The sequence below is a fragment of the Pipra filicauda genome, unplaced genomic scaffold, assembly GCF_003945595.2.
Source record: "Pipra filicauda isolate LSUMZ 115617 unplaced genomic scaffold, ASM394559v2 scaffold9_size5747161_pilon, whole genome shotgun sequence".
Classification (NCBI taxonomy): domain Eukaryota; kingdom Metazoa; phylum Chordata; class Aves; order Passeriformes; family Pipridae; genus Pipra; species Pipra filicauda.
This window is the reverse complement of record NW_024105198.1, coordinates 2,105,203-2,175,247: the sequence shown is the minus strand read 5'-3', so window position 1 is coordinate 2,175,247 and position 70,045 is coordinate 2,105,203. Positions and strand designations below refer to the sequence as shown.

The window sequence follows — 70,045 nt, the reverse complement described above, 5'->3', positions numbered from 1 at the left end:
ACTTTAACAGCACATTTGCGATGTTTTATATGTATAAATTCCTTCATTTCATTGCATTTCAGTAGTAGATACCTGCCAGCCTGGGGCAAATAATGGCTTACAGAAATTTTACTATCCGAAGTGGAACTGAAGCTTATTGTTACAAATAGTCACATAATGAGGTTAAAAGGGCCATAAATCTTCACAAAGTCAAGTTCCTTCCTGCTCTGAAGGCAAATTTTCAGCCAGGGAAAGTCTGTTTAGCCAGGGCTTGAGGCTGAAAAATAAGCTTAAAATAGCAAGTCAGGCTGAGAAGCTAAAAAATCATTGTTATAAAAATAATTTCCCCTGTAAATACAATTGCTTGGAATTGAGATGAGCTCCACAGCCACTGCCAGAGAGCAAGAAACAGGTGACAGGGGCTGGCAGGGAAGAGGAGGGGGTTACATCACCCTGTTAGTGGGGGTTTCGTGGTTGAAAAGAAGGAAAAGCAGGACAAGGGGCCAAACCCCTGCTCTGACCTTTGTGCCAGGTTAGATGCAAAAAGCATTTTGGCAACTTGGTTGAAGTGAAATTTAGGAGCTTAAATCCCCAGCTGACATCCCCCAGATTCTCTCAGTCTGAGCTCTGGAGCAAACCTGATCCCAAAACCCTTCTGTGGCTCCAGACCCAGGACAGGACCTGCCCGACTGCTGAGGAGTCACCTTGGCTTCCCTTTAGTCTCTGGAGCAAGACAGGCTCTGGAATTCTGGTGCCTGACCCAAGCCCACCCTGACCATGCCCCTTTCTCCTGGGCACCCAAAGGAGGGGCCCAGCACAGGGAGCTCATGGCACAGGACCCAACAGACCCTCTGGAGAAGCTGAGCCCAACCATTCCCTGTTTCTGCACTCCAAAGAGCCAGAGCCAGCAGAGCTCCCACACAGGTGACATTTTCCTAAAAAATAAAAGAAGTGGTTCCTGGGCTCAGTGAGCTCAGCTCGGGTTGGTGGCTGCTCCAGAGTCGTTTTAAGACACTTCACTCTTCCCTGGGAAGCACCAACACCTCATCAAGCCCTGCAGCCACTCTGAACCCTAAAATGAACCACTCTTAACACTGACCTTGAAGGCTACAAATCCATTATTTGATCCAACACCTTTATTTGGGAGAAAACACTATTCAGGCATCCTCAGGAAGTTGGGTACAACCTCAGACTGAGCAGGAGGATGCCAGGGAGCAGGAGGGTGGCTGCTCCCTAAAAACAGGGGACTGGGAGCCAAGGGTGATGCCAGCACAAGCAGTGCCCTCACCCCCCAGGGCAGGCAGCTCATCCCATAAACAGCCAGGCCCAGTGTCCACCCAGGCATTCCAGACAGGGATAAAGGGAAACAGAGCCAGGGGCAAAATCCCAGCTGGAAACCAACTACAACCGAAGGGCCCATCCCAGAGGGAAGTTACCTGCAGGGTGAAGGTCTGTGCTGGAGGCAGAGGCAGAGTTGGGCAGCCCAGGGCAAGAAAAGAGAGAAGGGCTCCAGGCTGGGCTTAAATAGAACCAGAGGCAGGTGTGGGGAGCCCCAGGTGAGGCTGCTCAGGGCCATTAAGGGGTAATGAGCTTGCAAGGATTTAGTAACTGGGTGTAGCAGCTGCCTCCAGCTCAGAATGTTCTGGGATTCTGTGAGATATCTCTGCTGTGACTTTGTGGTCTGTGGAGCCCTGCAGCCTCCAGACCTTCTACAATGAGACACTGAGTCACTCTCGCACAACCTTCCTTTCAGCAGCCCCCTAAAACCTCCTTCCTTTTCCAGCAAACCTCTGTCTGTCTGCACAGTGGAGGTCTCTTTCCTCTCCTTTTTCCTCCCCTCACCCCAACCATAACTGCTGGACATGGACTGGGAATGTGCTCTCCTTCTGCACTGGAGTAACTCCTGAAATTCTCCAGATCCTGTAGGTCCTGTAGACCCAGAGGGTTGTGGCAGCCCCACGTCCATCTGCCTTTTCCCATGTTGCCCCTTTCAGAGTATTTTCCAAGACTGCTCAGAAAAAGGTTCTAGATGAAGTGCCACAGCAGCAGGTAACTAGAGAGGATGGCACAACCTGGAAACCAGCCCCAGGAATGGAAGTTTGGGTCTGGAAGCACAGAAATAGGGAGAGCTCCCAGTCCTGTGATGCAGGGTCCATGTGACAGTGGCACAGTGGCTGCCTCCCTCTCCAGATGGAGCAGGGAATGGACTGAGAACCAGCTGCTCTTTCAGAGGGAGGGATTGGAGACTGCTGTGGTCTTTAGGAAGGCTAAAAGACCCTAAAGTCCATGAGGATCTCTCGGGGGGACTGTGGGCTGGCTGGCGTGGTGCACCCACTCACAGAGCTCAGGGATGTGATCTCCCATCAGGGCAGGCAGATCCAGAGGCAGAGCCAGATAAACAGTGACACGAAGGGCTGGGGACAAAGGGACAAGATCAACACGAGAAATCAGAAGAAGAAATAAGAAATATCTTGGCCCTTGCGGTTTCTTGGTCCTGTCTGTGAAACAGAGCTAATGCCACTGCCTGCCTTAGTGGGCTGAACACATCAAAGGCCACGAGGCTCTCAAATAATTAATCAGGGTCGTTATATAAATACACAAACACTCATCTCACAGCTCGGTGGCCTCCAGACCTGCTGCCTGGGGAACTAATAACAGTTCAGCCACAGCTGCACGAAACTGTGTGGGCTCTGCTGCCCACAGAGCTGCTCAAATATCCCCCCAGCTCCTGCACAGAGCTCTGTGTGCTCCCACAGCCACCCTGCTCGGGGCTGAACGCTTGAAGGGGGAAGGTTCTGTGGTTGCAGCACAGGGGGGTTGTGTCCCAAGGGTTATCCAGCGCTCCAGAGGTTGTCTGGATCCCGAGTCACACCTCACTCAAACAGAGCAGGACGAGCCGTGGGGGGACAGGACACATTTACACAGAAGGACACACAGTTCCCAACTTGCCACTGCAAAGAGAATCTCCTCTTCAGGAGATCGAATTCACCTTCCCGTGGGATGCCACAGCTCCTTCCCAGCTCCCTTTGCCTGCTTGGAAGGAAGGAGAGGCCTCGGTGAGTTCAGCTGGGTGGGTGTTGTGTGCCAGGCAGATGTGCCCAGGGTGCCCCTCTCAGCAGCCTTTGGCCCAAGGTTACTCTCCTGTTTAGAAAAGAAAGCATTTTTTTCTCTCCAAGCTGTCTCTGCTGACCTACATGGGGAAATCTTTTGCTGGTGATCAGCTTTCCATCAGCAAGCACATTCCCAGACACTCAGGCTGAAGCTGGACAGAGGACTTGGGACTCTTAAAAGTGGTTTTGGTAAGACAGGAATCAGCACTGACATCAGATAATGGACATTTCCTGCTGCAGCTTCAGCCTGACTTCAACAAGAAACCAACCCTCTGCTCTGCAGAGGTTCTACCTTCAGAGTGTCTGTGGTGACAGTGCCAGACTGCACGTGGCCACTCTCCTCTTCCTCCTCCTGCAAGCCCAGGACGTGCTCATCCTTTTCTTACACCTCTCTCATGGTGCCCCTTCCAGGGCTCAGCCACTTCTTGCTTTCCTGAGCTGTCTGAGCACCCCCAGCCCCGCTGAGCTGCAGAGGTGAAGCTGCTGAGCCCTCACGTGCTCCGGCTGGAATTTTCCTCCCGCTCCAAGAGCTGCTGGGGAAGGCACATATTCCTTTCCTCCCGAGCATCTGACAAAAGGCAGGATATTATTTCCATGAAGCCTGATGTCTCTTGCTCTGCAGAAATCTAATTAATGCCTGTTAATGCAGCTAATTTGAAATGCCTGATACAACAACTGCCCAGTGCTCCTTCCAGACATCAGTTCTCCTTGCAGACATCAGTTCTCCTTTCAGCTAGAAAGAAAGGAAGAAAAAGGAATCCATGGCTGATTTTTGCACCCTGACACCATTAAAAATTCAGTAAAACTTTCACATCACTGATGTCTCGACCACAAACCAGTGGTTTCTTTTTTTTCCCCTCCAACTGCACAATAATTCTCAGAAAAAAAAAAATGATTACACCCTGAATTTATGAGCTGCAGCTATTCCAGACAAGGCATTTTGTAATGTAAAATGGTGGCTAAAAATTGTTTTTATCTGGACATAAAGATGATGAGATCCTGGGAAAAGTAGGGAAGGGGCTGATATTGATGTGGAAGAGGAACATGACAGATCTGGGTACTGCTTACGAAGAGAAAACAGAAAAAAACCAGCCCCAAAGTGTTTTATGTAAACTCAGCAAGCCAAAAAAACCAGACTCAAATGAAAAAGCCCAAACCCAATAACAGCCTGAAATGAGAAAGTGTAAAGTCCAGCTCTAATTCACAGCCAGTTATAACTTCCCAGTCAGAGCCCAGTGCAAACTGGGATGAGCTATGGCTTCATTCAGGGGGGAGCACAGGACTGTCGTGACTTCCACTGATCTCAGGGAGGAAGGGAAGCAAGGAACATTGCTTTTAGTCTAAAATTAGATTTCTTAAGAAGCCAAGTCTCAACTGCTTTTCTCTTTCACTGCTACTTGGGATGTTCTACATGTGGAGCCTCCCCATACTCTCCATTTCCTCAACAGGTTTTAGAAGCAGAGGATTTATCCCAATCCCAAAAGCTTCTTCTCAATCTCCCAAACAGATTCTCAAAGGTTTTCATTTAAAAGTAGCAAGATTTGAAAGTTCCAATCCAATTAAACCCCTATTTTTTGTGGGATATTTGTTTTTCCAAGGGAGGGGAGGGCTGTCGAGATCCAGTGCCTTAAGGAGGTATCTCAGCTAAACTGCAAGTCATTTTTTGTGAGATATGTAAGTGGTAAATGCCCCAAATGTTAGCACAAACTGGGGATTTTGCCAGTTAAAGCTCAGATTTAATGAAGTTGTGGTACTTGTTCAAGGGAAGTGCAACTGGTACTTTCTCTGTTCAAGTATAACTGTAAAATGGGGGGAAATAAATTTAGGCTGACTCAAAGGCAACAAATTCCTTCGTCCAGCTCATTAATCCTATATATCATCATATATGCTTAGAAACACCAACTCTGAGTCAAATCCCTTCAGGTAACTGATACCTCACCTTCAGAAATACCATCTGAGGAACTGGTAATGTGATAAAATCCACATTATGGATAGCAAATGAAATAAAAATTATAGATGATTATTATATATATTATACAGATGGAAAGAAAATGAAATAAAAAGTGAGAAAACAAGGGGGAAAAATTAGAAAAATAGGATGTAGCTCAACCATTGTGTCATCCCAGAATCTGAAGGATTCTTTCTGCCTGAAATGTGGCCAAACTTCACTTAATTTTTTTCTGTGAAAAGACCTGCAGAATGCTGCAGATGCGACTTAAATATTATTGTGTTGCATTTCCTCCCCAGGTGTCAGAGGAAACCGGTGACTGAGGAGTGAAAGACAAATTTGAAAGAGAAAATCGAAAAAAGGAGCGAACCCAAACACAGAGACACTGGAGAAAGGAGAAGGAAAAAAATCAACAGGGCCAAGGAATTCTGGCTGCCAAGGAAATCTTGAGTCCTCCATCCAAATGAACTGCTGGTAAGAGTAAAGACTTACTCATTCCTCCCTACACACAGCTGGGTTTAACAGCCCTCGTGGGGTGCAGCGAAGGACAATGTTCTCCAGGTCTGGCACGGGGACCTGCTTGGCTCCTGCTCTGCTCCCTCCCACCAGGCTCAGGAGACCAAATCCACCTTCCTGTGGGATGTCACAGCTCCTCCCCAGCTCCCCTTTGCCTGTTTGCCCAGAACTTGTTGTACTGTAGGTCTGGAAGGCACAAACCTGGCTCGTGACTGGTGGCGTTCGGCTTCGGTGGAGTTTGAGCACGTCCAGGCACTTAAAGCTCACAAAAGATCCTTATAAGCAAAAAAGAACACACAAACAGATTAAGCTGAGCTAATGTTTCATGGGAAGAGCTGAGATAAAGCTGCTCTATTTCATGGACACACATCCCTGCACCTCTGCTCTCGGGCAGGGAAATGAAACCAGCTCCCAAGCCTTTGTCCTGCTCTGTTAGAGTCAAGGAAAGCAGTGATAAAATAAAACCATCTCGTGTCTTTTCATTATTCCAATCCAACAGTGAAATCTGTGCTGCAGATGTTTTGATTTGTAGGTACTGCCAGTGTTTCTGATCTTAATGAAATGATAACATGTTTCATGAGGCTGTTTTCTCCCATCAATCATCCTCCTCAGAGCAGCTTTCCAGAGCAGACCTGAGAAGCAGCTGCTGCTGTTGATCTCTTGGCATCAGTCGTTGGTGTCATTGAACTCATTTTTCTCTCTGACCAAATTTACATCTTGATACCAGGCCTAGGCCTAGCCCTGTGTCCATGGTTGTGAGACTCCCTGTTTGTCCCACACGGCACCTGACTGGGTTCAGGGCCAGGTTGGATGGGGCTTGGAGCAACCTGGTCTAGTGGAAGGTGTCCTTGCTCATGGCTGGAGGTGGAACCAGATGATTTTAGGGTCCCTTCCAACCCAAACCATCCTGGGATTCTATGAATAACCTGACAAGAATGAGGTGCAACCTGGCCTTGGACACCTCCAGGGATGGGGCAGCCACAGCTTCTCTGGGCAGCCTGTGCCAGGGCCTCCCCACCCTCACAGGGAAGAATTTCTCCCCAGTATCTCACCTAAATCTCTTCTAGTTTTTAAATGTAATTAGGTTTTCCCTTTGCTGCAATCTTTGCTGCTGTTGCCCAGATGAAGTGAAAGGGGAAGCACAGCCTTGTGAAGAAGATGTGATGAAGAACACGACTGGGGGTTGATGGTGTTCATTAGGAGGGTGTTTTCCAGTCTCTTGGGAATTCCCCACAGAGTTCATTGCTTTTTGTGTTCCAGTTCTCATGACGTGCTTCTCCTTCGCTTTGCAGGAGGGGACACCTTCCACTAGCCCAGGCTGCTCCAAGCCCTGTCCAACCCGGCCTGGGCAGTCCACAACCTCTCTGGGTTGTTCCAGCTCCTTCCAGCCTTCCAGGTGCCCACTCCTCTGCCTCTCCCCATGTGGGAAATGATGATGTGCCCATGCTGGTCACCAGAGTCACGTAGCAGATGGGAACTCCTTTGGCCTGTGAGAGGAAGTCCTAAAAACATGCAAATACTTGAACCCAGAACCATGGACCTTCCCACACCAGTTTCACCAGCCTTCCCCTGCTGACCAGGCCCTCCCACTTCACAGATGAGCTGTGCCCACGGGAATGGTTCCATTACAAGCTGAAAACCTCCTTTCCTGAGAGCCAGTGGTGATATCTCAGGGAGGTTCCCAACGGGGATGTCCAGGTTCACACCACTCCCACAGCATGTGAGAGTTGACATGTGACAGTTCTAAGGTGAGTTTGGTTCCCTGGTGTGATGTTCCAAGACGAGAAGATCCTTGTGCAGAGAACTCCAAACCCTGTTCATTTACAACCTTTAAACTGAGTTGGATCTCACCAGATTGTGCCAGTGTTGCTCCTCCAGGAAAACTCCAGGAAAATAAAGCTCCAGAAGACATGTAAAGGAGGAGTTCTACACCCTGTGCAGGTAAGGAAAAGGCATCTCATGTGCCAGCTTGTAGCAGCTGCTCCAGGGTTACTCACCACCACACAGACCCCCTTGGGAAGGGAACTGTTGCAAAGAAATCAAACTGGGCAAAGAAATTCAAATCACCACTGACAAAAATAGGAATTCATTTCCCTCCCCAGGTCCCTCTCCCTCAAAGTATTCCTTTATCCCCTCCAAAAGGGTCACTGGGTTCTGCCTGTCAAGGGATTCTGAACTGCAAAGGAGGGAGAAGAAGTTTCAGCAGAGACAACCACTGAGGTTATTTTTAGCACCAGCTGGATGGAAAATGCTTCTCAGAGTCTCTGGCTGGTGAGAGGAGAAGACATTTCCTCCTTTTCAGCTTCTGCTGAAAAACAGAAGTTAGGAAACAACCAACAATAACAAAGGGCAACGGTTCCGACGGTCAAATCCTTGTGGCTGCTGTCGGCAAACCCCAGACGGCCCAGGAGAAAAGCTCCCGGAGTTTCCTCCAGCTCCAGGGACCCAAGGTGCTCAGCTGCTCCCAGTAAAATCTGGGGCAGGCTTCCAAGGTTTTGGGTACCCCAGACTTGAAAGCATTCCAAGATTTCCTTTCCCTTTCTGCTGCCAGAGAGGAATGTTTTTGTTTTGCAGGAACACTCGGTGTGAACGTTTTCAGTTCGTTGTTTATCCGCAAGTTTCCAGAGTGCGGGGAAGGGAGCGACTGCCGTGGGATGCAGCCAGGGATGGGCTAAGGCAGAGCCAACGGGCTGCTCTATTAAGAAATGCTCCTGTTTTGAATTAAAGATCTCTCCATTTCCAACAGACTCGGCCTCTCTGTCGGGCAGAAATGCCTTGTGTGTGTCTGTGCTGGGAGCAGAGGAAACAATTAAAACATGATTTAACTCCCGGTGTAATTGTGGCTCTGGAACAGCACAAGAGTCTCTAACGAGTAACGAGGCTTCAGCGGCCAGAAAATGCAGGCAGAGAATTAGAGATTATTTCTCACAGTCCACCCCCTTCTTACCTTTTCCATGTGGCTGCTGCTTCTTTTTTTTTTAGTAAGGGAAAAACTATTATCAGCTCAGGCCCCAGATACAGAGATAAAAGGGCAGAATTTTGCAATGTTTGCCACTCTCTGTTCCTCTTTTTGTTATCTGACTGTTTATAATAAACAACACATTTATGTAATTTAATCTGCATATTTGCTTTGCACTTTCTGAGTCATTGCACTCCTTTAAATAAGCCTCTAAATTTTCCATGGGAAGAATCACAGAATCTGGATATAAAGATTTATCTTCTGCTTGACATAGTACAACTTTTGACTAAACTTAGATAAACTTCTTGGTAGTGTCTTTTATTGAATATCTGCTTTTCCACACTACAAAGTCTTGAGTTGACAGCAAAATCAATTTGCTATCCATGCTATGACATGAAATCTAAGGCTTTATTTCATTTATTGGATGCTCCACCCATGTTATTATTATTTATTGGATGCCCCATCTCTGGAAGTGTCCAAGGCCAGGTTGGATGGGCTTGGAGCAACCTGGGCTAGTGGAAGGTGTCCCTGCCCTTGGCAGGGGGTGGGACTGGATGAGCTTTAAGGTCCTTTCCAACCCAAACCATCCTGGGATTCTGTCATTTCAGATAAGTGTTAATAATTTATAATACTGTTAAAATTTGTATATACTAATGCATTGTTTTATATATATATATATTAATAATAATTCAGACACGCAGCTGTTTTTTCCCAGTTTCTACTAAAGGGCTGTAGTTTGTCTTGTTTGAGATTTTTTTTCCCTTCTTTGATTTCTCCCCTTGTACACGTGGAAAACATCAGACCTAAAAACCCAGTTTACAAATATCCCAGGAACTAAAGCACACTGGTGCTGTTACTGCCTGGTCAGCACTTTGGATTTTGGGAAAGAGCTAGGAAAGCAAACAGGAGCATGAAAAAGGCACAGAAACATGTTTCTACGTGTGATAGATCATTCTTTTGAACGTGATCCTTCTTTTGAAATCGGCTCCCTTACAGCAAACAGGCAAACGAGGAGCCATTTCTCTGCATTAAAACCACAGCATTGCTCAATTACCCCTCACACGACGGTGGCAGCGCCGGCATCGATGCCCAGGCGGTTTGGCAGGAGCCAAACTCTCCTCTAATACAGGTAATTATGTTAACTAACATTTCTGGGAAGCGGTGGCCAAGAGCAGGAACAGCCTAATGCTCCAGAAATCGAAGTTTTACCTCCATAACTGGGGCAAAGGGCTCTGCAGGGATATTACAGCTGTAACCAGTGGAACTGTCTGCAGAATCTCTCGAGTCAGGCTCCTTTATCAGCAGAAAAAGCCACTTCCTTGCCCTGTGTCCGTAGGATAATTGAGAGGCAACACTGACAAACAAGGCTGGAATCCTTCAGGCTGCTTCTACCACAGTCCCTTTTACACCTGAGGGTGCAAGACACTGCTCAGGTCACCCAGAAGCTTGTGGAACGTTTGTAACCTCCCAGCTGAGCTTCACAAAAGCCCAGGTAGCAAAAGTCCTTCCACTTATGGCAGGAAAATGTTCTCCCCCTTTTGCAACTGCATCAACTTAAGCAAGAAGAGCATTGCATGGTGATTTTAGATTGGATAAATTCCAGCAACTATGCTTCCATTGCTGATTGAAATAAAAATCAGCTAAACAGGATGTGCTGATAAACACTGAGCACCAGCCAAACTCTCACTGTTGCTTTGCATAAGCCCATAGAAATAATTTTAAAATAAACACCTGGCAAGCTCCCAGCTTGTACCAACCTCCTTCCACAACTCGTGGAAATGGGACTGTCCTGGAAAGCACAGTGCTGGATTTTAGGGGTTGCTCGTGTGGGGCATGAATTATTTGAGTCAGATCCATTAGTTTTCGTTTCTGAGGTTTCTGAGCACTCAGGCATCAACACCTCCATTGTCCCCACGTCAGGTGATCCCTGCAGTGATGTTTGACCTCACATCAGACCACAACAGAGCAGAGTTGAACTGCCAAGGACAGGGACAGTCAAGTTGAACTGCCAAGAGCAGGGACAGTCATGTGCTGGGAGCCAGAGGGAGATCCCAAAAGGGCAAACCAGGTCAGATTCCCAGTGGCTTTCTGAAAATCCAAACTATTAGATCCTCCAGGGGGGTGAAGCCCTGGCCTCACCCAAGTGTTCAGCCCCTGGGATAAGGGAGGCTGGATCCGTGCCCCTTCCTTGAAGCAGTGTCACAAGTGCCACCCTTTGGCGTTGCCGGCAGGGAGCTGCAGCGAGTGTAAACTGAGCTGCTGGCTGATTTAGTTCAGGAGAAATGTCAAGCAAGGCTCACACAGTGCTAAAAAAAGCCATTGGGAAGTAGGACCTCATCCCCAAGAAGATCGAGCCCGAGGTGGGACAGAGCAGCCACCAGCTGAGGCTCCTGCACAGCGGGCACTGTCCTCGGTCAGGAGGGGAGAGCAAAGCTGAGCTTCCAGGGAGGAGCAGGCAGGACCCTCGGGAGTGTTTCCATGGTCAGCTCAGAGCTGTGCTTGGAGAGGAGGAAGAGCTGGAGAGGAGGAAGGGGTGCCCCGCACCCAGCTCCCCTTGGGACCTTCTCCCACGTGGGCGCCGAGCCACCCCGGCGGAGCTACGGGAGAGAAAACACGTGGGACAAAGGCACATAACCCAGTTTTGGGGCCTCTGGGAACACACCTGGCCGGGGCCGAGCTCGGCAGGGTTGGGGGTCGAGCGATTCCCGGCGGAGCAGCAGGGACTGGGATCCAGCAGCCCCAGCACCGCCCGCAGGCAAAGCAGCACCTTGTGGCACCGTGATGTCACCCAGGTCCCCGTGCTCGTGTAAACAGGGCTGGAGTGGGGCAGAGGGACTCGGCACTTCCTCCTGAGCTGGGCTGCGCTGAGCTGGGCTCTGCCTGCAAGGTAAGGCTGCTTTTAAACTCTCTCCTTGGATCTAGAGCCACCTCAATGCGCCCGTGCTGCTCCCTGCAAAATCCTCCCTCTCCTCGGGCTTTTCCTTGGGGATTGGCTCTTGACAGAAGCAGATTAGTGGCACTTTGAGTCTTGCAACATCAGCAGCCGCTGTCCCGGTGTGCCAACCCTCTGTGTGAACACATGGAGAAGTTGAAACAGAGGCTGCTGGCGCTGGAGAAAGCAAAATGTTAAGCGTGGGCAATTAGAGGTGCTCCAACTCTCCTCCAGCATCATTACTAGGCACAGTTACAATTTCCGTCTCTTGCCTGATTTCTCGGGGAATATATTGTATTTAAAAGTCATTCTCTGCAATAAGAGCAACTTGCAAATCTATTTTTTTCCAATGGTGATTTGTATTGCCATAAAAAAACCTACGGGCTGCCTGTTTTGTGCCACCCAACCCTCTGTGACTGAGCTGCAGCAGGAGGAAATTATTAATAGTCAGGGGACACAATATGACAAAAATAGCAAGATTGCTTGGACAGGCATTTGTTAATGAGAATCCTGAGGTGGTTTTAATTCATAATTCAAACTGCAGTCACTGCTCTGGATTAAAACTTAACGGACTGAAGTTTTAAGCTGTAATTTGTAGAAGGTGGTTTTTTTGCAGCTTTTGCTTTCAGTTGCACCAGCAGCTCAGCTCTGCTGGGAGCCCAGCAAAGCAGCACGTGTGGGTGTGGTGCTCACAGACAGGAGTCGTGGTGGGTGGCCCCTGAGTGTGACATTTCTTCAAGTGAATGGAGAGGGAATCCCATGGAATGGGAGTCAGGAGGTCAGACTGCGGGAGAGGGTTCCTCAGCAGGCTGGAGCAGGAGCCGTGCAGGGAAAGAGGGATTTTTGTTCTAGGACATGTTTTTTAGTGTCAAGTGAAAGTTCTGGGACTTTGGCTCCAGTTCCAACATCCCCAGCCACGGGAATTACATCCATGATGCAAATCCCTGCATGGGACAGCCCTTGCCCAGCCTGGGAGGAGCTGCAGCTGCTGCTGCAGGAGGGAGAATTGCACCGGTGCTGCAAAATGAAAATTTCTCAGAAAACCCAGATCTGCTCTTTTTCTGTGAAGAAAAAGTCCCTTTAACTGCTGAATGTTCCACTCCGAGGGCAGAGGTTTTGCCTCGTTGCAAGTGCAGTGGGTCAGTCACAACCCTGCTGGGAGGGCAGAGACATTTGTGTCCTCATCAAATCCATCAACCTCTCTGCTCATGGCCATCTCAGAAAGATCCAGCACTCTGGAAGGACCTTCCTGTGCTTCTCAATCCTTTCCAAGGAACACATTTTTCCTAGAAATGCCGTGGTTATTTTCAAAAGATCCAGCAATAACATGCACACTTATTGTGTCCTTTTTGCAACAGCCTCAGAAACACAGACTAACAAAAATGTAAAAAGTAGTAGTTAGATCACAGTGTATTTGTTTATCACCAATTTTTTTTTTTTAAATTTCATATTCTGAGGGCACTGTTGCAGTAGGAGCTGTCTCTGCAACATGTAAATCAGCACTGATAAAATCTGATGGAACTCCTCAGCCTTCTACAGCCTTTGCTGCACACACACATCATGCAGAGAAGGACTTTGCTTTCTTGACTGCTCTGGAAACCTCATTTTAAGGCCCTGAGTGGTATTTCTGTGTGTCTGCTTTTGTGCAGAGGTGGGAGGATAAGGGCATGGTGTAGGATTGAACTTCAGTCTCAGCAGAAGTGGGAGGAAGGGCAGAAATGCAGTAATTTTGTGGTCCCCTGTGCATATGTCTGGGAGCATTTTGTCTAAAGAGATGGTTTAATCTGGTTATATTTTTATGGCTTTGTAGTGAAGTCATTCATGCTCAGGCTGATGAGCCAGCAGACACCACCCCTGTGTGCACTAATTGTGTTAATGCCTTAGCTCTGCCAGCCAGGTCACCCTGCTCAGCCCCTTCCCTTCAGTGCCTGCCCCCAAGTTCCCTGAATGCAGAGAGGGATATTCTGACTCCAGGGAAATCCCTCTCCTGTTCACAGTCCCTATGTTATATTTGCTTGGAGTGGTGGGGCTGGGACATCACCTGCATTCCCACAGGGTGGGTTTTGTAACCTCTTGGCTCCAAGGTTCACCTCAGCTCCATGGTCTCCATCAAAGTGCAGCTTTCCAGGGCTCTTCTACCTGTAAATAGAATCATAGAATCGTTTAGGTTGGAACAGACCTGTAAGATCAACAGCAATGGGACCACTCCTGGGAGCATTTTCCCCCTAATATCAGTTATTCAGCGACACAAGACGTTTTCAATTTGGTGTCACTCTAGAAGATAACGACACTCACACTGCCACCTCTGCCACTCAGAAAGCACTTGGGGGTTAGAAGTGTAGCTTAAAGAGGGCAAAGAAATGAAATCTTGATTAACTCTGACACCTTGTGGACAATTAGCAGAAGGAGGTGATGAATGAGGGGGAGCCTCCCCACGCTGTGGGGTGTGCTCAGCCCTAGGCTGCTCCCTGTGCCTGGGCATGGTTTGCTGCCAGCAGAGAGTGATGGCTGAGCTCTAGTGTCATCCTCGTGTCACAGAGACACATCCTGGTCACGCTGGTTTACCCCAAACAGCCCATTCAGAGCCCAGTTTGAGTCAGCACCAACCCCCCGATCGCTGGTGCTGCTGGTCACACGGGGTGTAAATAAGGACTAACTGCAGCTGAGGACCTCAGTGAGCAACTGGCTGATGTGACTCACTGGAGTGAAGAACATGTACCCATGGCCAGCATTTAAATATAAACCGGGCCTTAAAATACAGCATTTTGCAAATGTCCCTAATCCTCCGTGGTTTCAGTGGCCAGCGAGCGGTTGGGTTTGGAGGAGCACCAGGCAGTCAGTTACAGCTCGACATCCAAGGGAAACCAGGCAGAAAATGACACTGAAAATGGCTCTTTAATGGCTTCTTAGCAAAGTGGGAGATCACCTGAAGGGACAGTAACTCTGGAGAGCAGTGCTCTTACCAGAGACAAGGGCAGCAGATGGCCCCGTTCAGCTGGAGCTGCAAAACCAGATGGAAATGAAACATCCCGAGCCCCAGAAATTCCCAGCACTGCCAGGAAATGGGATGTAACCCACATTTACCATTCTGAGAAGCAACAGCCTGAGGGAACACCCCAGTGCTCAGCTCCATACCCTGCCACTCCCTGTCTCGGTGTCCTGAACACCAGGACAGAGAGTGGGAGGCCTCCAGTGTTGCTTCTCAGACTGGTGGAGACAAATCCATGAGCCAGCTGCATCTTTCCACCGCGTTTCCAGCACCATTTGAGCCTCTTCCCTCTTCATGGGCCTGTTATGGTGTTGTGAGAGGAGCAAGGCTGTGGTGTCCTGGGATGGAGCAGCTGGGGAGCATGAACATCTTGTCCCAGAGCTGCCTTGTGGAGAGGGTTGTTGGGAATGAACTGGAGGGATAAAACCAGCTCTGAGGCCTCCAGCAGCTGTGCCATCTTGGAGGAGGAAGGGGACTAGACAGAGAGTTTCTCAACTGCAGCACTTCTGTGATGTTTGGTGCAGCTGAAGGTGCAGGAGATAAAAATGCAGACCTTGCTTTTTGAAGGCATGAAAGAGGGGTTGAAAAAAAAAAGCAAGAATCTGTCTGGGGAGCCCACAGGAGCAGTGTCACTGTTGGTATCAGCCAGAGCCAGGGCACCCATGGTGAGGGTGGCTGTGTCCCATGGGGACCTTGACATCTCTGGGCTTTCTGGGGCCTGAATCCAAACCCTTCCATGGCAGCCTGGAGCAGTGTCTGTATGAGCTGCCAAATCCAAGCACCTCAAGACTAACAACCTGAAAAAAAAGCTACTGGTGTTCTGTGCCACTGAGAGCTCCAAACTCAACCCTTTTTTTGAAGTATGAAGGAAAAAAACCTTAGTAACGGGGTAGGAGTTACTAATATGTACCTACAGAGACAGTTCTTCTGGCAAATGCCCCTTGCCAGTGGTGCAGGAAATGAGTCAGAAGCAGTGAATCAGTGTCTGCAGTGCCACATGAAATAGGAAGCTGATATTCAGTTTTAACCGTTATATTAACACAGGAGGGAATCACTGTAATGAGAATTATAGCCCTGGCAGGAAAACCCCAGCAAAACCAAACTCCTTCTGCCTGTGTTGCCTTCCTGAAAACAAGTTACACAACTTACTGGTCCCAGTTCCAAAAGCTGATAAGACAAAGGTGGCCCAACAGTTCAACATGTGGTGTTTCACCAAGACAGTTGTGCCCAGCAGAGCCCAACGTAGACCTGAAAGTGTCCAGGGCCAGGCTGGACAGAGCTTGGAGCAACCTGATCTAGTGAAAGGTCTCCCTGTCCCTGGTAGGGAGCTGGAATGAGATGGCCTCTAAGGTCCCTTCCAACCCAAATCATTCCACGGTTCCATGACAGCGGTCGTCACCCACATTCTGATCACTAGGCAATGTGACTGCTCACACACAGAGATTGGGCTATGGCCCACCTTTCACCCCTGATACCCAGAGACCTTACCACAGGTGACCTTGAGGAGGTGGCCAAAAGGACAGGCAGCTTCTCATGCTGCTCTATGACCAGTACAGTACAGCTTCACCCATGCTTGTGGGACTGACACACCAGGAATGGTTCCCAGTTCTGTGGGAACAGTGGGACCTCCGAAAGGGCAGCTCTGAAGAAGGCAGCGTAATGCCTCATAGAGACAACAATTCCAAACCTCTACTTTGCACTGAACAGTCAAACAGGAAAGGCAAACATGAGTATTGACACCACTCTCAGTGCCTTTGCCTTTACATCCCATTTTTGTTCCTGACAGGAATGACCCACCTGCCCCACACCACCACAGACACTTCCAGCAGCCCAGTCATGATCCAGAGCAACCAGTCCTGCTCCAGTGACAACATCACGTTCAAGTCCACCCTGTACGCCACCACCTACACCCTCATCTTCATCCCCGGGCTCCTGGCCAACAGCGCTGCCCTGTGGGTCCTGTGCCGCTTCATCAGCAGGAAGAGCAAAGCCATCATCTTCATGATCAACCTGGCCGTGGCCGACCTGGCCCACGTGCTCTCGCTGCCCCTGAGAATATACTACTACATCAACCACACCTGGCCTTTTGGGAGCTTCCTCTGCCTGCTGTGCTTCTACCTGAAGTACCTCAACATGTACGCCAGCATCTGCTTCCTCACCTGCATCAGCATCCAGCGCTACTTCTTCCTGTACCAGCCCTTCAAGGCCAAGGACTGGAAGCGGCGCTACGACGTGGCCACCAGCGCCGTGGTCTGGCTGTTCGTGGGGGTGGCCTGCCTGCCCTTCCCCATCATGAGGGGCTACGGGCTGGCCAACAACAGCCACACCTGCTTCGCCGACCTCCAGGTGCGGCCCATCCGAAGCAGCGTGGCCACGGTGCTGATGACGGGCATGGCCGAGCTCTTCGGCTTCGTGGGCCCGCTCGTCATCATCTTGTTCTGCACCTGGAAGACAAAGAACTCCCTCCGGGGCTTCCACATCCCGCAGGAGAACAGCGGCGAGAGGCGCAAGGCCCAGCGGATGGTTTCCATGTGTGCCGTGGTGTTCTGTGTGTGTTTTGCCCCCTACCACATCAACTTCTTCTTCTACATGTTGGTGAAAGAGAACGTCATCACCGACTGCTTCCTGAGCACCATCACGCTCTACACACAACCCTTCTGCTTAAGCCTCGCCAGTCTGGACTGCTGCCTGGATCCCATCATCTATTTCTTCATGACTTCGGAGTTCCAGGACCAGATATCCAGGCACAGCAGCATGGCCATCAGGAGCCGGCTCATGAGCAAGGAGAGCGGCTCGTCGGTTAAGGAGTGACAGGAAAGCCAGCTGAAAGAAACTCAGATATTTCATAGAAGGTCTGGGACTGTTCTGGGATACTCAATTACCAACTCCATTGTGGAAGATCCTGCCAGTGCAGGGGAGTTTTGTGGCAGTGAAAATCTTTGATACACAGAAGATAAAACTCTGTCTATGACCGTGTGTTGGGATCTGATGAGTGACCCAGTTGGCGTGACCCTCCCCACCCCTGGGCCACCCACGCCCGACCTGGCTGGACTAGAAAACATACAGGAGGGAGAGACAAAGCTTTTGCTAGGAAGTGATGGAAAAGTCCCAGGGGCTTTTCTTCTGTTTTCCCAGCTCCATGGCTCTAGGATGAAGCCAAAGACACTCCCACATCCATACACTGACATCTGCTGAAGTGTCTTCTCTGGGACAACCACATAAGAACATAAAAATGGCCAGTAATCATAAGAGACAACTGGGGCTGTGGACAGGTGGAGGCTCCAGCCCACTCCTGGTTTTGTGTGCATCCCACTGCTCACCACCTCTGCTTCACCTTTCCCACACTCACCTTCCCACCCCCCTCCTCCATTTCCTCCTCACCCACCTCTGTTTGCTCCTTAATTGCTGACACATCCTATAACTTGCACCTGCAGCTGGTGCAAGACCCCCTGAAAGACAAGTCTCCTCCAGCACCCCAGAGAGTGGCACCTTCCCTTGCTCCGAGTGACTTTCTTCCCCTCCAAGCTGCCCCTGTTGGCAAGGGGGGCATCAGGACATGTTCTTCACCTTTGGACCCCGAGGGACAGGACCACGGTGGTCCTGCCATTCGTGCAGGTGGATTTATTGATGGTGGTGGTACCACTCAGGTCCTCACTCTCTTCTTTGTGGGGCTTCTTGGGTCAGAGGTGCCTGAGGTGAATCTGCCCCATAAAACCTCAGCTCAACAGGTTCAATCGATGCAGCTTTTTAAAAAAGAAAGAGGTCCTTGCCAAGGTGATTCCACTAACAGAGCACAGGCTAAGTGCATAAATTATTGTGGGTTTTTTCTGCCAGCTCCTCTCATGATCCTAATGTTTACATTTTTATGTAGCTGTGCAAAGCAGTGACAAGGGAGGATGTAATTTACCCCTTACATTAAATTAGTGACAGCTCTTCAGCCAAGCCCACCCATGGTGGAACTTCCAGGGTATCCTTGTGATACCTGGGAGTTGATTTGGCTGAACACAGGCACCAATCTGTTGCCTTTGAAAGCCTGTATATTTTCAAGAGAATCTGTACAATTTGTACAATGTACAGTCTTGCAACAGAAAATATCTTACATGTTGCTACAAAACCAGCAGAATGACCAGAAACACTTGCTAAGTGTATTTTAAATCTTACCACTCAATTCCACTGAGTTACATTTTAACTCAGCCAAATATTTTCTGTATGTTATGTTTTCCCACTTCTCTGTTTTACAAAACAAATGGGGGAAAGCAAACAGTAGCCAGGTTTAAACAACCGTTTCACTGGGGTTGCTCTAAAAGGTGGTGGCACACTGACTAAGCACAATAAGCTCCCACAGTTCTCCTCCCACGTGTGAGAAGATGACTGTGGGCTGCAGTAGCATGAACTGGATCCTGCACTGGGGTTGATGGAAATGTTTTCTGTGATGTAACTGCAGTTTGGGATGCTGGTGACACCCAGAAATGTTTACACACTGCAAGTAGTCCCTTCACAAAGGGGTTGATGCTCAGGTACAGAGTTAACCAGAATAAAATTGTTCTCAATTCAGCAGTTTCTCATAAGCTACACTCTGTATGATGTCAGTGAAGGAGACTTTAGTTTTGATGGTTGTTTTGAGGGTTTTTATAGACCTTGCTCGGCTGGCACATGACTGGGAGCTGTTTCCTGTCATGTCTTTCTCGTACGATCCTCCCTTGATCAGGTGAAAACAAGTCAAAGGCATCATTACGGGAACTCTGTAGCTTGTTCTATGTTTTTATTCCCAGGAACTGATGCTTTAAAAAATAAACACAGTTTTGCAAACATCAGCTGCATTTCATAGCTTTCACTGGTATCTGGAAAACTCTGTGGCATCAGCTCCTCCTTGGGTCAAGGAGGTCAAATGATGGAGCACATCAACTTTTATAGATTTCTTGCTTGTCCACAGAGAGGTTTTCACTCTCACTGGTGTTTGTTTATTTATTTATTTAAATCTACCACACTCACATTGAATTTAGAAGCTCCCCAGTTCCAGCCACTCGAGTCGTGTCACTGTGACGTGCAGGTGACCAGACAACTGGCTCTGAAGGTCTCTTGTGGTATGTGGGAGAGTGCCCTGGTTTGGGCTGGGGCAGAGCTGACACTGTTCAGGTGCCAGATGGGGTTGAACCATGAGAGAAAGTCAGCCAGGATGGTCATGAGGGTGAACTGGCCTAGAGAGCAACAACTCGAAGCAAAAAGAGGTCAAGGAGAACTTGGAGTTTTCTGAAAGCACCTAAGAAAGCAAAGATGATCAGTTTGGCCTCCACAAACCCAGATGTGAAATCCAAAGGTTAGTTCAGGTTCTCCAAGGCCTCAGTGTGTGTCTCAAGAGAAGAACAGACAAATCCAGAGTTCTGTTGAGGAGAACAGTATTTCAGGTGCCCTCAGGGCTGCTTGGGGCTTGATCTGACACAGGACCTGAGCTGCAGGTGCTGGTTTATCTGCCAGTGCTCTCAAGCATTCAAAGGCACAACATGCCCTGCTCCAGTTCCTGTAATTCACCCCATTTTCTGTGACCAGAAAACGTGTTTATTATTTTGACAAGAGGAAATACAATTTCATGATGTTGCTCCTGGATTATCTCTTGTGCTGGTCCCACTGTCCAGACTCACCAGCTATGAAAAGGCATCTTCATCCTTCTTGGGCAGACAAAAAAAGTGTTTCAACAGAGAGGCAGAATTTAACCAGATCAAAAGGTTGGGAACAGCACAATGCCAGGAATGTGAAGGGTGGATCTGAAGGGCTCAGGGTGCTGGGGGATCTTTGTGTCCAGATTGATCCTGAAGGGAACTGCTCAAGGTGGAAGCATGGTGAGGTCTCCAAGCCTCCTGCACTGACACAGTGCATGACCCCATGGCACAACCCTGGCCAAAACCACAGCATGACCTGTTCTTTTCCTCTAGAACATGAGCCATTCACCTGTTAGCAAAAGAAAATGTGTTTTCTGTGATGCCACCCCATTTTAACCAGTATCAGAGGTCTGGTATCTCCTCTCCTGCTTGAAAGAGCAGTCCTGTGCACGACAGCAAATGTTTTGGGGAAGAACCCCTGTGGGATTTAATGCCTTTCTGCAGCCTCAGGTTCTGAGCTGCAGGATCTCGTGAGTACCCCAGCTTTATTTGCTTCCCTTAAATGAAATTACTCCCTCTCTGCACAGAGAAAAACCAAAATATGCTGTAAATGCAGGATAACAGCTCAACAACCCAAAAATATGAAACTGCTTCATTTCATTTAAAAGATTTTGGAAATGGCTGGTGCATTTTAACCAAAAATGCCGGTTTTTGGATTAGACAAGGGCTTAGCCCAAAAAGTAAGGGAGTGATTGACAATTATTTGCTGCACAAATAAATCCAAGCTTCCCCAAAATGCTGCCCCTGTAGAGAGAACTGTGCAGGCTGAGGGGGACTCACCAGCCCCACGGGCCACGTGCCACTCAGCAAGTGTGCACAAGGGTGAGCTGCTTTGTGTGAACAAACCCTCCTCCTCCTCTTGTTTTTCATACATCCTTCAGGTGCATCCTGTCAGATATTCTCGGTGCTGAGCACTTGAGAGGTGCTGATCGTCTGCATTTGGCCTCCTGCCCACAGGATACCAGGCTACAGGCAGAGACAACCTTCATCTGGAGGCCTTAGGGAAAGTCTCCCAGTTATTTAAAAATTCCTTTGTGCCTTCTGCCTTTGAAAGGAGGACACTGCCAAGTGTAAAATGCACGTTGACGTCGGTAATGAGCCAGAAATACAAATGCTACACAAAAACGTGCTCTTGGTTGAAAGAACAGAGAGTGGTGTGTGTTGAAGGAGGAGGCTTGATGTCAATCTATCAGCATTTCATGGCCAGGAACATTGTGATCTTCTCCAAAAGTTCTCCAAAAATCCAAGAAGCAGAGGAAGGACTCGACGTGGTTACAAACCCCTCGCTATGGTCCGACATCCCCCGACCTCTCCTTCCCCAGCTGTAAACAACCAGCTAAAAATAGGGCTCAGGGATGGCTGGATGAGCTGCTGGGGACACAGAAGTAGGATGTCCCAGGCAGGATATCCTGATAAAACAGCCACTTTGCTTTGGGATTAACCTCTGACTGCTGGGGAGGGCCGGGCGCAGTGCCAGCCTCCCTGCTGGGATCTGGGAATGCTTCACAAATACACCAGCTCTGCTCCTTCTTCCAGGGATCAGCATCAGCTGCTGCAAAAGATGCCCAGGAAGAAAACCTGGAATGATAAACACCTCTTGCATCTTCCAAATCTCTTTGCTGTCAGTGGAGATGACAAGTGTGGGGCTCAGGTTGCCCAGAGAAGCTGTGGCTGCCCCAAGGCCAGGTTGGACGGGGCTTGGAGCAACCTGGGCTGGTGGAAGGTGTCCCTGCCCATGGCAGGGGGTGGACTGAGATGGTCCTTAAAGTCCCAATCCAAACCATTCCAGGATTCCATGATTTCCTTGCAGAGAGAAATCTGGCAGCTAAGTGGGTGGCAGAGCTGATGGATTCTGGTGCACCCTCGATCCCAGACCCTGAACTGGGAACTAAAGGTTCCTGCTTTCATTTCTCTTCCACAGCTCTGTTCCTGTTAAATTTGAGGGGTCATAGAACCTGTTACAGAAAATTGACAAATAGAGCAACAATGGTTCTATTTATACTTTACCTAGAACTAGAAAAGGAAAGATGCCAACAGCCAGATAATCCATAGAGCTCTGGCCTGTGAGATGTGACCGTGGATATCAGGTAAAACTGTCCAACTGGAAATGAGGCACCTCAGAAGTTACAGCACAGTATGTATATGCCTGCGGTGCTCAGCATTGCAGAAAGGTGGTCATGCTCAGCAGGCAGTAAAAGAACTAAAAATTATATATATGCCCATATAGAAAGGCAAGGAATTAAAGGAGGCAAAAAGAAAAAAATTGGGAATGATGCACATTATGAGGTTTTTTTTATACAATGGTATTTTGGGAAAATCTCCACCTTAAACCATACTATTATTTCAGGAATAAAGTCCAAACCCTTTAGCCTGTAGCCTTGATAGTCTGAGGCTAACCAAGCTTCCAAGAAAATGAAGGAAAATTACTCCCTTCCAGTAACTTACACTGGCAGAGAGTTCAGTTTTCCTTCAGCGAGCCCTTATTGGAAGGTTGGTGCTTCTGTATTTTACAGCTTTTAGCAGGCAAATGGCAAGTGCCCGTGGAGAGGAGCAGGAGCAGCTCGAGGGAAGAGCACCATCACCTCCCACGACTCCTGTGCCGAAAGAGGGACAGAAATCCATGGTCTCCATCCCACGGCACTTGGACCAAACGACGTCATTGCCTTCCCAGCAGCTTTAACGTCATTAGCTGCACACGTTTTGTGGGAGAAGAGAAACAAAATACAGGATTTCCTGTTCTGCAGCCACCGGACTGGGCTGCAGATGCCGGCAGGATTCCAGCCCTCCGAAAACATGTGGAAGTTAAACGAGGAGCCGCTGGGATGGCTGAGGAGCTTGGTGGGCAATAAAAGCCGGGCACTCGCTGCTCGTGCTCTCTAGCATGGCTGTGCCCCCCCTGGGGCACGGCAGGCACAGGAAGGTGAGTGGCATTTCTGTCTTTTCCTCGGTAGAATGAAGCTGGTGCAGTTTGCAGCGATGGTATTGCTTTTTTTAGCTCCTCAGGAGATGGTATCGGGCAGAGCCGGGCGACGTCCTGTGCCCGTGCCACGAGAGTCTCGCTCGGCTCCCGGGGTGGGTGAGCACAGTGGGTGCATGGGGCAGGCTGCTGCGGGGGGCAGGATGTGGGGAAAGCCTGTTTGGTCCCAAACCTCTCAACCTGATCCCAAACCCCTCCGTTTGATCCCAAACCCCTCAGTTTTGCCCTCACTGACAGAGGCTGCCGTAACTGCCCAGCTCTGTTTACATGTTCCCTATTAGTGCCGAGATTAAACAAACAAAATCATTGCTTACAACGTCAGTGCCAGAAAACTCCACCACTTAAACCAGGAGCTTTTTCTCAAGCCAAAAGTGGATTTAGTTTTTCCCCCAAGCCTGCTTTTCTCTCCAGCATCCCAGGGAGGCAGCTCTGCCCCTGTCCTCTATCTCTGGGGCTCTCCCCAGCCATGCCTGGAGTTCAGCTTTAGCCTGGACTGGCCAAGCAGGCCATGGAAAAGATGAGGATGAGTTTGCCAATGAATTGGGAGCAGTAAATGCAGTAATACCACCGTGGTGTGGGGCTGGGTGGGGCACAGGGTGATTCAGAGGAGCCGGGCAGTTTCCAGCAGTGACAGCCACATAACGCCTCCAGGAACAGATACTGCTCCAAAACACTCTGAAAATGAACCCAGAGCTGCCTTGGCCTCCTAATTAATTGCAAAGGTACTTGATGTTTAATGAATTGTGGTGCTGCATCCACAACCAGGAGTCTGACTCCTTGGGCAGTGATACTGGTCTCCCCTCTGGAATTGCAGCTGGGTAAAACTCAGCTTTGCCACTTAAAAAAGTGGTTTCTGCCCAGGAATAAAGCCATATGTGGATGAAATAGGGAAAATAATCAAGGAAAAGCAGGGAGGGTCCTGTCCAAGATTTATAAAGTTGCTGAACAAAACTCCAGCCAAAGGCCACAGGAGCATCTCTGTCCTGACACCAACAGCAAAGCAAGGGGAGCTGGAGGGGCTTTGGGCAAAGGGAAAACTGGAAAACAATAATAAGTTTTAAAATCCACCCTCCCAGGAATTGTTGTAATGAACAAGCCTGGCCTGACCCCAGAGCAGGGTGGAGATCTCTCCTGCTTTCCTGCCGGTGCCCTCACAAGCACTGCCACCCAACACTGTGACAACCCAGCCCTCCTGACACACAGACACTCCTGTGCTCCCAGGGAAAGCCAAAACAGGGAGAAAAACAGCAAGGAGGCTCCTCATGGACGAGGTTTAGGATTTGGGCTGAGACACACAGCAGGGAGGAGATGGCAGGACAGGGATGCTGGTGCTCTGTAATCCTTTCTGTGTGCCCACACCAAGTGCCACCCCTGTCACTGGACAACTGTGACAAAAGCTGCTTCCTGGCAGTTTTCCCTCCCTATTTTCTTCAGGGATGTGAAGACAAGGTGTTCTGCCACCACTTTGCCAGGGTTAAACCGAGTCAGTGCAAAGGGCACTGCCCTGCACAGGCCCCTTCTGGGTTTTGAGGCAGGTGAGGAACAAACACAAGAATACTGCAAGGAAGAAAAGGGTTTGTTTCCCACTGTCCCCTCATGACAAATGTCCCCTCTCCTGCCTTTCCCAACTCAGTGGAGCAATCAGAAACCTCTGACACAGTCAGCAGCCAAAAAGTGCCCTCACCCAGCAGCCTTGGTTCCACTTCAACCTTGCTATTTTTTGCAGCCAAACCCTGAAAAAAATAACTAAAAGGAAGAAGGCAGTTTGGGAAGGGCTCAATTTGGAAAGCAGGGTGTGAGCATCAACCCTCCTTGCAGCAGAGCAGGGCACTGAGCAGCCAGCTGAGAGGCTGGGGCTATATTTGATGTATTTATCTGTATATAAATATATAAAATATATCTTTCCTCCTGAAACTGAAGTCATGGTAACCCCACTGAAGAGCTGCCCAGCTGAGGAGGAGCAGGGAGGAAGAGCCTTCACTCTGTGCCTCAAAGCAGCTCCGGTCACCACTGTGGGCGATTCGCTCTTGGAAATCCATCCTGGGGTGAACACAAGGCTCAGGGCTGTGGGAAACAGCACCATGACTGCTTCTTAATTAATTACCAGTGCTGAGGGGTCGGTGACAGCGACAGGAGGAGCTGAGGGCTCTGCCAGACCCAGCTCCAGGCAGCACAGGCTGCCCACAGGCTGTTTCCCAGGGGAAAATCTGTTTGTTACAGATGATGCTCCAACTCCTTGATTTGTGATGTGCTGCTGCCAGATCACCTCTTCCTGAAAGAGCAGATTGTTTCCCATGGGCTCTGCTCAGGAATGGCAAAATCCATCACCTCTCCAGAGAACACCTGTGAACTCTCCATGACCCACTGATCCCCCCTCAGCACCGGCTGGGTGAGGTGGGCTGGGCAAATGGATGAAAAGAATTTCTGCTTTAACTAGAAGGGAGATGTATTTCTCTTCCTGCATGTCCTGAGCAGCTACTGAAGGATAATTCCTGCTGCTGAGGGATAATTCCTGTTGCTGCAGCACGATGCTTGCACAATGTGCTGGGAGTGCTGGAATTGAGTTAGCAGGACCAGCAGAGCAACTGGCGTGTGTTGGGCCAGTTATTAGTTTATAAATCCAGCCTTAAATCTGGAGCCAGAGCTGATAGATCTGTCTGCACCTCTCCCACTGGCCTCTGCTCCAGCTGCCTGCCAGCACCAGCCTTTGCAGGTGTTAATTATTCCCTTTGCTGCTGATTCACATCAGATTTCTGCAAGGATCTGCAAAGACAGTGTCTAGATCCATTTAAAATCCCTGTTTATTTACAGTCCCACTAAAATTGCCTGTAGACATATCGGAGAGCATGAATTTGACAGGAGCTGGATGGAAAACTTAATGAAATAAAGTTGGTCCTTAACAACCCTGGGGAGCTAAAGCAACTCTCTGGCATCCGCAATGAAGAGATTGATGCTGCAGAGCCCTGTGGGCTTGTCACTGTAACTGGGGCATCTCACGAGATCCTGAGGAGCACATCCAAAGGAGATAGTGGAAGATGCTCAGGATCGGTCCCTGTGAGAGGGGTCTGGCTCCACACCCTTCCCAAAACACACACACACACACACTGACTTGCCCATGCACTTACACAAAACTTATTCTTCAGTACTAAAGTGCAGCTGCCCCACAGAGAGGTTTTGGCTTTACAGCACCTTTTTACTCCCCACAGAAACCCTTCACCTACCTTAACCACCCCATGAGCAAAGAGACTCAGCCGAGATGGAGAGCAACGCGTCCTCCGGGAACTGCACCGACCCCCAGATGTCCTTCCAGTCCACCCTGTACGCCACCACCTACACCCTCATCTTCATCCCCGGGCTCCTGGCCAACAGCGCTGCCCTGTGGGTCCTGTGCCGCTTCATCAGCAGGAAGAGCAAAGCCATCATCTTCATGATCAACCTGGCCGTGGCCGACCTGGCCCACGTGCTCTCGCTGCCCCTACGGACGTATTATTACATCAACCACACCTGGCCCTTCGGGAGCTTCCTCTGCCAGGTGTGCTTCTACCTGAAGTACCTCAACATGTACGCCAGCATCTGCTTCCTCACCTGCATCAGCATCCAGCGCTACCTGTTCCTGCTGCACCCCTTCAGGGCCAAGGGCTGGAAGCGGCGCTACGACGTGGCCACCAGCGCCCTGGTCTGGCTGTTCGTGGGGGCCGCGTGCCTGCCCCTCATCATCGTGAGGAGCCCGGCCCTGTCCAGCAACATCAACACCTGCTTCTCGGACCTGGGGGTGAAGCAGCTCAGCCCCGGCGCCTCCATCGCGCTGGTGACGGTGGCGGAGCTGTTCGGGTTCGTCATTCCCTTCGGGATCATCGCGGGCTGCACGTGGAAGATGTGGCAGTCGCTGCGGGAAGGCCCCGCGCAGCTGCAGAACGCGGGCGAGAAGCAGAAGGCCCTGAGGATGGTGCTGATGTGCTCGGCCGTGTTCTTCATCTGCTTCACCCCCTACCACATCAACTTCCCCTTCTTCATGATGGTCATCGAGAACCTCATCCGGGACTGCGCCGTGCACCGGAGCACGCTGCGCTTCCACCCCATCTCCCTGTGCCTGGCCAGCCTCAACTGCTGCCTGGACCCCGTCCTCTACTACTTCATGACCTCCGAGTTCCAGGACCAGCTGCTGCGCCACGGCTGCGTCGCCCTGCGGGCCCGGCTCGCCCAGCGCCGGAGCAGCCTCTCCACCGCCGACACCGACATCCGCACCAGGAACAGGAACTTCCCACGCTTCAGGTTTTGGTCTCTCCCCAAGTTCTTTGGCCGAATAAACAGCGTGGAAATGCCCCCTGTGCCGCCTGATGAGCTGCTGCTGGAGTCCATCTCCTGAGCATCGGCAGCTCTGCCCGGGCAGGGGCTTCTCGTCGCTCGAGGACTGCATTAGGTCTCCAAACACATCTTGAATTCCCCTTGTCTGCCACAGATGGCAGGATCTGACCCACCAGGATGTTGTGATGCCAAAAGACTTGCTGGTTGTGTTGTTGCTGCTGGGGGCTGTCGCCTGACACCACTTTCCATTGGAATACTGTCAAAATCCCTCCAAAAGCTGTCAGCAGTGCCAGAGCTCCTTGTGCTGAACCACAGCAGGTTCAGACCCCTCTCATTTTGGTGTTTCAGTGCTTCTACATATTTGCCACATTTGAAAATCCTTCTGAATTCTGAGTTGTGAGCTAGCTCCAGGAGTTCCAGCTCTGAACATGGGCACCTACAGCCCATAGTAACTTAGAGCATGCACCACACTCACAGGAGGCTCTGGGTCAGGACAGTTCAGTATCTCCACATAAACTGAACCTCTTTCCACTACAAAAATCCACCACCCAGACCTGATCCAGGCTCATCTGGACTGCAAGACTATAACTCTACGGACATACACCAAGCAAAGATCATTAACCTACAGCCCACCAGTGTTAAAGGGAGTGTGCAAACAAACTGGGCTCAGCTCACACTACTGGGAAAGGCACCCAGAGCTCAGCAAGAGGATCCACACCTGGCTCCTGGGAGCTGCAGGGTGCTCAGCTGATAGGGGGGGATGAATGTTTGAAGACAAAGAGGATCCACACCTGGCTCCTGGGAGCTGCAGGGTGCTCAGCTGATAGGGGGGGATGAATGTTTGAAGACAAATAGTGATGGATATGCCACAAGCAAAGAGGAAGATGAAGGACATCTCCCTGGGCACGTTTACTCACAGAAACCTGGTGTGAGCTGCAAAAGTGAGGACTCATGTTGGTGTTGCTGTTTCTTGTGTTGTTATGAGGATCGTTGTGTTATTTGTCACCTTGCTGATGCCTGTGGTTGCAGATTCAGATGTTATCCAAACGTTCAGTTTTGCTTTGAATACCAGCAAATGTCCCAACCCTCGCTGGGTCCCGAGAAAAGTTTACAAAACTGACCCAAGTACATCCTGAAAGCTTCAAATTCCAAGGAAATAAAATGATCCCAACATGTATTTTAGCTTCAGGAATATTATTTTAAATGCTTGTAAATGCCCTGAGAGCAGACATGGTGCATAATAAGAATAATTATACAATTTGGGGATGGATACCCCAGTTTGGGGCTCAGAGAGGTGCCATTGTCACCACGGCCCCTCACAGAGTGGCCAGTGCAGGGGCTGTGAGGTTTCCTCCTCCTGGGCCAAGGCAATGCCAAAAAACCCTTAGGAAATTATAGAAGTAAACGTAGGCAGACAGGGTTTGATAGAAAACAGCTTTTCCCGTGATTGGATGCACATTTCCAAGCCACGCAGCGTTTCTGGGAAGAACAGAGAGGGCGGGGGTTTATCCTCACAGTGCTGAGGCTGGAGGGGGGGACCAGATGGGGAGATCCAGACAACCTGGAGGAATCTGCTTTGGTACCTACAGCGTGCCAGGGACTGGCAGCAAATCCCGGGACAGGCAGCAAACACGCTGCCCTGCGGCTCATTCTGTCCTGAATCTCCTCCTCCTCTCACAAAAAATATAAATAACAAAAGGGCATGTTTTCCTTGTTTGCCTCGGGGCAAAAAAAAAAAATAAAAAAGTTTTCAGGGGTGGAAAAATGCTGTTTCAGATGGCCCAACCCAGCAGCGCATGGAGGCAAAACAGGAAAGCCGGGAAAACCTCACCGATGCCGGGACTGGCTCCGGGCACAGACGGGACCAGTCACACCACCAGCACCTTCACCAGGAGTGTGGGTTTTCCTGGGGGCGTGTTTTGGGAATGGTACAACCCTGAGTAGTTGGGCTGGACATCCAGGTAGCCCTCAGTGACCACGGACAGGTATTTATAAGTCCTGCTGACCCACAAATCCCGTATAGCGGCTCCAACCTTCCTGGCAGCACCAGCTCCGGGTTTCCCAGTAGCTCCAGTTCCCACTGGGACTTTGCCAGCCTGTTTTCACATTGCTTTGCTGACATTTCTGCAGTGCAGCTTCCCCCTCCCAAACAGAAAACAGGAAAGAGAAAGCAAACCAAGAACTCTCACTAATCTGTCACATGGGAACTCGACAGCAAACCCTTCCCGGGCTGTGGGAAATACAGCAGGAAAATCTCTTGCTGGGACAGATGCACTGGGGAGCAAGGATTTTGCTGGGGTTTATGCAAACCAAAAAGAAACATTCTTTTTCAGTACAAACTGGTGCTTTCTGCCCTTCTGGAGCCAGAAGACACCTGTCAGCCTCCTGTTTTATTAGTCATAGAACCACCATGGAACAGTTTGGGTTGGAAGGGACTTTAAAGCCCAGCCAGTGCCACCCCCTGCCATGGCACTTCCACTAGCCTTCCACTAGCCCAGGTTGCTCCCAGCCCCATCCAACCTGGCCTTGGACACTTCCAGGGATAGGACAGCCACACTTCTCTGGGCAACCTGTGCCAGGGCCTCCCCACCCCCCCCAGGAAGGAATTCCCCCAGTATCCCAATATCCCATCTAACCCTACGCTTACATATCCCTACAGTTATGCAGTACTTGGGAGTATCCAAGAAGACATCCCTGTGCATGACTCTTCCTAGGGCCCCACAGGGAAGGAGGGAAGTTGCTTTTCTCTCTGCTAAAATTACCTTTATCCTCCCTCCATAACCACACGCTTCCAGCCCAGCCCCAAAGTGACTTTGCCTCTGGAAAACCACTCAGCCCCAGCAGAGCTCACACCACTGAGCCAGCAGTGAGCCTCAGACTCTCCTGATTTTTGGCACCACTGCTGGCAAGGAGCAGCTTCTCCACCCACCCACCTTGTGCTGGAGAGGGGGAAGTGCTGTGCCTGGCAAAGGAACAAACACCAACACGGGCTTCAGTGCTGAGCACAACCCAAATACACAGAGAGCAAATTCTGCTGCTTCAAGCCCAGCCGAGCCAGGGAGCGGCTTTCCAAGCCAGGGAGCAGTTTTCCAGACAGCCATGATTTCATCAGACCCCAATCCAATTTTGCGGTCCATGGGCTCAGCCAGCACCACCCTGCACAGCCCAAGTCACGGGGTGTGGTGGGACAGCACCCCAGGGGTGTCTGTCGGTCCCTCCTGTGCTGCAGGGTCCTCTTGGGGACACAAGGGAGGGGATTTGGGAATTCTGCCTGGATGTCACAGCCACGTTCAGCACTGTGAGGGTGCTCAGCACTGTGAGGGTGCTCAGCACTGTGAGGGTGCTCAGCACTGTGAGGGTGCTCAGCACTGTCAGGGTGCTCAGCACTGTCAGGGTGCTCAGCACTGTCAGGGTGCTCAGCACTGTCAGGGTGCTCAGCACTGTCAGGGTGCTCAGCACTGTCAGGGTGCTCAGCACTGTCAGGGTGCTCAGCACTGTCAGGGTGCTCAGCACTGTCAGGGTGCTCAGCACTGTCAGGGTGCTCAGCACTGTCAGGGTGCTCAGCACTGTCAGGGTGCTCAGCACTGTCAGGGTGCTCAGCACCCCGAGGAGCAGCCAAAGCCTCGTCCCTGCCCCAGCCAGGAGGTCCCTTCCAGCAGGCGCTGCCTCAGCTCAGTCCTGTTCCTTCAACAGGGATTTTTGGTTTGTAAAGAAAGATTCCCTGCCTTAGGCAGACAGGGCAGGAAAATGCAGGGGATTTTAGCCCCAGCCCAGTGCCAGAGCTGTGTCTGCATCCCTGGCTCTGTGCAAGCCCAGCTGCATCCCCCTTTCCAGACACGCTCCTGCCAGTGTGTGCCTTCCCCTGGGACGTCACCAGCCACGTGGAGAGCAGACACATGACCCATTCCTAGGAATTATTGCTATTAAAGATTCTTTGCAGATCAGAAAGGCCTTGGTTGCTTTTCCCTAAGGAAATCCCACAAGGTCATAAAGGACATTCTTAGCTAACCTGAAAATTTCCAATTCTTATAAGGTAAAAATGTGAGTAAAGGTAAAATATAAATAATAAGAGAAAAAATTTATCTTACACTGTAAAATAATTGCTTTGTGGTTTGGTGCAGAGCTCCAAGTCCTGATTTCTGGTGGCCTCAACTACAGAAGGACTGGGGAGGGTCTGGCCAGTGGTGCCACTGTGTGCCCTGGGGACAGCACAGCTCAGAGACTGGCACTTGGCTGCCAGTAAAGGCACCCTCAGTCCCCACCCACCCCCCCCAAGGAGGCTCCTGGAGTGATGGGAAATGGGATGGATGCTGGTGGTGATGCACACAGAGAGCAAAACAGGATATGGTTGTGCTCTGAAAGGTGTTTCTGAAACAAAATCTCTCTCAGTGCAGCACATCCACTCCCTGCCCGAGCTCAGGCTCTGCTTTCTCATAAACAGGTTGGTTCCTGGGAAATGAAAGTGAAGTGGAGAATCCATCACATGTGTGAGTGGGAACAGCAAAGGAGTCCATCCCCAAGGCCAGGTGTGCTCAGCCACGAGGGGGTCCTTCTGCTGTTCCTGGGACTGGCCTCAGGTTTATGGTCTATTAAAGTCACTTCCAAACCATCCCCCTCAGTCCCTGTGGGAGGCAGGGGGTGCCAGGGACACACAGGGAAAGGCTGGGAGGGCAGGGACAGAGCCTGGGGACCACCAGGGGTGACATCACAGAGTTTTGGGGTGAGGGGGAGGAGGTAAAAGGTTTTTCTTTAAATCCCTACAGTGAAAACACTTTGCAAAGTGTGAGAGCAGCAGAGGCAGCTGCTGGGAGGTGCTGGGAATGCTTCACATCCCAGATCCTGCTGAAATTAGGGAAACACCCCGGGACTGACGTGACCTGAGGCAGCATCCTCCACTGAGGGCTCAGAGCCCATCCCAGGAGATCACAACAGCAACAAACCCCATTTCAGCACTAAACCCCAAACCCTCAAAGCTGCCAATCCAAAAGCATCAGAGAGAAACCCAGTCCTGCACCCAGGGGACAACTCTGTGGTGAAGAACCCGCAGTGCTGAAGGCTCTGGCTCCCACACTACACTAATTAAGGCACATCAAGTCATCAGCAGCCTCAAAAGAAGGCTGGAAGCTTTAACCAGCAGGAGTATCAGCTGCTGGAACAGGCCCATGGCTGCATTTCTGGGAGGTGTGATCCCAGTGAGGAGCGGTGCCACCACAGGGGTGACAAACCCCATGCCCTGCAAAGCTGTAACAGCCCACAATGTGCCCAAGAGATTCACTTCTTATAAACCAAAATAAAAAGGGGTATCTAGAGCTACAAACCCCTGCTGTAAACAGGAATTGTAATCTGAGTAAATCAATGATGCTTGAAAGGGGTAGGTGGCACAGAGACCCTGGTACCTGCTGCAGGTATGAGATGCTGGGGTGGGGACACAGCACCTCACTACCTGTGTGACCCTTTGCAGAGCTGAAACCCTCTCCACAAACCATGCTGCAAAGTGTGTCCTGTTTTCCTGAGCAGACATGTAAGAAAAATGAGTAAATGCAAATTACGAAGTTGCAAATCTTCAATTTGATTTGCAAGGTTGCAAGGTTTTGCAAGGTTGAATTGCTACAGAAATGGTAAAAAAAAGTCACTTTTTCAAATTAACCAATTGAATAGAGAATCAGTGATCACTCTTGATCTTAAAAGGTGGCAATTCTAATGTTTCTTGAGCTGGAGTCCCCAGCTGGATAACCGGGGAAGTGCCGCTTTTCAAAATCAAACCAGAGCCAGCTCTGCCCTCTGCCGATGGGGACCACGATGGCTCGGGAACCTGGGGATGGGTGACACCACTTCAGGGCACACTTGGAAAAGTCCTCGGCTCTCACTCTGGTTTGCTCCGTGAAATCCACTGAACAAGAAAGTAACGACCGTGGAGAACCCGCTGCTTTTGGAGGAACCCAAACCTGACCCTGATCAGCCCCCCCGAGCACTGGAACTGCAGCACGGGGGTAACAACACCCAGATGAGAGAGAAGGGGACAGTGAGGGGAAGGAGACTAAAGGATGAAGCATCTCACTCCCTCAGCCTCAGCCCCGTGCCCTTCACAGAGGGGCTCTGCCAGTGGGCACCTGCCCCTGGGAGCCAGCTCTGCTTTACCAGGGGTCGAGCACCCCCAGACCCCCCTCCCACCCCAGCAAGGGCAGCTACTGGGGCAACAGTTCCCAAAACACCCCGAAACCACCATCAGGTCTACAAATACAGACATAAAAGCACAAAAATGGAAAAGGAAAGAGGAGGAGGGTCCAGCCAGGCCCCAGGGCAGGGGGAGCACCCCAAAAGCGGTGCCCTCCCACCCCGTTCCTCTGCGCGGGCGCAGCCGCAGCTCCACCAGTTGCACTTTTGCTTTGCACGTCGAGGGAGGGACCCGCGGGGGGACCTGCTGGCAGCACCCACAGGGCCACACGGAGCAGCCTGGCAGGACAGCAAAGGTAGGAGTGATCCCTCTGTCCCAGCCAGCTCTGGTTCCAGCTAAAGGATTTAAACTGGGCTTGTTTTTGATAACTGCGACAGAGCCGGTGCCGCTTCTGGCGGGTGCTGGGAGTGTTCAGAGGGGATGGGACACCCCAGGGAGGGGCAGGGGGATCCTGCCTTAACACCAACCCTGTGTGTCTCCAGAAATTAATGGGCAGAAGGGAGGAGACACAGAGTAAGCCCAGGTACAGGTAAGGAGCTAAAAACTCATGTTTTGGAAGAGCGAGCTCCTGTGCCTGCTCACAGATGCTCTGAGTACCCAAGGGAGAGCAGGGGGATGGCTGGACCCAAAATACCCAGACCTAAAAGGGTCAAACTGTATTGTCTGCTATCATTATATGAGTATCAAGAAGCTGAATTTAAGGATTAACATCAAATGCAGTGATTCTCAGCCTTTGCAAACCCACAGCTGCCTGGGGTGGGACTTGTCTGTGAGTGGACTCTGAGGCCACACAGCCCCATCCCCACAACTGACCCAATTCACTCACTGCTCTGGGTTTTCTTGGGGTTTGTCTCACTCTATTTGTCCCATGGGTTTTCCCAAGTAGTCTGTTCCTCATAGGAGGCACCACACGAATTTTCCACAGGTCTTTTTCCACTTAATTGCAAGAATCAGGGAAGGGGGGAGGCAGGGTTATCACAGCCCAGGGACATGGCTGTGCCTCCCTGGGGGATGTGCCCTGGTGGCCTGGGTGGAAAACTCACAGCTTTGGTGCTCCTTGCTCTGAACATCTCCCAGGAATGTTGGGGTGTGCCAGGGAGGGAGAAGAGAGCTGGGGGATTAGGATAACACACAGCACGGCTGCTCTGGGTTATTTTTCCCTTCTTAACCAAGATTAATATTGACAAAGGAGCACAGGAGCTTTTGCAAAGGATTAAAAGGCCGAAGCAGAGTATTTCATACGGCATTAAAGCAGAGCATTTCATAGAATATGCTGAGTTGGAAGGGACCCATCAGGATCAAGTCCAACTCCTGGCCCTGCACAGGACACCCCAACAACCCCACCATGTTTTCCTGTATATTCTTGGAATTCAGTTAATACAGCAAAGGACAATGTTGCCCCTCTGGAGGAAGACACAAGCCACAAATATCTACAAGGAAACTGCTTCAAGGTAGAGAAGCTTTTATCCTCCCCTGATGTGAATTAAGAGAATCGAAAAGAAAACCTGTGCAATGATCAGTGTCTAGTTCTGTGACTTCTGTTTTCAGTTAATACCTAGTATTAATTAATACCCACTAGTTACTAATAGTTATCTCTGCCAGAACAGGACAGCAGCACTTCAGGTGAGCTGAAGAACAAGTGGGCACTGGGAGAAGCCCAGCACAGGACACCCCTGGGCCCTGTCCCCACACCCCCAGAGAACCCACACGGAGGGACAGAACCACCCTCACTCCGCCTCCACCAGCGCAGCTTCAGCAGGAAACTAAATTTCCATTTCGGGTCACCCATGTGCATGTTCTGCTTTTATTTTAGGTTGTGGAGGATAAGGAGTTAAAATAGAAGAGAGGTGGGAGGCAGCAGCACAGCCCAGCTCCCCCCAGAAGGGTAAGTCAGCTGGTGACACCAGGGTGCTGCTGCTGTGCCCAGGTCACCTCTGGCACAGGCTTTACATGTTCTTACAGCACAAACACAGCCCCAAACTGAACCCAGGGTGGCTTGGCACCCACAACTCACCTGTGCCAGCAGCAAGAACGGTGCTTGGGGGCAGGATCCATCCAGGCTGATCCCTCACCCTGGCTCTGGGAAGGAGCAGGAGGTGTGGGACAGCATCCCAGCTCCTGGGGGAACCTGAGCTCCAAGAGGGTTCCAGGCACAACACCACGATAGGGACAGCACCCCAAACTGTACCTGGCCATGAACTACCCTCCCCCAGCTGGATTTAAAGCCTCTCCCCCACCCAGCTGGGTTTAAGGGCTGCTGTGGCTTTTCCTGGGGTAAAACCCTCAGGATTTGCTAACGAGCCCCTGGGTTGACCCAGGATTTTTAAGCACCCTCAGGTGTGGCTGCTGAGCCCTGATGGGCTCTGAGGGGGGTGATGGGCTGTGAGGAGGGCACGGGGCAGAGCCCACAGGTGTGACCCCTCAGTGGCTGCTCCCACATCCCAGCCCCTGCACTGCTCACATGGAGCATATGGACACAGGGCTGCCCTTCAGCACGTGGGAAATGCTGCACAGGGGCCATGGCCAGCTGTAACAGGCTGGTTTAGGGTCTGGCTGCAACTTCTACCTGCTGCCTCTGCCTCATGAAGCACAAAGTCTTCATCCAGTGCCCCAACGTGGCTGACTGGGGGGGTCTCCTTGGCAAAATCAGGGGGAAAAGCCACTCAGGGGAAGAAGGGGACTGTGCCTGGGGAGAGCCTCTCCCCTGCCCCTCTGTGCTGGGGGGAAGCAAGCACGGAGCACACGAAACAAAATTTCCTCTTTCTGGAGCTTTTTTTAGCCTCCTGCTGGTTTTTACACAGCACGTGGGGCTGAACTTTGTGATGTTGCTGTTTGGGATTTCCAGAGCACTGTTTCTCACGTTGCTGAGTTTTTATACCCCTCTCCCCGAGCTCCAAGGGTGTTTCTGGGGGCTCTGGGTGAGCACCCTCGGTGCTCCCCGCCTTTAGCTGGGCCTTCTGGGACCCCTCGTGCCACAGGGAGAGGCAGAAGGTGCTCCCAGTGCATCCCTGACCAGGGCCAGGCTGGAGGGAGCAGGGCATGGAGTTCCAGGAAAGTTGCTGTGCAGTGGGGATGGGAAGTGCAGGAGCTGGGGGACAGCAGGAAAAACATGAGTGTGCAGATGTGTGTGCAGTGGCTGCGGATGGGCTGGGGCTGCACCTTGGCCTTGCCCCTGTGTGTCTCATGGCCCAGACACAGAGTTAAAGTGAGTTTACCCCTGTGGGAATGCAGCCAGAGGAAAAAGGAGCACTATTGAGTCTCCCTGAGTGGGTGACAGGAGCCCCTGCCAAGAGGTGGAAGACAAGCTGCTTTAAATTAATTAAAAAAATGAAGATTAAATAAACCACTGTGAGAAAGAGCTGGGTGACGTGGGCTTAGGGCTTTGTCTTGCCCTGGATGCCCCATGGATGATGCCCAGCCTGGTGCAGTGGTGCCAGCTGTGCTGCAGGAGCAGGACACCCATCTGGGCAGGGAGAGATGACACCTGAGCTCCTCTGCTGGTGCTTGAGAGCAAACATCAGGCAAGGAGCTGAGGGAATCATGGAATGGTTGGGGCTGGAAGGGACCTTAAAGACATCTCACTCCACCCCTGCCATGGACACTTTCCTTAAAGCCCCATCCAACCTGGCCTTGGACACTTCCAGGGATGTGCCACTCAAGCCCCATCAAATGGAAATCAAAGCCCTCAGCCCAAGTTACCCACCAGTGATGGATAAAACCCCAGGGGTTTTAGGTGAGCACCAGTGAGTTTTCCTGCTTGATGAAGAGATTACTCACATTCCTAAAGGTTTGTGCGTTGGAAGTTGGAGGGAGAATTGCTAAAGGAATTGAAAAGTCTTTGAGCTGAAGGCTGGTTTCTCTATGGTTTATTAATCATTGCTCCTGGAGTTTAATGGGATTATTTCTGGAGCCATTTTGCTCCACTGGTTATGTGGAAGGAAGATTGTCTCAGTCTCCTTGGAATCATCACTCAGTGGTGATGAAAAGGCAGGAGAAACTACACAAATAGACACAGAAAGGCTGCACTCCCCCCAGCCATTTCCTTTTGTAGAAGATTTTCTGTTTCCACTCAAAGCTACTTCAAAGTTTCGGTGCCATCACACCAAGTGTTGAACATTGTCAGCATTGTTAATAAGTGTTCATATTTTAATGCCTGCACCTCAAAGCACAGGAAAAACCAGCAGGGACTGCAGCAGGGTGTCATTTACCTTTCAAATGAAAAAAAAAATAAATTAAAACCTTTAAAATTAAATAACTGTGCCTTTGACATCCGGGTTGGTACCTCCAAATTTCTCCCACTTAGACCTGCAGGTTAATTCTTCATGTGGAAGCCAGAGGCAAACCTGAGAGAGTTTGGGCAGAAATCTGAATTTCCTCCAGATTTATCAGAGCTGGCTGAGGTTTTTCTGTCTGACACATTCAGATAACATCAGCTCTTTACTGTGCAAACAGTTTGAAATAAAGTCCACCCACAATCCCCTCAGTGCCGGTGTCTGGTATTTCCAACAGCTCCAGCAGTGCCAGGGTGGGCGAGGAAAGGTTTGGAAAAAGCAGCTGTGAGAAAATCAGATTTAATCTACTGCAGGTTGTTGTGCAGCAGAAGGTGGTCAATAAGTGGCCAGTTGTCCCTGCTTGCAGCAGGGATGGTTCACGTTCTGTTTATGAGCAGAAATGAAAAAGCTGACCCTGGTTTGGTGAAAGCCACCGAGCTGTGACTTCCCCTCCTGACGTGGCGGCTGCTCCGGTGGGAAATGTTTGTGTCCCATCACGTGTTACACAAGGAGCAGATCTCCCTCTGCCACCTCTGAACCTTCAGAAGGGCTTTCCTGGGCAGAACAGGGGAGTGTGAGGTGAGAGTGTCCCGGCCAGCCTGGGGGGAGGCAGGCACCGCGCTCGCCGGAGCATCTCAGCCACGTGCCTGGACACAGGGAGACCAACAGAACTGGTTTGTAGCAGCAATTAAACACATTTTCCATTTACTCCTCAGTGGTTTCACACCTCCACTGGACAAGGCATGGTTCTTGCTAGGCAGGAGGAGAGCTGACTACTTCCAAAGCCACAAAGGTTTCTGCTGGACAGAGGTTCCCATGGCTCTTTCCAGCTCTGTTTGACCCGTGCTTCCCCACAATGCTCTAACTGCATCTTTCTGTCTTCCAGCTGAGGGGCCACGTCAGTTGTTGAATTCCTGCATTGAGAGAAGTGGCTGAAATGCCACCCAAAAGGTGACAGAGGCACAGCTCCGTGAGGCCCTGCCCACCTGGGCACACGGCGATGCCCTTCCTGGCGTGGATCCCCTCCCTGCCCATCCTGCAGGACAGCACAGCACGGGCTGGTACCATCTGACAGGGAGCATGAGCACGGCACGTGAGCAGGGCTTGGATTAACTCCCTCACCCCAAAGCGACGAAGCTCCTCCCCAGAGCAGCCAGGAACCGAACCCTCACACAGGGATTCCAGGGCTGAAACACTTCACCGAAGCAGCTGAGGACAAGGTGGCTGCAGGACACGCTGAGGGACATGTTATGATGCCGGGGCTGAGCACGGACCCCGAGCACAACCATGACCAACAGCTCCAACTGCACGGAGACAGACCTGAAGCGCTACTACGCCGTCACCTACACGGTGATCCTCATCCCCGGCCTCATAGCAAACACGCTGGCCCTGTGGGTCTTCTACGGGTACATGAAGGAGACTAAAAGGGCCGTGATATTTATGATCAATTTGGCCATCGCCGATTTACTGCAGGTTCTGTCCTTGCCCCTGAGGATTTTCTATTACCTGACGGGCACGTGGGAATTCGGGGGAGGGCTCTGCCTGCTCTGCTTCTACCTGAAGTACGTCAATATGTACGCCAGCATCTTCTTCCTGGTGTGCATCAGCGTGAGGAGGTACCTGTTCCTCATGCACCCCTTCAGGTTCAGCGACTGCAAGCGTGTCTGTGACATCTATGTCAGCGTCGTGGGCTGGGTCGTGGTCTGCGTGGCCTGTCTGCCCTTCCCGCTCCTCAGGCTCCACAAGGATAACAAAAACACCTGCTTTGTGGATCTGCCCATCAAGGAGCTCGACCTTCCCACCTCCATTACGCTGATGACAATAGGGGAGCTGGTGGGGTTCGTGACACCCCTGCTCATCATCCTGTACTGCTCGTGGAAGACCATCCTGTCACTGAAAGAGAAAAACTCTGCTTTGCACGACCTGGGGGAGAAGAAAAAGGCTTTGAAGATGATTCTCACCTGTGCCCTGGTGTTCCTGATTTGCTTTGCACCTTATCACATCGGCTTCCCCCTGGACTTCTTTGTGAAGACCAAGCAGATCAAGGGGGGGTGTGTGCAGAAGGTGATCTCGGTGTTCCACGCCGTGGCTCTGTGCCTCGCCAGCCTCAACTCCTGCGTCGACCCCGTCATCTACTACTTTACCACAGACGAGTTCAGGAGACGCCTCTCCAGGCAGGATCTGCACGACAGCATCCAGCTCCACCACCTCAGCTACACCAGGAAACACTCCAGGGACGTGCTCATGGAGGACACCACGGAATAGAGACTCACTAGATGCTGGGCTTTGGCCCACTGTTCTCCCCACGACTCAGGCAAACTTCTGCTTTCAGTGAGGGTTGGAGTAAACAAACAAACCCCCCACCCCCCCAAAGCCCAAACCTGACCAAAGATGTGTTGATTTAATACTTTAGTTGCAGTTTTTCTCTGAATATAAATAACAGCATTTCCATTCCTAAGCTGGGCAGGCTGGAGCAGGTGAGGACAAGGACCCGTGGCAGAAGTGATGCTGTGCCCTGTTGTCACCTGTGGCACTTCCCGGCCACATCCTGGTCATGCACTTCAGCAAGAGGCAGCAAAGATTTTGGGCTCCTGCTATGCAAAATGAATTTGAGCCAAAAAAATTACAGGATGACACAATATTATATATTTCTGAAGCACAAGACAATCCAGCAGGGACTAACCTGTGCCAGGAGCCTCCAGCCACATTGACCATGAAGTGAGGAACAAAAAGTGGCCCCAAAGGACTTGCCATTTAAATAATTAAAGAAACCTCACTTTTGGGGTTGTAGCAAATGACAGACCCCCAAATCACACAGTCACTGGAGCTTCCAGACACTATTTTTGTGCCATCAGTTCCCATTTCTGGCTGGAAAGTCACATGGTTTGGAGCCATGTTGTGTAGGGGGCTGTGTTTGGAGGGGGTTTATTCAGGCTTTCAGGCCCTCTTTTCACCAAAAACGGGGCAAATTATTTCCCTTTCACTGATAACTGACCCACAGATCACATCCACTCTTCATTAGCAGGATTAAAACACGGTCAGAGGATCCAAACCTTTCCAGAGTTTGCTTTGGAACTCCCTGTGAAGCAGTCAAAGGTGCCACCCAAGAGGCTATAAGTGATTTCTAAGAAAGGCTCAAATGTGGATGTATTTTTAATAATAACCTCTTCAAAATCAAGCCACAGAAGCTTTGGGACTTTGGGATTTCATTTGTTCCTTCTTTAAAACATATTTTTCTGTGAACATTTGAAATGTTACAGTTTAAAACGTAAAATGCTGTGACAGTCTGAGTTTTTATTTATGCCAATGTTGTTTTATAATTTATAGGAAAAACATAAATATTGTAGGAAAATCATGTGGAGCCCAGAGAGTGTCGGAACACATATTTTCTTTTTTTCTTTTCAAAAACTCTTCTAGATAATAAAACAAAACTCCACCACCTCATTCCTACAGGAATCTGAGCCAGTTCTATACCTGAGTGAAGGCTGAGAAAGCACTGATAAATCAAGGAAACCACAGAGTACATTGTAATACGTTAACAATAGTGAAAAAAAAATATTTATTTTTGTATTTTCCTCTTGCATATAATAAAAAAGATCCTTTTTAAAAATGCTTTTTAAATGTGGCTCTTGGCCCACTTTTCCCTTTGCATGACCAACACACGCTTACAGAGACCAACACGTGGCAGCCCCCGGGTTGCTGATGCCTCTTGAGCACCTGCAGAACATTTCAGAGGCAAAATTATTTTAACTTCTCTCTTGTGCACTGGGGAGAAAAGCAAAGGAGTGGGTTTACCAGGACAACGGGAATTCCTAAAGCTGCAGGAATCAAGCCCATCACTGTCCTTTCTGGTCCCCCTGGGAGGGGGGCAGGAGAGCCCTGTCCAACCCCCCCGAGCTACTTTTAGCTCCCGAGGGGAAAAAGATGTTACATAAAGTGGAGTCAGAAGTTCAGAAATTGGTCAGTGAGAGAAACCTCAACAAGCTGATGTTTCCCCCCAGAAAATCCCATGGGTGCACCCACTGCCACAGCAATGGGGGTTATTCAGATCAGAATTAAACACCTCTTTCTTACAGGAAGTGGGGTGGGGATGAATTCAGGAGGGACCTGCCTGCCCTTCCCTATGGCACCTCTGCTCCAGGGGGGATCTGTTTGGCCACACTCTCCATCACTGAGGTTTCACAAGCCCCTGGAGATGCTGCCATGGACATTTGGAGAATCGAGGCAGCACTTAAATCAACAGGAGGTGTATTTTCATGCCCCAGAGCAATCACACACCAGCAGGGAAGTTCTCTGCTGCCTTTCTGCCACCCAGGAAAGCCTCACGTGGGGATGGCACGTGGCACAGAGGAGGTTTGGAGGAGCCAAGCAATGCCCAAGCACTGCTGCAGCAGAAACAAGTGCTGTTTGGTGGCTGTTCTGCCCAGCTCTGAGCTCTGTGCTTGGCAACATCCCACTCTTCACCTGGACTTTGTTCTCCATCAGCCTGTTCAGAGCCAGCAGAAGCTGAGATTCCCATGAAAATCTTTTCTCTGGAAAGATTTTTGAGTAATATAATCTGAATAATCTCTTCTCAGCACAGGACTGGGAATCCAAATGAGAACATAACTGAGAACATAAAAAAATACCCCAAAACATCCCCTTGACTCTGCATGAAGTATTTCCTCTGCTTGCAGCTCTGCCCCCAGAGGGTTGTTATCGCTGAGGAGCAAAGCACTGAGGTCTCTGCCAATGATCTCACCAGGCTCACTCTGTGCTGCAGTGACAAGTGGCTTTTGGACACAGAATTAGGTTTAATTTGGGCTGGGCCAAAAGAAAAGCCATCAGGGCAGCAGCACAGAGCCAGGGAAGGTCTTGGGGATGCTTTGGCAGCTTAAGCTGTTTAGAAAGAGCATCGAGGGGTTTGATAAGTCTTATTTACACAGGAGACAAGGCGAGTGAGGCTGACAGGGGGCTGGGGGGGAGCAGCTCTGGGTGTGTTTCTGGCACCTTTGCTGTCCCTCCCTCTTGTACCAGGAGCAACTGGTTCCCTTTTCAGCTCCTCTGCACGACTCGTGCTGTGGTGGAAGTGAGGTCTCACCACACTCAGGACCTCCAGCCACCTCCTATCCTTGGAGGTGGGAGCAGGGCCACATGCCAATGGCCATGGCACAGCTCCTCCAGCATTTCCAGTGCCCTCTTCATCTCCTCTGCCATCACCAGCCACTGCTCACGAACCCAAAATATCTCCTTTCAGCACGAAAAGAGCTGACTTACAGCTCCTCTTACCTAAGCAGAATTTTCCCCCCCTTACATGTCTTTTTTATCAGCACTAGGTTTTATTTGCTATTTTGTCAGCTGGTTGCTCAACATCCTGGGCAGCCTCCTCGTGTCTCTGTAACTGTTAGATTTTCCTGCCTGGGTTAAGCTGCAGCAGCAGCAAATTTTGACACATTTAACTGCACAGTTCACTTCCTTTTTTGCTGTTAGAGCCCAAAAACGAGCACTGTCGCAGCTTGTTGGGCACAAAGGCACTCACACCTCAACAACTAAACCAACCCACAGCCAGTGACCCACACACGAGTCCACCCTGTCCAGCACAAAACCAAAGAGATAAAATCTTGTCAGAGATGGTTTGATAAAAACCTGTGAAAAAATAAGCTGGACCTGTTAAAGCAGTGTTTGGTTAAGTCAGGGCACAGCAGCTCCAGTCTCTGGGGTGATAAACTGAGCTCTGTGAATGTGACCTACAGGATCTACAGCAGTGGCCAGGAGATCTAGTCTGGAAAAAAAAAAGCCAGTTACTTAAAGCATCAAGAACCAAACAATAGTAATGAAGTGCAGTCATGTCACTGCTCCTCCCTGTAGTGAGGGAAACCTGCAGCTTCCCTTGATGACCAAAAATCCCCTGGGAGGGAAGGGAAGTGGAAGGTGATTTGGTTCTGGGGGGTGATGATCCCAGTGGTAACTTGGCAATAAATAATTAATTCCCTGCTTTGGTTTCTCTGCACTTGGTGATCGTAGCTTTTGTCACCCTCATGTCCTCAGCCCTGTTCACTGATTAATTCTTAAGTTTTTAAAAATCAGAATCACAGAATATATTCAATTGAAAGGGACCCATCAGGATCATCAAGTCCCACTCCTGACCCCGCACAGGACACACCAAGACTTCCACCCTGTCCCTGAAAGTGTTGTCCAAAGGCTCCTTGAGCTCAGGGGGCTGTAGAAGCCTTGTCACCCTGGCTGAAGCTGAAGCAGTTAGAGCTTTGCCTCCTCACACTGTGACAAAAAAACCCCAAAGCCGGGGGAGGCTCAGCCTCTCACCCGAGCAGCGCCGGCGCTTCCGTGGTGGGAGCGGAGCTGTAACGGCCCCTTCCCACCCACCCCAGACAGGAAAGCCTTTGTGCTTATCAGCTACATCTGTGCTGCACTGAGAGCTGCTCTCCTGGGCCTGGGAGGGCTCTCTGCCCTCCTCAGAGCTTCACACAAGTCACAGATCACCACTGGAGTGGGTGGATCTCTGGATGATGCTCCAAAAACATCTCTTCCTCATCCCGACTCTCTGAAAGGGTTTTCCGTGGTGGAGCTGTGCTGGTGGAGGTGGCTCGGGGAGGCAGCGTGTGTGGGCTGAGGAGAGCCTGTCCCCAGGATTGCTGGCTCCTGGGGCACTGCTCAGGCCTGATTTTCCCTGTAGATCAAGACCCTTGACTGAGGGAAAACAAAGTTTCTGGTTGAGGGCCTTGAGTGTAGGAGAAAACAGTGAGCTCCAGGCCTCCACAGCCTTTAGAATCCCAGGATGGTTTGGGTTGGAAGGGACCTTAAAGACCACCCAGTCCCACCCCCTGCCATGGGCAGGGACATCTTCCACTATCCCAGGTTGCTCCAAACCCCATCCAACCTGGCTTTGGACACTTCCAGGGATGGGGCAGCCACAGTTTCTCTGGGCAACCTGTGCCAGGGCCTTCCCCACCCTCACAGTTGAGAATTCCTTCCCAGTATCCCATTGAGACCTCCTCCATCCATGGATCTATTCCTGATGGATCCCACACGCTGACGCTCCCACTCCAGAATTAAAGCACCTGGTTTCCATTCCAACAAGGGATTAGGTCTGTGGGAAGGAAGTTCCTTGTTCCAGAATCAGGTGTCCACCCGTGGCCTTAACCCAGAGAGCTTCAAACGTCACCAAGGCCTAAAAGGGAACAGCTCAAGGGGACCCAAATGCTTCTGTAAGACACAACATCTACATCCCAGGTCACAAGGAGTTCTCAGACAGTAAATTCATTTTCACATCTGTTAACGTGGAACTTGGGGGTGTCCCAGCACAAAAAGAGAGAAAATACACTTAAGTAAACAGAATAGTTGAACTATAAGAAATAATTTCCTTGGGAGGTGGAGTTTAGGCGGAGAGCCTCTAATTATTTCAAGACAGGAAATACACCCATCTGTACTGCCTAGGCAATATCACAAATATATGCACTTAATGAAGGACCAATTTTAATGAAATTATGTGGCTGTAATTATCCATATTGTAATTATTTTGGTTGCAGCCTGGAAGCTTCAATCAGTGCTGGCATTTGGGCTCTGTGCCACAGCTGGCAGCAAAGCCACCCCTCCACGGTCCGGAATTAGGGCAGGCACAGCAGCTTTAATCCTTCCAAACCTGTCCTGGAGCTCGGCCCTCCCAGGGTGGTAATGCAGCCCTAAAGTGGAGGTTTGGGGGGCTGCACCCCATTTATGTGGCCCCACACTGCTCTGCTCTGGTGACGCCACGCCTGGAGTGCTGTGTCCAGGTCTGGTGCCTCCAATAAAAGGAGGACACAGAACTGTTGGAGCAAGTCCAGAAGAGGCCATGAATCAAAGAGTGGTTTGGGTCAGAAGGGACTTTAAAGCCCAGCCAGTGCCACCCCCTGCCATGAGCAGGGACACCTTCCACTAGCCCAGGTTGCTCCAAGTCCCGTCCAACCTGGCCTTGGACACTTCCAGGGATCCAGGGGCAGCCACAGCTTCTCTGAGCAACCTGTACCAGGGCCTCACCACCCTCACAGTAAAATAATTCTTCCTAATATCTCACCTAAATTTCCCCTCTTTCAGCTTTCACTCATTCCCCCTTGTCCTGTCACTCCCATTCCTGTCACTCTGGATTCCTTGCTGGCCCCTTCCTGGAAGGTGGCTGTGGGGGCTCCACACAACATTCTCTTCTCCAGGCTGAACAGCCCCAGCTCTCCCAGCCTGTCTCCACAGGGGAGGCATTGTCATTATCAGCTTCGTGGCCTCTCTGGCCTCACTCCAGCAGTTCCATGTCCTTCTTAGATGATAAGGGGACCAGAGCACCTCCCCTGTGGAGACTCTGAAGTTCTAAGTGTAGAACAGCACCTCCTGTAATGGAAGGGTCTGTCACCACCAGCCACCCACACCTCATAGTCACATGAAGCCAGGAGGCTTCTGCAAAGGTCAACGGCACCTCCTCCGAATAACAAATCCAAGTGTGTTCTTAATAATTATTTTTCTCTTGTGTCTTTCTGATTAATGTCCTTAAACTTGAAGGAAAAAAAAGTAAATCACATGTAATGCTGGAAGAGGAAATATCCAAAGCACTGGACTGCCAACTTAACATTGCTAAAGGTATTTAAAACTTACATGTAAATGAACAGGTCAGAAAAATAACCTGCAAGCTAAAATAAACTGTCAGTATATCATTGCAGAGCTGTTGATTGCCCTGTGCACACTGGCTGCTTTTCCAGTAAACACACATGTAAAGGAAGCTATTATAGTAAATAAGTTTGCATTTGCATCCCAGCAGTGTCATCCCTTCATCACCACACCCATGCCTGTAGTACAGTCCTACCCAGATATTAAACAGGGTTTTGCACAGGTTACAGTTGTATGATCAAAATGATCCTCACTAAAAAAAACTAAGCAAAGACACTAAACACCAGCTAAAGGAAGCCCTGATCAAGCCATTTTAAGGTATAATTTTGGCAAAATACCTGAAAAACTCTCTGTTAGATGAATACACCAGGTCTTTACCAGTTATACACACTTTACACCTAAATGTTTGCTGCCTGTGCCATCTACTGGTGCAAAGGGCTCCAACTCGTGCTGCCTCCTGCTTCCTACAGACCAGCTGAACACAGGAGCTGCTCAAAGCCAGACACAGCATGAGGAGATCCCAGGCATACCTTAAAACTCCAGTCTTTTGGCTTGGACACCCAGCCCAAAATGCTCAGAGACAGATCCCAGCCCCACACACACCCGTGAGAGCAGCCCAGCTCCTCTCTCACCACGGGAGCAGGTAACGAACAATCCGTTCCTCCGTGCCCTGGCACCCTGCCTGGAACATCTAATGACTTCTCAAGGAACTGACTTCATTGCTTTTAAAAGCTTTACCAGGCAAAGGTAAGAGAAAGTGTTTCAGCCCCTCTGGAAGCAGGTCCAGCACTCCTGTACATGGCTGGAGGTGGCCAGACTCTGCACAGACACTCCGAGCTGGAAAGAACAATTCCTGGGGTCTATTTTCCATACAATCAAACCTCCTGCTGCAAGAAAGTGCTTCTTGCTCTCCACAACCAACACATTTCCAAGCCCTTCCACTCCAGGTTACCAAAACAAACCCATCCTGGTTGTCCCCCCGGACAATCTTGAGGAGGGAATTCCTACTTGTCCAAGCACACAGCAAGTCTGGAGCAGAAACTTCCTAGTGCAGCTGCTTCCCTCAGTAACACTCCTGAGGAAAGCAAACCTGTCTCTGTGACAGTGATTACAGCTTTCTGCAGCATTTTATTTCAGTAAATTCAAGTATATAATGAATACTCTCCTACACACACTATTTTAGAGCCAAAGCTGTAGTTTTGGGACACATCCTCTGCATGGCATCACCCAACACCTCGGGGGAAGAGCTGTGTTGGTCTCTGTGTTAGAATTCCTGTGTTCTCTCCTCTGCAGTTTCATGAGCAATGACTGACTCCTACAGCCACTTCTCACTCCCCCCAGTCCTCTGCACACAAATCCTGCTGTTTTCCTTCCAGCTGTATAATCCCAGCCACTTTCCAGGAAAGCTAGAAGGGGTCAGGACACACTTTAGCTCTTTGAATCACAGACATTTCACTGCAGGACTGTTCTCTCTGCGCTCTCAGCCCAGCAGAGCTCAGGGGCAGAGCTGACCCCAAACTGCTCATTAACCCTCCGCTGTCTCAGTCTATCATGACATGCTGAACAACCCCCTCATTAACAGTGCCCTGGGTACACTGGGACAGGCCAACCTTCCATCACAGCCTCATTAACATCAATATTCAAATGAATTGCTAAAGACACCCCTGCCTTGCTGTGCCCCAAGTGCTCTGCTCAGCTTCCAGCACCGACCACAGCGAGAGCTCCCCGTGGGGATCATGGCTGCATTTCACACAATATTCAGAGTTGGACTGAGGGGTCTTTTCTTTCCTCTGCTTCTCGGGCTTGTTTGGCACCACAAAGAATTTCCACAGCACCAGGAAGAGGAAATCCAGCTTCACAAGTTGAAAAAGAGGTTAAGAGGGGTAAAAGGAAGAGCACTGCACGCTGCCCCAGGCCCACAGCATCACTCCCCTCACCTCTGAGCACCAGGAAGTCACACAGACACCAAAGTTTTAGAGAAACATTTATTATAGGGTTGCAGAATTTATGCCAATATAAAGTCCCTTAATAAAACTCTCGAGTTTATCGACTGCAGGACACTAACTCATGGTTATCTTTAAACTGCAGCTTTCAAAAAAAAAAGGAACATTGCTCTGACTGCAGCAGTAAAGCTACTTGCTCATAAAAAGTTGATCTAAAAAGTTTATATAAGCTGGAGTAGTTTAAGTTTACAACTACAGTCACATTCACAAGTGAGCTACAGCAGAAGAGATCCTTGAAAGAGGAAGTTAGGGGATAAACCAAGTCCTAACCAAAAATACTGACAAGCTTTAAGAGCAACTCTATCCAAATCTAACAACTAAATGCCACAAAACCAAACCGAGGGAGAAGAACTCAACGTAAGCTCGGGGAAGGTTCCAAATATACATACGAATTCAATACAGTAATTGCACAAAAGAAACAGGGTAGTGTTAAAGGTTTCTGGTCACTGAGCTTGGATTTTACATGCTTCACACATGGTCGTTAAAATAAACCTTTAATGATCCAGATGAGGGGGGCTGAGCCAGGACAGGGAGCGCAGAGCTACTCTACAGAACTACACAAGATGTGCAAACCACAGATTATTAATATTAATCATTCTGTGAAAGTTAAGGTGAACATAACTGGTTCCAGCCAAGGAACTGGTTAACATTTTTATATATATATATATTTTTCTGCCATTCCCAGGTTACACTAAATCAAACACATTCAACAGATAAACTGGTATTAGCCTTCTAAAAAAAAAAAAACAAGCCTTACTCAAATTTAAGTTTTACATGAGACAACTAAAAAGTTATACCAAGGATCAACGAAAGCTGAAATGGTGACTTTGTCTTTTGAAATACAAGCAGTACACAGAAGATGCATAAGGCTTTTGATTATCGCTGCACGGTTTAATTTCAGAAGTCGATGTCTAACGCTCAGACTTCCCAAGGGAGGTGTGAACAGGTCACCTCTCATCCACCACCCTTCACTGCTGACAGATCTTTGTTTCAACAACGAAAGAGTTTTCGAAGTGTCTGATGGAGTGACAGTTCTCTGCTGCCCGTTTCTGCACACCTGGGGACGAGAGAGGACGAGAGAGGACGAGAGCTGAGTAAAGCACAGCCACAGCCCAGCAGCAAGGACTGCCAGGTTGGTATCATCACAAACAGCAGCAAGATACCATCACTCAGTACATCGTGTTTCTTCAGCCAGGAGTTGCCAGCAGAGCCTGGCATTGGGTTGTTTTCCATCAGAAATCCCCCACTCAGCACGCATTTCCCAGGGTGTGCTCTGCAGAGCTGCCTTCACCTTGGGAGGATTTGCCACTCAGCTGATGACCTCCCTCAAGTTTTTCCTAACACTACTAAAGTGATTTTCTCTATTTTGGGACATGCCAGCATTGGGTCTGACCCAGGCAGTTTACCTGTATCAGCTGTGACTCTTCACTAGGGGACAAGAACAGAGCAGTTCTACAATCAAAGACAAGCTGCTCACCTAAAGCACTTCAGCAATTAAGAGAAGATTTATGCATTGCTTAATAAGCAGAGAATGTTCACAGTAAGCAAGAGAAGCACTAGCTCTTAAACCAAACCCAGCAGGGCACTGCTGTAATTTATAAACACTTAAAACAGGCTCTGCTGCAATTCCAAGGCATTAAGATGGAGATGAAGTTTCCAATGCCCATCTAACAGGATGACCTGTCTGGTTTCTCCCATGCCTTCAAGTTAGAAATCCAGGGAACTGCCACAGAACCTGAAGTCAGTTTGATCCGACAGATCACCCAGGAACTCTACAAAATCCAAGAGCCAAAGCAGCAACAGCTACATGAGAGAAGCTAAAGGAGTTTATCCATTTCTGATTCATTTATGTGTGCATGGTTTGGACACGCTGCAATAAAGGTGTGCTTTATTATTATTATTGTCGTTATTATAATAATAATAATAATAATAAATGTGATTGGGAAGGTAAGACAAGCCCTGAACAATTTCCTCCTCAGCAGCAGCACTCTGCTGTTTGACTTGACTTTCCACCCTCTCCCCTCCACAGGTAAACAAGGAGAGTTACAGCACAGCAACAGTACTAGGAAACATTATTCATTTACCAGAATCCTTTTGTGCAAGAATTCTGTAGAAATCTTTTACTCTGCAGTGAAGATGTCAACAACATGCTCTAGCAGGATGATTTAAGGAAACATCACAAACACTCTTCACAGTACTGTCTGCAGACTTGCAGTGACAGCAGCTGTCAATTTAGCCCTGTTCCCAAAAATCACCCTCCCAACAGCTCACAGACACGTGCCTCTCCCTCCCAGAAGGGCAGCAGTTCCTCTGCCTTCACGTGCCCTACACCATGAGTTACAAAGAATCCCTTCAATGTTCCCACATAGGGAACCTGCCCTCCATCCAGGACATTGTACAAGCAGCACATGTGGCTCCTGATGCTGCAACTGGGCTGAGGGAACTCTTGCCTAAGAGCTTGGCAGGAAAACAGGAGCAGAGAGTTCCAACAAACCAAACATTTGCATTCTGAAAGGCTCTATCGACAAAGGATTAGCTCCCTGGGTTTGGTGGCAGCAGCAGATATGAAACGATTGAAGAGCTACAGTGAACCAAAATTCACAGCAGTGGATTTCTGTACCAGAAGGTCAAAGCATTGACACCTCAGGCTCTTCCTCAGAATGGCAAGGTGGCAGGAGACAGGCAGTGAAGGAACAGCTCAGCAGCTCCTCTGAAGTGTCCTTCCTCTTTCAGAGAGGAAGTCTGGGATGTCCGGAGCTCACTGTTCAATTACTTTGTTTTTCACAACAAGTGAAGCAGAAGATAATGTTTGTACTTGGTGTTCCTGTAACCCAGTTTAAGATAGGACAGTGACAGAATAAGCTGCACCTACAGAGACTCACATTATCTGATGGATTATATGAATTTTGGGGCCAAACTAACTTACAACTTCAACCACAAGACAGAACAGAAATAAGCTTAAATTCCAATTTGGCTTGGGCATGTGACCTGTAATTCTGTAAGTGAAACTTTCTCAGCATGTTCAAGTGACACATATGTGAAAGCACAGGAAATACCCAGCACATCTATGCTTGGCCTCAGCTCATGCTCAGCATTCAGATTTCCAAGTGTATAAACTCCCAGGGTTTAAGTATCTCCCTCTTCCCTACTGAACAACAGATTTATTTTGTTACTGAGGGGAACTTACCCAGGATCTGGTCTCTGCGCTGAAGTCTGAAGGTCTCTTTTCCCACACAGAGCTGGTAGATGAAGATGCCCAGATCAGACACATTATCAATCTCCTCTGTGACCACCATCTCCTCACGGACCAGGTAGGTCTGAGGCAGGTAAGAGCCAGTCTGAAAGAGAAAAAACCTGGAGATACAGACTTCTGCTAACAGACAAACCTCTACATTTTACTCCTTGCTTTGGAAAGGCTTCAGGCTGCAGATTGCAGCTTTCCTTCTATTTAATACTAAGATATGCTGGGCTTGACCAGCTGCATACCAGAGAAGTTAAAACCTGACAAAGGCCATTTCAAACAGTTGCAGTTACACCCAAACAAAGCACAGTTAACCTCAACACTGCCGGCCTCACATGAAGCAAACATAAATAGAACCTGGGCAAGTTTATTTGTGCACAACAAAGTTTGCAGTTAAAGGAGAAACAAAGTATTGTGACAGGTTCCAGGTTTGAGGCAATATATTTCTAATATATAAAAAGCAGGGCAATGCACAAAAGGCTTCATCAGAAGATCACAGCACTACAAACAGCCTCCCACCCCTCACAAGCAACTCCTAAAAACAGGGAGACGCTCCAGGGAGATACAGAGCTTGTCTTCAAGAAGCAAACAAGACCAGTGGCCTCTCGAATTAGGTCTAAAACAGTCAATGACTTTTTTAAAAAGTCCATTTGACACCCCACAGCTGAGTACTGCATTTAATTGGGAAGTAGCAGCAAGCTCTATGAACTTGACCCATAAGTCACCTTGGAAAAACACCAGTTTTAGTGACTGAAGAGTCCAGACGCTTGTGGTGAGCTCATAACTGCAGTGCCAACAACAAGGGAACAAGTTACCATTGTTCTTTTCATCAAAACTCTCACGGGGCAAACGAGCTTTCCGGGAGGAACTTTCAGGTTTAGGCTTTCAATGATATTTGGAGCTTTATCAAATTCCTTTCTAACAGCTAAATTTAACCTTATCTGCTGGTTGCTTTCAGCTCTCATAAAGCCAGGTATTAATAAGAGCATTAGGCATGAATCTACTCAACATAATATCCACTGACAGCTGGCCTTAACTCCAGCACAGTGACTGAGCCAGGGGATTATGGACTTTGATGGCAGGAGGACTGTTCCAGTAAGAGCCTGGAGTTCAGGAGCAGCACCAGCTCTCTTATCAAAAGCCATCTTGTCAGCACAAGTCAGCAGCAAAGCTCCACATACCGCCAGCTTTGCAAAGAGATCCATCAGGTTCCTTGGAGGCATCACTATGGACGTGTTCAGCGGGATCACGTAGCAGTTGCCCAGTTGCAAGTCGAGATACGCTGTCAAAAGCTATTTTAAAAAAATAAGGTTTCAATCAATTAAGGGGGCCTTGGATTATTAAAACACAGCTTTACAAGGACTAAGGAGGAAGCTGAAGAAGCTGAGATCACACACAGATAGGCTCAAGAGACGCATTCAGGAACTGTCTACTGTGAGAACTGAAATGTTAACAGCTTTGCAAGCCAAAAGTGGTTACAGTGATAGTTTACAAAACCTTTGTGCAGAATAGAAAGCTGACTATAAAAGCAGTTTTTATCATAATTCTAAAGGAGTACAGTTTGTACTAACACAGAGGAAGTATTTGTGATCACGCTCTCAAAACTGAAGAGGTCTAATTAGGCACAGCGCAAACAAAAGGTAGCCAGCTGCTGAGAAACAATCACTCCCTGTAAATAGTTCTTCAGGAAAAGTATTAAGCTCTAGAAGGTCTCATCGGCATTACCACCGAGCACAAGAACTGCAGAAACTAGAATTATCTATTTATTCTATCAACGTTGCCAAGGCTGGCTTTACAAACAACCTACCAGAGCTTTTACAGCTGACTAAGGATAAATGTTAATACTACTGACATGACTTCAATAAAAAAGTCAAATTAAAGCCAACCTCCCATCTTTGCCTTACAGAAAACCCATGCAACTAACACAGCATTGTCAGGTCAAGGTTTCAGCTGCTCCAAGTGCTTTTTCAATTCCCTTCTCCAAGGCCCACACGTGTTTGCAATCCTGCATTTTGCTGTAAGTCTGGCAAAGCCTCAGTTTCTTAGCTCACAGTTACAATATTCTTCTGCCCTCACTGCCATTTACAGGGGGTTCCTGACCAAACAGCAAGCGGCACTTCCAGACATCCCATGGGCAACCATATTTATAGTTGCACCGCAGGGAGATGCATCTTCCTGAGAAACAACTCAGGGAGAGGAGTTCACCCCCACATGACTCCAACAGCCTCGCAAAGTTAATCCTATTGCAGAGTTCAAGGGGTCAGATCTCCCGCACTCAGCCCATCCCCGAAGAGCAGCTCGCACTGGCAGAGCTGGAGGCCCCAGAGTGGCAGCCCCGGGCCGTGCCGTGCCCGCTGTGCCTCACCCTGTCGAAGTCGTGCACGATGGCGGCGGGGTCGCTGTCGGAGAACTTGGGCACGGGCACGTCGATGATGGCGATGTTGTCGTCCTCGCGGATCTCGGCCTCCTCGGCGATGGGCAGGAAGTACGGCTCGGCCGCCCGCTCCCGGCCCTCGTTCTCAAAGTAGCACATCTCCCCTCGGTACACCTTGTGCTGGGAGAGCAGGCTGGTTAGGCACAGCACACGAGCCTGAAAGCTGCACCTCTGACAGCTCCGCTGTGACACAGCACAGGTCTGTCACACCTGCAGCTCTTAGAAAGGACACCACGGTCCTCACATCCCACTCCCTGAAGGTTTTCTAGTGTAGTGTAATCCAATTATAATTACACTCTTATATTCACTGCTGCTTAAACAAAAAAGAACTTGGAGATTACCTTGGGCATGAAGTACTTGTAGATGCAGGCTCCTCCAACAACCACCCCCGCCAAGATGAAGGCGAGACCCAGCAGAGTCAACAGGCATCTTCCAGACGAGCTTTCACCCCTGTGTGTGGCAACTTCTGGGTCCTTGAAATAAAGAGGGATGAGAACTTAGAAAGTGCAGCTGCTCTGAATTTAAAGTGAGCTGTTATCAATTGTTTCACTTCGACCCACCATCTTCTGCTTCTTCTAACTGTGAGAACTGCAAGCCAGCATCACACAGTAAGAAAACACTTACATGAAATATTACTTCATCAGATTAAGATTAATTTTCAAACAGTCCTGAGAGTATTTTCTTAGTTAGATGATGTTTTCTAGACAAACCTTTGTCCAGAAACTATTTGAAGTGTAAGAAATTTAAATAACTTTAATAATAAAGATACAGTGCTGCAGCTACGACATAGTTCAAAGAAAAAGCAGGATTTGTAGATCAAGGTCACTGAGGAACAGAGTGTTTTCAGGCCTCTTCCCTCTCCTCCTCTGGCTATCACGTGCACTAACACTACTTTTCCTCACAAAGCTGGATTAAGAGACGAAGCCAAGATGCGACTTTGTTGGCTGGGGAACAGACAACTGGCACAAGCCACCAGGTTTAAGAACTTTTAATATGCACAGGCAAAGTCCACTCTGAAAGAAAACCACTCGTCAGCTTAAACTCAGTTTCCAACTATGCCAAATAAAAACAAGGCCCTGTGGCACATCCTACCCTGCAGCTTGAAAATACTGTCTCTTCTACCCAAATCCCAGGAAGTTTTGTTTCTAGCAGCCTGAAACGTTCCTCTTTAGTCCAATAACTAGTTCTGCCTGGTGTTCCCTCAAACACAAGATGACTGCACCCAAGGGAAACTACTCTCACATAACATGGGGGTGAGTTGAGCAATACCAACCACAAAGGCAGTGGTGGTGTCTGAATGGCAGATTTAACCCTCCAGAGTTCCTTCAGCACCTTCCCAGACTTCCAGGTGAAAGGCTGACACAAGCCAAGTGGCTTGTCTCAGAAGAGACATTTCCCTTGGGCAAACACACACTGGGTTTGGGTCTTTCAAATGGGAAAAAAAAAAAGGGCAAAACCCAAAACCAACCAAACCCACATTTAGATAACCTCTGTATTTGGTCAAGTACGTCCCTTTAATGATTCCTGAGTCTGGGATTTAGTAGCTCACTTTCAAGACCTGCTCTTTGTAGTGGTCAGGAAGGAAGAAAACTGGATTTCACAGTAAAAGATCTTTTCCTGTGAGGTGCTCCCAGAGTCAGTGGCTGGACTGGGCACAGCAGCTTCCATGGCCTTCATTGGGTGCCACTGTCTGCACTCCAGAGAACACAGCACGTGAAGTGACCTGTGCTCACAACAAGCCACAGCATTATCACCAAGGCTCCACATATTCCCTGCTCAGCAAGATGCAGCAGCATAAAAGTCAAACATCAGTTATGCAAGTCCTGAAACAAAACCCAAGCTGTTTTGTGAAAGTCAATACTCCCACATTCCACTCGCACATCCTCCAAACACAAAAATGTTGCTTCAGCAAGACACAAGCTGCTACAATTGGCTTGATAAGCATTTGTTCAAAACAAAACAAACAAAAAACCTGAAAAAGCAAACCCAACTTCAAGTCAGAATTATGCCACATTTATATGGCGCTACGTGAAAAGCATCATTCAGGGTTAACCAGCTTTATTAATTCTGTTCTCTTCACATTCTCCCACTTGAACCTACACCTTTCAGTGCCTTACTCATCCAGCCTGTCACTACTTGAACACACCAGTCTGCAGCAGTTTTGGCACCCCAGCCATCCCAGTGCCGGGATGATGTCGACATGTAATTAGCTGCACTTGCACTACACCTATTTCAAACAGAGCAAAGGGATTTTAGCACATTAAGCAGCAATGTGGGCAGCTCAACCTGAAGGGCTGACAGAGCCGAGAACACAGTAAGACTTTGCTCCAGTGGGTTACAAAACCTCTGCTCAAAAATAACACATAAAAATCATTAAAAAACCTACACAGAAAATGCAGTGCTAAGCTGTAACAAGCTTAGACCTTGTAACAAATGAGGAGTAAGAGAGGAAAAGAAAAATCATTTATTGTAACACTGTTGCCAGTCAGTCCCATCCCAAAGACTCTGCAGGGAGGGTATTCTGCAACCTCAAGGGTTTCCTGCAGATATTCCAGGGGACTTTTATTGTGCTGTTTCAGCCAACATGAGCCTTTAAGCTTGTTTGCTCTGCACAAATATTCCAGCAAAAGGAGACATTAACAACCACTCAAACAAGTCTGTCTTGGAGTAAAATTATGAACTTGATGTTTACAGGCAACTCCAAGCCCTGAAGTCAGAGTGAAGAGCTGTTAAAAACCCACGTAGTGCAAACACTGAGAATATTCCAAATTGAGAGGAGCAGCTCCCACGAGAAGAAAAAAAGGAGTGTAGGTGTTTATTAGAACTATTATGCTCAGAACTTGCACGGTACAGGGCTGTAAATATATACATATATATATATATTTATAAAAGAAGTTGCCTCAGGAGTAGCTGATGAGTTTGTTCCACAAGAAACTGGTTAATGACATCTTCAAAATTTAAATTATTTATCTACCCTGTTTCCCCACTTTCTCTCCGTCCTTTTGATCTTATAACTCGGAGCTACTGTATTAAACGTGCACACATAAAAGTCCTAAAGCTCAGAAGTGTACACTGAACAATAAAATCACTCTCCATCCCTTCTCCTTCTAAAGGGAGGCTATTTCAGGTGAGGCTAAGTGGGTTGGAAGGCCAACTGCCTTCCTGATTACAGCTTAGAAGAGGAAAAAAAAGAAAAAACCCAGACACTAGAGTCCAACTCCACAAGTTCTGTTGTTGCTTTTTCAAGTTTCCTTACTCCCTCATTACAAATAAACTCGGATCACCCCACATTCCCCCTCCAGAGCCACTGCTGTATTTACCTAGAGGGTGAGCTCCTCCGACTAAAAGCAAGGCACCTTCAAAACGAATCTCCCACAAACCGGGAAGGTTCTACCCGAGCCAGGGACGCGCGGCTCACTGGGAAGGAAAAGCCAACCGCAGGGCGCTCGCCCGGGTTTCTATTTAAAACCCTTTATGGCAGGTTTCTTAATTTAAGCGCCACTCAGCCGCCTCCCCGGGAGGCTCCGGGCGCCGCAGGACGAGCGCTGTCCCGCTTTGTTTGCTGGAAGGCGCTGCCGGGGGGGCCCTTTCCCCGCGCTCCCCCCGGGCACGGGCTGGGAGGTTTAAAGCCCCGTCAGGAAACGCGGCGCTGGCTCGGGCCCAGCTGCGAGATAAACACCCGGTGCCGTCCGGGGGTGTCGCGGCACGGCACAGCACAGCACAGCGGCACCGCGGCCCCTCACCCTGCGGGCAGCGACCCTCCCGCACCCGCCCGGGGCAGCGGCCCCACACGAGCCCGGGCCCCGCGGCCGCCGCTGCCTCCCCCGGCCGCGAGAAAATGGCGGCGGCGGCTTCACCTCCTCCCGCTCCCCCCCAACACCGCCCCGCTCCTGCCGCCGCCGCCGCCGCCCGCGACACCGCCGCGCCCGCACCTTGTCGGCCACGAGCGCCTCGGCCGCCTCTTTCTTGGGCTCGTCCTTGAGCGCGAAGGGCGAGTTGAAGGCGATCTTCACCATGGCGCCGGCGCTCCTGCCGCCTCCCGGAGCGGCAGCGGGGACAGCGCGGGGGGGGGCGGGGCACGGCCAGGACACGCCCCCCGCCGGCCCCGCCCCTGGCGGCGCGCACAGCGCCCCCTGCTGGACAAGAGCCTCACGCGGCTCGCCCGCTTTCGCGCCCCCCCCCCGCTCCCCTGGGGATTATCAAACGGGGAACAGTGGGATTGCTGAGGTGGAAAAGAGCTCTGAGATCATCGAGTCCGGCCTCTGACCAGTTGTCAACCACCTTGTCACCCAGCCCAGAGCGCTGAGCGCCACGGCCAGGCCTTCCTTGGACACCTCCAGGGGTGGGGACTCCACCACCTCCCTGGGCAGCCCCTGCCAAGGCCTGACCTCCCTTTCCAGCAAGAAATTCCTCCTGATGTCCAACCTTACCCTTCCATGCACAGCTGGAGGCCGTTCCCTCTCCTCCTGTCCCTTGTTCCCTGGAGCAGAGCCCGACCCCCCCCCGGCTCCCCCCTCCTGTCAGGGGGTTGCAGAGCCAGAAGGTCCCCCCTGAGCCTCCTTTTCTCCAGGCTGAGCCCTCCCAGCTCCCTCAGCCACTCCTGCTGCTCCAGCCCCTTCCCAGCTCCCTTCCCTGGACATGCTCCAGTCCCTCAATGTCTCCCTTACTCGAGGGCCCAGACCTGGACACAGCATTCAAGGTGTGGCCTCAGCAGTGCCCAGCACAGAGGGACAATCAGTTCCTCAATCAGTTCCCCAAATCCTGCTGGCCACACTATTCCTGATGTGGGCCAGGTACCACTGACATAAAGCTCCTGGGGTAATCCAAACGCCCTTTTCTCCTCATGTTTGTATGATGAGCTCCTTTGAATGGTGTGATGGGCCAGGGATGGGGATACTTTTATCCAGGTATCGTGAAATACAGCCCAAGACAACGCATTACCATTCATTTAACAACTCCAAACAGGGACAATCACAAGATCACACAGAATCACAGGATGGCTGGGGTCGGAAGGGACCTCTGGAGGTCATCCAGTCCAACCCCCTGCCCAGGCAGGGTCACCTGGAGCAGGTGACGCAGGGACACATCCAGGTGGGATTGGAATGTCCCCAGAGAAGGAGATTCCACCCCTTCCCTGGGCACCTGTTCCAGGGCTCTGCCACCCTCCATGGATAGAAGTTCTTCCTCATGTTGAGGTGGAACTTGTTCTCTTTTAGTTTATGGCCAAAGCTCTCCAGATGTGGCCTCAGTAGGGAGAATAAAATGTTTCATGTATTAGACTGTCTGAAACAATCTTCTCCTTCATGTACATGGAAATCTGTGTCTGTCTCACTGGAGCTTGGCTTTACAGCTCTAGAAAGAAATCTGGTTTGAATCTGGTGCCCACACTACGGACCCCTCCCTTGCAGACAGCTGTAATTAAACAGAGCTGAACACTTATGCAAATATTGCAATAAGTAATTCTGCTGAGAGTAAACAACCTGCAGTGTGTATTCCAGCATTCAAAGCATGTTCCTGTTATTCCACAGATGCAATTCACTGTGTTTCCTTTCAAGATCATAGGTTTGATATTGCTGCCTTTCATGTTCGTAAGAATTTTGACTTTGACTTCAGTCAGAGGAGAACAAAGTCTTCTGTATCTATTTAGTCTGTCTTGGTCTAGTACCAGAAAACACTTTAACCCCATTTTACCAAGAAACCAGTGAAAAATCAATTTTCATACTTCTCAGCTTTAGCATGTTAGGAATAAGTCAGGCCATACTCTCAAAGTCCCTGAGACACAGATTTAGGACAGATTAAGAAGTTTCTCAGTTTTTCCTCTCCTTACACAGCTGATACCAACTGTCAGCTCAGTCAGTACCTGCTCCTTCCAAACACGTCTCCTCCTACAGTAACCTGAGTGTATCTTGTAGAATACCAGGTTGGGAAGACAAATTCCACCCCAAAAGAAAATTCAGATTTTTTCCCATCCTGAAATCATCAGGCTGAATAAATGTTAGAGATCTCCATGGATGACTCCACTGCTTCACCTCTAAAATGCTTTTGCTTCTTAGTCCTGGCCCAGTTTTCTTTCAGACTTTTGTCATTTATTGCAGGTCAGGCCTGGAAATCCCAAGATATCTAAACAATTAATATCACTTCTTCTTTGGAATTCTGTAATATTTCTGATTTTCTTTACTGTTAAAATACTCTGGGTTTAGTTTACTGGTATTTATTCTGAGATCGTCTTTATCACCTTGACTGGCAAGAGATTATCCCCTGACCCTTAATTATCCTTTCGATCCCTCTGGTGTCTGTAATGTTAAAGCAACACTGCTTAAAAAAAATAACAAATATATGGAATAAATTGTCTTAGAGAGTGAGGGAATTTGGCCAAAAGAAGGGTGAACTGGTGTGCTGGGACGGCTGGGATTCTGTCACGTTTAATTTTGCTCACAAAGAGGACTGAACTGTATTTCTTAAAAGTGATATTAAACCCTGACACCTCCCATTTAGTGGTAGTGATGCTGTAAGGAGCCCAGACAGTCTAAGAATATTAAAGACCAGGGTTTGTACGGTGAGGTAGTACCTTTTATTGCACCAATCCCAAAATCCCGCTGGGAGCTCCTTTTTGAGCAATCCTGCATGGCACTAAAACTAATTTTTACCGTGTGAGAGTTTTTAACTATTCTAATACACTCTTTAAAACCTCCAACTTTAAAATACATTGATATTTATTCCATCTTCTCCTTTTTTTTTAATGCCGGGAGAACACTTCTCTACCTTTTGGGAGCAATGTGGTGTTATATTTGTCCTAGTTTTTAAAGTATTCTCACACACTTTGAAGTAGGAGGTGCTGCATCTGTGAATAATCCTCAGTCGTGGATCTCGTTCTAGTTCAAACAGAGCTGGGGGGAGGAAGGCTCGGTCTGGCAGGACGTGTAAGCACACGCTCAACATTTCAATGGTCACTCACAGCTCCGTGTTAAACGTGTTTAAGCGCTGTGTTAGACCTAAATGTATTTGCTTAGTTGGAGCTTCACACCCTCCCTGGCATTGCAGGAGCTCACAGGGACAGGGCTGTCAGAGCGTGACACAGCTGAGCCCAACCTGGACTCGAGGTGTAAAGAAACAGTAATTAACATATAATTATTAGCAGTTTTAAATATACACTATATCCAGCAGTTGGATTTTTTTGTGAGCACTGTAATTACTGAAGAAGTACCACAAAAAGTAAACAACAAGTGCGTCACACAGGACTGTCAAAAATGAAAGAGAAACTACAGACTTTCTCCTTTAGAAAATACCCTCTCCCAGTTTGACGTTTTATATTTTTCCAGATGTCTGAAGTTCTACTTTTTGCCTCCAATCCTTTTCCAACTGGCTTGCTAAGAATTCCTCCCTCCTCACCTCCTCACCCTCACTCTCCAGCTCTGGTATTCCGTGTCTCCATTCCTTCCCTAATCAGTGACCTGGGACCTCCTTTGCCTTCCTACCTGTTCCTAGGGCTGTTTAGACAGAAGCCATCTGGATTTCAGACTGCTGACAGCTGCCAGTATAAACTTTGGTAGAGGAAAGTTTTTCCCACCAAATCGAGGTGACTTTGGGCCCTTGACTGAGGATCTGTGTGTCTGGACAGCAAATGCTGTTTGCTCTGCAGCCTTCCCTTACTGCCTGGCAGGCTTTTCCTCACTGCAGCAGTGTTAGATTAACATCTGTGGCAAAGAAAACACACATTACTCATTTCTACTGATGGGCTTGTTACAAAACACTAAAACAGGAATGTTAGATGGAAAATCGCCTATTTACATGCAGGGAGAAGTCATGAGTCCCTTTTCTCTGCAGTGATCAGGAGTGGAAGGGATGAGAAGAGGGAGCCTGAAGGAGATAAAGAGGTGATTACCAATAAAGCAAGGACATCAAGAGCACATCCTGGCTGTGTTCAGGCCCATGTTGAAGAGGACTCACTGCCCACACAGCCACTGCCTCACAGAACAGAATTCCATGAGAGATTCCAGTCCTCTGGAAAATCTGCCAAGCAAGCAGCACGCCCAGAGAGATCAGCGACCCCAAAGGATGGAAGGGCCAGCTGTGTCTGTGGTGTAACTGCAGTGAGGCAAGAGAGATCTGTCAGAACCCTGGCAGAGTCCTGGCAGAACCCTGGCAGAGTCCTGGCAGATCTACAAAAGCACTGGAAACATGCTGCTGGAGGGCAACCAATAGTCACCCAAAGCTCGAAGTGCCTTTTGTGGAACTGACTAAATACACATTTTTGGATAGAGATTAACATTTACCTTGCCATTGAAGGGTGGCATCTGGGGTTCCCCCTTTTCCTTTCAGGATTGCTTCCCCCCAGACCCACCCCGGCAGTTCTCCCTCTGGCCAGGTGGGCTCAGGTCACTGCTCAGCAGCACCGTGGTGTGAGCTCCCCTGCCTGGGGCTGCTGCAGATCAGGACCCCCAGAGCAGGCAAGAACCATCAGGGACTGTTTCTCGTTGGACACCCGAAATGGGAGTGTGCTGGGGACAACCCCACCCCTCCATCCTTGGCATTCTCTCTGTCTCCTGATCCCTAAGTGTGAGCAGGATCTGCGGTGGCTCAGCCATCCTGCCGGAATGCAGCACAGCGGGAGAGCCCACACCCACCCCGTGCAGACATTGCTGCAGTGGGAGCCTCTTCTCCCCCGGGGATTGCCCATGCTGTGCCCACAGCCGTGTCTGAGCTCAGTTTAATGCTGAGTGCGGATGTGGGTACACCTTGTGTGGCTGTGCTGTCCCAAACCGTGCCCAGCCGGCCCTGGGCTGAGCCAGAGCTGTCCCTGCACTGTGGCTGGGTGAGGATGTTCCCAGCTGGGTGAGGATGTTCCCACTCCACGGGGCTCAGCTGGCAGAGATCCCCAAAGCTCTGTCACAACTCTGTGTGCGCTGGCAGAGCTTGTTTGGCTTGTTCCGTGTGAGTTTGCTCTGCAGGAGCCGATAGAGCCCTGCCCACAGGGACAGCTCTCTCCTGGCTTAATGACACACCTACAGAGCTGGAACTCCTGGATCTGGAAATCATTGCTGGGAGGCCACAGCATCAGTTCAACATTGGTTAAATCTTCCAGTGAATCACAGAATTATTGAGGTTGGAAAAGACCTCCAAGATTATCGACTCCAGCCTTTGACCAAACACCATCATGTCCACTAAATCAGAGCACTGACTGCCACATCCAGATGTTTCTTGGGCAGCTCCAGGGATGGGACTCCACCACCTCCCTGGGCAACCCTTTCCAAGGCCTGACCACTCTTTCAGTGAAGAAATTTTTCCGATATCCACCCTGACCCTCCCCTGGCACAGCTGGAGGCCGTTCCCTCTCCTCCTGTCTCTTGTTCCCTGGGAGCAGAGCCCGACCCCTGTCTGGCTCCCCCCTTCTGTCAGGGAGTTGCAGAGAGCAAGAATACTTTATTATAGGACACCTACAAACTTCACTAACTGACATAAATCAACCCTGGACTGTGAGCAAGAACACATCACCGATTTTTGCAGCAGCTGCACTGCCCTTTGCTTTCTTCTACCTAATGAAATAACACAAACTTTCAGAAAACCCAAGTATTGATGGAAAATGGACCTTCTTTCACCCTCATTTACTCCTATGGGTGCTTTTTTTTTTTTAGAATACAGGTGTCTCTTTCCATCTGCGTGAAGCCTGTGCTGTCAAAAATAGCAATACCACAGAACACCTGTGCCAACAGCAGCTCCGAGGGCAAATATTGTCAGTTAAAGAGATTTAGTGCTGGTTTGTCCTGTGGATTGTCAGTGACGCTGTGCAGGGGGTGCAGGTTTTCTGTTGAGGTGACAGTGGTCTCCTGTGAAGATGTTTATCTGTGAGCAGAGGGTCTGACAGCTCCAGAGCCTGAGCACAGCGTGGTGGAGATGAAAGGTGGGTGTAGGATGCTGCCAAGCCCGGCTGGTGCTTCCTGTTCACAGTGTGGAGGAAGCCTGTGATCAACACACACACGAGTTTCCTCTTCACAGAGAGAGGAAGAGACACGGTCACACACACACAGGTTCACACAGGCACAAGCACAGACTTACAAAACCCAAGTTTAATCCATGTATGAAATATTAAGTTGTCAAAACAGACCATAACAAAATTGTCCTAGTTTTGAGAAGATGCCTTTTGATTTCAAGGGAAAGCAAATCTGCAGACCACAGGTTTCACTGCAGAAGGTGTTTTCTGTTCATGGCACAGACACCACATCATGATACAGGAAATGGCTTGTGGTACTCTCTTTTCCTGTTCCAAAAAATCTCTTCATACTGAGGAGACACCTGGTGATGTGACAAGTCTTTGATGTGCTGCTGTCTTTGAACGTGTTGGCTCTCCAGCAGACAGTGGAGTGAACAGCATTTGTGTTTTGAAGGAGTGGAAATAAAAAAAAAAAATCACTAAAAAGTTGTAGTTTTCTTCTATTTCACTTTTGTGTGAAGCTTCTCAGTTCAGAAAACAACTATTTTTAAGAAAAGCAATTCAGGATGTATTGAAATCTCCCTAAGTTAATGTTAAAGATGTCCATTGGCCTGAATTTAAGATCCAGAAACATGGGAGTGTTTGGAAGAGAATTCTGTTGATTTTTAGCCCAACCTTCCTCTCAAAATAGAACTATCACCAACATTAGATTTGGTTTTCTGGACCTGAATCAGTCGTACCAAAGGAAGGACTTTGAGGCAGGAGGAAGTGTTTTCTTCCACTTCTCCAAGGGTTGCATCACACAGAAATACACTTCTCAACAGTTGTGGTGCAATGTTTCATGTCCTGGTAGTGCTCCAATAAACCAGGAACCAAATCATGGCTCATCATCGATAATCTCGAAATTCTTGTTTTGGAAATTCATCCAGGATCATTTTCCCAAAGGCCTACAGACTCTTTACAGATTCTTCTCTTGGGATTTCTAATATTTTCCAAAAAAAAAAAATAGAATGTTTCCTCTGCTCACAGCCTGCTGCCTTTGCTGCCATGTGAAATGGCCTCCACATACCTGTGAGGCTCAGCAGGAAAATTAGTTCATTCTCAGCACTGCTTGAGTCTCCTGTGGGGCTGTCAGGAGAGTGATGACCTTATTTCCAGGTTATTTTCTTCTACTTCTTCCCAGGTGAATATTCCCATTAGTGAAGGACATGATGTCCCCTACTGTGTCCCCCTTACTCTGTGTCATACTCTGGAGGCCTGGAGATGATGCCATTTTGAACCCAAATTTAACCACTCTCCTGAAATGCAGCTGCTCTCATTCAGCAGAGTTGGATGGTGGTTTCTGATAGGAAAAGATGCCACTGAAATCTGTACAGCATTTGAAATTCTGCCATTTATATCTTGTATAACCCACTGGGAATAATAAAGATACCATATAGAAGGTATGTCCTTGGAATTGCCTGCTGAGACTGTTGCTTCCATTTCTCGGATGAGCTGTTTTCTCACCTTAATTAGGAGTGGCTGCCCCATCCCTGGAAGTGTTCAAGGCTGGGTTGGACGGGGTTTTGAGCAACCATTCCATGATTCCATGATTCAGAGATCTGTTATGGGCAAGTTACTGCAGCCCTGTGGCTGCCCTGGGCTGAGGACAATTCCAGAGCTCTCTTTATTCTCAGGAAGTTGATCCTCAGAGCACTCAAGCTGAGCAGATCCCTGTCTCCTTACACTTTTCTCTGTCCCAGGAATGCTGACATTTCCAACTGAAAAACAGAAAAAGAGAGCAAAATTCTTTACAATGTCTGAAAATAAAGATTCGGGCACAGCTACAACTGAGTCACTATTTACGACTATTTTTATGTCCATAAAAAGGAACTGGTTCAAGAAACCTCACAAAAGGGTGTTGGTTTTTTATCTGAAAAAGACAAAGACCTCTCCAAGGGTGGAGCTCCCAGGAGAGGGATTGCTCAGTGCTGGAGCTGCGAGGGCTGGAGAGGCAGCTGCCTGCAGGAAGCCTGTCCAATCCTGCCTATCCATGCTGCCCAGTCCTGCCTGCCCATGCACTTCCCAGTCTCAGCAGGCTCCTGGATTTGTGCTCTTGGCTGGGGATGGGCAGGGAATGTGGTGTATTCCACACAAAATACCGGCCAGGTAGATTTTCTGGCCCCCTGCAGGGACTCGGGCAGCAGTCAGCCAACAATTCTGCTGGAAGGGTGTGGACAGGAGGAGTTCCAGAGTGCTGGGAAGCCTGGAGTGGTGAAACCCTGTACTGGGTTGACCATGGCACTGGATGTACTGATCCAATACCTCTTTCTCTCTGCTCACACAGGGTTTCAGGCCTTTGCTGCTCACTCTGATCTAGAGATAGTCCTGGAATGGTTTGGGTTGGAAGGGGCCTTAAACTCAGCTATTTCCAGCCCCTGCCATGGGCAGGGACACCTTCCACTAGCCCAGGTTGCTCCAACCTGGCCTTGGACACTTCCAGGGATGGGGCAGCCACAGCTTCTCTGGGCAACCTGTGCCAGTCCCTCACCCAAGAATTCCTTCCCAATATCCCATCTAATGTGATGCTAAGGGTGAAAATCAGGAGGGAGATCATTGATCCATGAGCTGGATCATTTCTTTGGGATCCACGCACCAAAGGAGACTGAAGGCCAGAGGGATGAGGATGCCAAGAAGTCTTGCAGGAGGGATGCCTAAATACTCACATTTGAGTTTATTTCCTGTAAAACCCACTTTCAGAGACTTTTCTAGAGCTCAAATACCCACAGCAAAAAATGCAAACCTCACTTCTTTTCCTAATTTTTCCACAATAATTTCAACTAGAAAAAGAAAACACTCCACCAGGAAAGTACTGTGTGAAACAAAAAGGCTGAAGGGAAGCAAAATCAAAAGAGAGATGAAATCTATATACTCAGGCATTGTGTTTTGGGGAAGTGCCTGTTGGCAAGAGTCAGGAGGAGGATGCTGGGATGGCTGACTCTGAAATTCTGCTGCTGATATCAAATGCTGGAACTCAGTACAATATTTACAGTGATAATTTTGTATTGCAGTTCAGAAATAACTGTGGAATACATAATAAGGGGATTTTGCAGAAGTAAAATTGACCCAGAAGGTAAGTAAGGGGGAAAAAAAGGTACTGCCTCTGAAATATCCTTCTTTTGTCCCCATTCATGCCTCAGCTTTCCCACAAAGTGCTCTTTCTTCCACCATCTCCCCCTTCCCAGGTAATGTCACCTGGTTTGGAGTATGATTTCTTCTTGCAGAAGAAAAACCCCATTGTTCCACATCTTCCTCTGCTGAGTTATGCCGGTGACACCTACTTTGACAGAGTCTTCAGAGTTTCCTCCTATCTGACTAATAAGAGATGGTGAAAACCACTATTCATTAAAAACCCCACAGGTAATCATATGACCAAATGCAATGTGCATCCTTAAATGTGGCTGAATTTTATTAAATAACAACTAAACCTCAAACAAATGGTTTAATCTCAAGGCTCCATCTTGTGGCCAAGTAAAGCAAAGTCACTGATTGAGAAATTAATATTTGGTCTTCCTTAATATTTGGTCTTCCTTAATATTTGGTCTTCCTTAATCTCCCCCAGTTCTTCTGTAATAACCTCATCATTCTGCTCAATCCTGTACAGGATAAGTTTGATTTAACACCCTTGAAAGCTCAGAGGAGCATTCAGAGCTGTGGTAGTTGTGAAATAACCTGAGTATCCTGATTTTCTAAGTGTTTGTGTCTGATATTATTGTCCTTTTGTGTGTTTGCAGGAAAATCTCTTGCAAAGATGTAGGATTTGGCATCAGTTTTGGCATCATTAAGTTTCACAAAGTCCTTCATTTAGAATTGTGCAAAGCAGAGAAAAGGTGTTATTATTGCTATGAGTGACTTTTGATCTGTAAATAGAAATTGTGATTAAAAAGATGGTTTACAAGGGGGAAGGGGTAACCTGATTTTTGATCAGTTAGTAGGAATTCTGATAAAAAATATCACAGAATCATTAAGGTTGGAAAAGCCTCCCAGCCCATGGAGTCCCCCCTGTGCCCCGTGCCCTCCTTGTCCCCCAGCCCAGAGCACTGAGTGCCACGGCCAGGCCTTCCTGGGACACCTCCAGGGGTGGGGACTCCAAACCTCCCTGGGCAGCCCCTGCCAAGGCCTGACCACCCTTTCCAGGAAAAAATTCCTCCTGATGTCCCACCTGACCCTCCCCTGGCACAGCTGGAGGCCGTTCCCTCTCCTCCTGTCCCTTGTTCCCTGGGAGCAGAGCCCGACCCCCCCCGGCTCCCCCCTCCTGTCAGGGGGTTGCAGAGCCAGAAGGTCCCCCCTGAGCCTCCTTTTCTCCAGGCTGAGCCCCTCCAGCTCCCTCAGCCCCTCCTGCTGCTCCAGCCCCTTCCCAGCTCCCCTCCCTGGACGTGCTCCAGCCCCTCAATGTCTTTCCCTGAAAGCACCATATCCAGCTCCGTGCCCGGTCCCGCAGTGGGACAGGCGGTGCTGCCTCGGTCAGATAAAGCCCCGGCTTTCCCTTGGCTTTCCCTCGGGGCAGAAGGAGAACGGCTGCTCCTTATCTGCTTCCTCCAGCTCCCCCACCAGTGCGTCAGCAGTTTTTTTATTTTTTTTTTTTTTCTAAATATAAAGTAAAGCTGGTTTTCAGCAAGCAGAGGCTGGCAAGCTTCCAGGAGGATGTCCTGGGCGTGAGAGACAGCACCCATGGGTGCTCCCTGCCTGTCGCCCAGCCCAGCCAACCAGGGAGCCCTGGGAGCTCCAGGGTGTGTGCCCAGGACAGGAAGGAGCAGCTCTTGCTTTGAGCTGTTCCTGCTGATCCCTGAGTGTAGATTCCTGCTAATTCTCTGTGACTGAATCCCAGAATCATTAAGGTTGGAAAATCCCTTCGAGATCATCAAATCCACCCTGTGCCCGATGCCCACCTTGTCCCCCAGCCCAGAGCACTGAGTGCCACGGCCAGGCCTTCCTTGGACACCTCCAGGGGTGGGGACTCCAAACCTCCCTGGGCAGCCCCTGCCAATGCCCCACCACCCTTTCCAGGAAAAAAATTCTTCCTGTTGTCCAAAATGATGAGGCTTTGAGCCTTTCAAGAGATCCCTCTGCTATTTGCAACAGAGTTTGCAGTTCAATTTTATTAGATTGTCAGTAAACCTGCAGGGCTTAATTACACCCCAAAATTCTCTAGGCTTGAAGGCCCAATCACCACTTCTTTGTTCTCCACGAGATGTAACTTAATGCAAACCCCTCTGTCTCTCTCCATTTTCTAGTTGTTTCATTCTCTCCTGCTGAGTACTTAGAAATGGCTTATAAATAAACACAGGGGATGATTTCCGAAATGTTCTGTATTTCCTTGCAAGGCTGGTACTTCTGTCATTGGTCCCCTTAAGTGGTTTTGAAAGCTTGTATACAGGTTCCTTTTACAATGTATTTGAAGTTTGTAATCCTGCTTAAATACACAAAAATAGAAAGGATTAACAAACTGCCACGCTGAGGCCAAAAGAAGACAGAACTAAAAGCAATCAAGGAGCAGCCTATCAGATACATGAAATAAATTGGGGGAAAAGTGGGAAACTGTCAACAAAAATAATATGTTACGGATCCTCAAGACTTTGTGTTTATGCTGGAGGGAGCCTAAAATCATCTGTGGTTTCTGATGCTTGATTTAGTTTTCCACAAGCCTAATTAACACCAGATTAAGTTTGCTGCCACTATAGGTTATTGCTGAGATCGACAAATCCTTGCTGTTCATTTGTTTCCTAAAAAAATGACTGGAGGCAATAACAGCATGACACAGTCAATAAGGTTGAAAACAATGCTGTAATATTCATCTTTATAAACTTCATCTTTAGGAGAAACCTCAATGACTTTCCATATTAAATTCTGGCCCCAGAGTCCTTACGAAGGGAAAAATCCCACTGATGGAGTGTCCCATTGATCTAAGGTACAGCCCTGTGAATTTAAGCTAAAAATTACGGGTTTGCTGGACT

At 49.2% G+C, this 70,045-nt stretch overlaps 4 protein-coding genes and 1 non-coding gene across 5 annotated transcripts; 4 read left to right on the top strand and 1 right to left on the bottom strand.

The window, feature by feature from the left end:
• Positions 1-11,335: 11,335 nt before the first annotated feature.
• Positions 11,336-18,463, top strand: LOC113989895 (putative P2Y purinoceptor 10). The gene is made up of 2 exons (XM_027724856.2): positions 11,336-11,399; positions 16,220-18,463. The coding sequence occupies exon 2, from the start codon at positions 16,222-16,224 to the stop codon at positions 17,242-17,244; it is 1,023 nt and encodes a 340-aa protein (XP_027580657.2). The 5' UTR covers positions 11,336-11,399; positions 16,220-16,221; the 3' UTR covers positions 17,245-18,463.
• A 4,458-nt stretch (positions 18,464-22,921) lies between these two features.
• Positions 22,922-28,124, top strand: LOC113990500 (putative P2Y purinoceptor 10). Its single transcript, XM_027726007.2, has 2 exons — positions 22,922-23,010; positions 26,274-28,124. Exon 2 carries the CDS (start codon positions 26,324-26,326, stop codon positions 27,431-27,433), a length of 1,110 nt encoding a protein of 369 aa, XP_027581808.1. The 5' UTR covers positions 22,922-23,010; positions 26,274-26,323; the 3' UTR covers positions 27,434-28,124.
• Positions 28,125-33,824: 5,700 nt separating this feature from the next.
• Positions 33,825-38,780, top strand: LOC113990509. The gene is made up of 3 exons (XR_005562296.1): positions 33,825-33,842; positions 35,361-35,432; positions 38,705-38,780. It is a non-coding gene; the product is annotated as an uncharacterized LOC113990509 (transcript).
• Positions 38,781-39,105: 325 nt separating this feature from the next.
• On the top strand, positions 39,106-40,552 carry GPR174 (G protein-coupled receptor 174). The gene has a single exon (XM_039378146.1). It carries the CDS (start codon positions 39,106-39,108, stop codon positions 40,081-40,083), a length of 978 nt encoding a protein of 325 aa, XP_039234080.1. The 3' UTR covers positions 40,084-40,552.
• A 7,865-nt stretch (positions 40,553-48,417) lies between these two features.
• On the bottom strand, positions 48,418-58,197 carry ITM2A (integral membrane protein 2A). Its single transcript, XM_027725028.1, has 6 exons — positions 58,057-58,197; positions 54,466-54,597; positions 54,056-54,244; positions 52,872-52,982; positions 51,637-51,787; positions 48,418-49,506 (listed from the first exon to the last, which is right to left on the bottom strand). The coding sequence occupies exons 1-6, from the start codon at positions 58,138-58,140 to the stop codon at positions 49,418-49,420; spliced, it is 756 nt and encodes a 251-aa protein (XP_027580829.1). The 5' UTR covers positions 58,141-58,197; the 3' UTR covers positions 48,418-49,417.
• Between the last annotated feature and the right edge of the window lie 11,848 nt (positions 58,198-70,045).

Bases quoted from the DNA above. Each gene is read 5' to 3' on its own strand.
- LOC113989895 (XM_027724856.2), top strand. From the start codon at position 16,222: ATGACCCACCTGCCCCACACCACCACAGACACTTCCAGCAGCCCAGTC.
- LOC113990500 (XM_027726007.2), top strand. From the start codon at position 26,324: ATGGAGAGCAACGCGTCCTCCGGGAACTGCACCGACCCCCAGATGTCC.
- GPR174 (XM_039378146.1), top strand. From the start codon at position 39,106: ATGACCAACAGCTCCAACTGCACGGAGACAGACCTGAAGCGCTACTAC.
- ITM2A (XM_027725028.1), bottom strand. From the start codon at position 58,140: ATGGTGAAGATCGCCTTCAACTCGCCCTTCGCGCTCAAGGACGAGCCC. The intron at 54,598-58,056 runs GTGCGGGCGCGG...CTTTATTTCAAG, and splicing joins AGGCGCTCGTGGCCGACAAG to GACCCAGAAGTTGCCACACA. The intron at 54,245-54,465 runs GTAATCTCCAAG...CTGCTCTCCCAG, and splicing joins ACAAGTACTTCATGCCCAAG to CACAAGGTGTACCGAGGGGA.